Raw genomic sequence first — 72,089 nt, forward strand, 5'->3', positions numbered from 1 at the left:
ATTTGATGCGACTTTCATACAAGTGAAAGGAAAAACTAGCTATAAAACTAGGTTCGATCCACCATTTTCTGCATAAGAAAATGCCTTTAACAAGTCAGGAATATAACAGTTGTTATCCATTAGTTTTATGTGTTTGTACTTTTCCCATTTGTTAGGGACTTTCACTTTTAATTTTCCTTGCAGATCAGTGTTTTTGTGATTTTACTTTTTTGTTGGTACTCACATGAAAATACGGATTTTGTGTTATTAATATTTGCTGTTACAAACTTTTTAAAATTATTTAAAATAAGGTATGTATCTCCCTGATGCAAAGCTCTTCTTTGGCTTATTCTTTTTGTCCATTTTCGTTTACAGCTCTTCGTCCTTTTAATAAGCTTTGGATTTTCAAATATTTTGGCCTCAACCATTGATTGTCAAAATGCTCCTCATCTAGTGCAAAACAATTTGTACTGTTTATGTTATTGCTAGTTTTGCCATTTTCGTTAATATCCTTTTTTTTGTCATTTAGCAATCCAGATATGTATACATCACTTTGGTTTTTGTACATTCCATGAGGGTAAATCAAGGAAAGCAATATTGACGCACCCAATTAAAAATGTGTTATTCCTATTTGTTCTTGCATCCTGACTCTATGTTTAGACCAGATGACTTCTGTCAGAAGGACATGTCTACCTAAGATTCTAAAGACAAATAATAAATTAAGAAAAGGAAATAGAGAATATGCCAAAAAGGCAACAACCCGACCAGATAACAGCCATCAATAGGTCTTCAACACAGCAAGAAAATCCCACATCCGCAGGTGTGCCTCAACTGGCCCCTACATAAAAATGTGTACTATTTCAGTGAAAATGGACATCATACTAAACTCCAAAACACATAAATGAATTGAAATTAAAAAACATACAACACTAACAAAGACCAGAAGATCCTGATTTTGGATTAACAGCAATCAGGACACTAACCAAATCAAACCATTAAAAAAAGAAATATTTCCCCTCAAGAAAAGGAATTTGTAATAAGCTGGTAGATATTTGTAGGTGTAAGCTCAAATAGGCTTATGATTATTATAGATTTCTCATGTCAGTGTTTCGAGGGCAACTATATTTGGTATAAAATTTCAGTTATGTGTGTATGTCCATATCTGGTTCTCATGGTAAATCAATCATAGTTAAGCTTTACTGGTCATAATATCTTCATGTAAAAGCCTCATGATCAGACATAATCAACTAATCTGGCAATACATTTTCTTATTTTTTCAATTCTTAAGATAAACTGAGGAATATGTTGGTCTATGACATAAAAAGATCAGAAATCTATCCACTGCTATATTCAACCAATGCCAATTAACTTGAATACATGAAATTTGATTATATATACTGACAATGGTCAGCTCTCAAGCAAACTTATACAGATTAAATGCCAAGAATGTGTACTCAAACATCTGTTTCAGATTTCTGAATCACAGCATGGCTATATACCTATATCATGGTAAGTTGTTCCTGTATTGTAAGGGAGACAACCTGATTATGCTTCTTATATTTTTAAGGTAACTAACAGGATTGTCATGGACATTTGATGTAATGTTCCTTATTTTTTTTTATTTAAAATATCAGGGTAACATGTTTTTCGTTTTTCTATCTACAAATTCTGGGATTTTTTTTGTAAGTTAGTAGGGTTCTATATGAAGACTTTACTTGTGACATTTCAATATTATTAACTTCCAGTTTATATCATTTGGCTTAAAGAAAAAATCCAATGAATTTTTACTATTTATTGTTATCAGTTTAATAAGGTAAACAACCCAAAATGAACACTGAAAATATATTTCCTTGGATTAAATGTCATTTAACAATATTTTATAAAATTAGAGTTTAAAAAGATTTCCAGTTTACTATGGCACAAAATTGATGACAAAGAAACAATAAATTCAAACAGTTATTTTGTTAACATTCAAAATATAAATTCAAAAAGTTGTTTTTATCAAAACACTTTAAAAAATATATAATCTTCTTGCTACCATGGATAGAGTTTGTCAGATACATTTAAAAAGATGTTCTGACATATGGAGATTACTAATTGTATATATTTCATACTATTCTAACTATGTAAATGATAAATAGATATAGATAATACAATAGGTACATATACACAAAATGAGAGGTCAAATTTAGTGTTTAGCTTATTTTCACCATGAACACAATTCCAGTAAAGTGAATAATCAGAAAAGAAACATGGGACTTCAAATTCAAGAAAACTATCTGAGTTACAGCTCTTTGGTCATAATTAAATGCTGGTCAGTATATACAAGTATTAAACAAATGGATCTGTGTTTATCATATAAATAACTGGCGACACAGAGATATGTCATACCTGCGTGTAATTTTGATGAGATATCTTATTCTTATACAACTGCATAACAAATATCAATTTAAACTGACCTATCCACAAACTTTAACGTCTTAACATAACAAAAGTTTCAAAGTCAATTGACCATAAGTGAGTGGACAAGGGAAATTATATAAAACTGCATTCCAAATACCATTGATTTTCCCTTAGTTATTTATAAACTAACCTAATCAAAAATAAAAAAATAAGCATTATTGACAGCACACGACAATAATATGTAAAATCAAAACAGTACATAAGTAAATTACATTAATATCAAACACAATCTACTTTATAACAAAAATACTGAACAGTGACACAATCAGCACTATATTATTTTCAAATATGTTTTTTTTAAATTTAGAGTAAAAAAAAAATCACACAATCATAATATGTGTTGGAATATAACATTGATTTTCATTCAACATATAATTCAAATTTTTGTTTTAAAACATACAACATAAAACCACTAAAACATTTAAAAAGTAAAATTTAAATTGTTTTTTGCTTTTAAAAAACATTGTATATTGGCATATTGCCTAAATTTTAAAACAATGGACCAGTAAAATGCTAACACAAATCAACCAAAAATTATATTCATAACCATCAAATTCCCACTTAAACTTACAAAAATATATACAGTTTTTAATCTTATTAAAGAAGTCCAATCTGATTTGCCTATTTAAATGTGATAACAAGTATATGTGTTATTATTCTTCAAAACAAAATTATGTGTAGCTGCCTTCTTTGAATTATTCTAATTATAAGTATAAAAATTCTATATGAATGAAATGAATACATTTATCAAAAAAGATTCTGGTATTGAAAAAACACCACTTATACCATGATTTTATACACTTTATTACTTTTTATTTGCTGCAATGTGACATCACAGATGTCTGCGTAAAACTTTTATTACACAAGTGAAAATGTGTGATGTAACAATGTGAAGGTGGTTGTTGAACGAAATCAAAAGTTAAGGTGTTGCAAACTTTCTTGGTAAGTGTCACTGATTTCCATATAGTTCAAAGTCTATATGATCCTAGCTATGATCAAATGTAAACTATAATCTCCTTTAAACTGAAAACATTGTGGAAGGACAGTAGATTTCATACCTGAGATTATTAAACCAATCATTTAATTATAGTCTATTATTACAAATTGCAATTGCACTTGATGTTCATGTATCTAGTATCAAAATGAAAGAAAAATGAAATTGCTGCCAATTGCGAGTAAAACATTGTAATTTATACTATCAAATATTTAGCCACAGATATGCAAGCACACGATAACTTTTTCTTGAGTGACATATTTTGTATGATGTTATATTGTCCAGAAATCACAATTAACATATTCTTGTTGAAATTTCAAAAATTTAGAAAATCAGTTTTATTTTAAAATCATTGAGGACAATAAAGGTCAACAATATTAGTCTCCCTATTTTGTAAATATATTTCATCATTGTTTAATTGAATACATTATTTCAACTGTTTCACATCTTTTCATTCTTGGGTCAGTTTTAGTTTACCACACTATTGGTTTTCTTAGTTAAAAATACATGATATTTATTAAAATAATAATTATTATTATGCTTCATCATCTTCTTTTCAATTTTCATATAAAATTTAATAACCAGTTATGTATGTAAAAATATAAATATTAGATCTAAAAACAGATCTTCATCATGTTCATAATGCATTGTAATGTTAAAATATATTCTGCCTGAAGTTTATTTCCATACTATGCAAGTTTCATTCTACCAAATCATATATGAAAACAATTAAACATGTGAAAAGAAACATTGCTTTCTTAATTTCATGAATGTGATACTACTCTTTCTTAACCTGACTAGATCTCATGTAGTAATGGGAAGGTGTAGAAAACACTTCATTCTTTGAACGTTCATTCTGTAGTATCAGACCCAGTCCAATAGCTGGTATGATGACTGGAGTCATGAGCAGGAGGATCCAGTACATCTGTGATATCTCTATAGCATGGTCAACAAAGCAGGCAGCCAGGATACTGAGGACTCCAAGTCCTGCTGCCTAAAAAGAAAAAGTTGTACATTAGAAAAACATTACTGAACTTACAAAAGTACTACAACCTAAAATGAAGGAATGTTTTATAAACTTTTAAAAATATAATAGACTTTATAATATAGATAGTGTGTTATAATGAGATGTAAAAGAATTATGTGAAGTTAGCAGTAACAGTTCAGTAAAGTGTCATCTTAAAACGTGTATTCAAGTTAAGATGTCCCTTTTTGATGTATAACTTCTAATTTTCCAAGATACATTGTTCATATTGTTGTAAAATTATATGCTAAAACTTGAACAAAGGTCAGCATTATTGAATAAGGGAACCGAACTGCCTGCGTAAAAAGAGTGCATATGGTGAAATGTTTTCTTTACTGGCTATCATTCAATGTGTGATCAAATTCTTAAAACATTGTTAAAGTGTACAAAACAACTTTATATTATCAATAATTTATGTAAGTGAGATCAATTGAGTCTTCCAAGAAATACATGCACACCTTTATACATGCATTTTTTTAATTTTTTATATCTATATAACTTACTGCTAGATGCGAAATGAAGAGAGCCTTCCTGTCATCATCCCGGAGAAAACTTGGTGCATACCAGATAACAAATATGGCAGAGAAATCAGATGCACACATCACACGAACAAAGTGCTGGTGTATGAACTGTGGGGTAGTATTCTGAAATCATATAATAAAATATAAATATTATGTTTTTACATATAAACATTTACTGTTGAAAATAACGCTTTTGGTTTTTTTTTTTAAATGCAAATGTCATTTTATCTTGAGCTGAGTGCAAGCCCTCTTCATATAATAATTCTATATTCAATTTAACTTTTAATTTGATACCATTGTATGGTTAATATTTGACTTTAGATCTTAAATAATTACATTCTCACCCATAAATATTTAGATCTAATAAATTGATTAACATTCAATTGAGTCTATAAGGTCATTTTTTGTATGTGTGTATTTATAGAACAACTTTACAATGCACATATGTCATGTATGTATGGAATGAAAAGAATGGTATTTTGATTTCCTTTTCTTTTTTTATATTATTTTCTTCATGTAAAATAGTGATAATACAGTCGTCACATGATTTTTAGAAGGAAATATAATACAGATATATTCTTTTATAAAAACACAGTTGTATTTGTAATACATACAATTTAATTTGTAACATAATGTGAAAAATAATGTAAATGATGGGTTATCTTTCTTAGCTAAAAATTAAACTAGAAAGTAAACAATCTGTAGAAAATTTTAATTACTACAATGTATAAAAAAAAAAATCACATACCATGAAAAATGTAATGACTGAGTTTGGGAATGCCAGGCCTTGTAGACCTACTAGAAAGATAAACAGAAAATGCACTCTCAGCAGGATGCTGACAAATCCCTTCTGTTCTCTACGTCCAACAGCTGGAGGTGGGGTGTGCATCTGGTAAACATTATAGAGCCAAATACTGATAAAAAATGGCAGCAAAAACCACAAGTTCTGAAAATAAGATAGCATACATGTACACATATATACAATATAATATATAATTCATTGCCATTGGGTGTTTTTTTCCAATTATCACAAGTATTTTTTGCAGTTTGCAATTCAGATTCTGTCATATTCTGGAAAGTTTTTAAAACCATACAAATTCATACAGCTTTTGTAGCTTACTATGCAGTATGAGTTTGACCAATTGCTGAAGGTTACAGTGACCTATATTTAATTGTCATTAGGTCTAATGTGAAGAGATGTCTCATTATATTGGCAACCTTACCACATGTTAATCGTCTTACTTTTAAATCAAACATTATGATAGGTTAATAATTATCTTCACAATTGACAACAATTGATATCAAACAAATGATGTGACTTCTTTTTTATTTTGGGGTATACTATGTATACACAAAATCAAAAATATTCTGAAATGACAAGTTCACTCTCACTTTTATCCATTCCAATTCCCTTAAAAAACATCATGAACATACAGCTTCCAGAAATAAAAATATCACAAGAGATTTAAAATCTGTATCATTTCATCAAAATAAAGACATATAAATAACTCGGCTTTACAGAAAATATCAGACGAACCGTATAATAATGAATGTAATGAATGGGTTTGTAAGCCTTAATTTTTGGTTGTTTTATTCCACAATTTTCTTTTTTGATTAGGTAAAACACATGCATTTTTGTCATTTCACTTTACAATATTGTTATTTTCTGTTGAATTATCATTTCAACCATGTTAACTGATGCTGATTACACAGAGACACTATATAAGGATCATTCATTATGTGTGTAAAATATCTCTCATTAATATCTGTTTTGATATTTCATCATTGTGACACTTATTTATCCAGCCAGTTTGATAAATATCCACTTGTAGCAACATAATCACTTGATAATGCTCCAACAGTAATACTTAAATGTTCCCATTATATGAACTTCATTTCTTTGTCAAACATGTCATACTGTTGAATAATTCTTACTCTGTTACAAAAATAAAATGTTAATGTATGTTATTGCATTGGCGGATCCAGGGAGGTTCGGGGTTGAAACCCCCCTTTTTAGGGGCCGATCAATGTATTTGAATGGGAGCATATAGCTCGACCCCCCCTTTTTAAAATGGCTAAATCCGCCCCTGTATTGAATTGTTAAATTTACACACACATAATGCTTCATTCAGAAATAGTGTGACATGAATGTACATATACTTACACCATGACCAAAGAACTTGTTTTTGTAGACTTGTCCATAAATCATTATCATCAACATAGGAGCTGTGCCCTGTAGAAACATAAAACTATCACATTTATAATGATGGCAGAAACAATGTGTTTAGCATAGTTATACAATGTAATGACATTAATAAAGTGTGCAATGTACATTTTGTAGTTATACAATGTATTACATTGACAATATCTGACAGTATAGTAATATTAGTAATAAAATGTAATGACATTGATAATGTGTTAATATTTTAGTGATTTATTATACTTTTTAAGTGAAGTCATACAACACATACAATGTAATGACAATGTGTTAAACGTAGTTATCATGATCATAAAATTTAATGACAATGAAAATGTCTGTACACATTTTTTGTTGTTGTAGTTATTTAATGTTAGACATGTTAGACAATAACACTGTGTGTAGTGTATTTACAATTTTTGTATATAGTTTTATGACATAGACAGAGTGTGTATGATCTTTAATGCCATTTACAATGCCTTTAGTTAAAATGTCATTTAAGCATGTTAAGTGACATGTACAACAAACAAAAACATGATGTATAATGGTATTCTACGGATTATCTTTATTGTGTAATTGTTACATTTTAGTACATGTATCATAGTTTTAATTGCATCTAGAAATTTCCATGCTATTCATATATGTTTTTTTATGACATGTTTTATCATATCTTACGAGAGTTCTTGACCACAAAATGGCGCCCTTGACTGTCTCATCACGAGTATCCCTGGTTAGATACATAAACATTGTCATTGCTAATTGACTGGCACCTGTACATCTGACAAAGAAGATCATTAATCCATCTGTTTTTCCAGAAACCTATAAGTCAAAACATTTTTTTTCATGATTAAAGTGCATTTATTAAGTGACTGAAATTCTATGCATTTTTAACTTAGGTAATACATGTATATAATCATGATAATGAATATCATTTTTGAACATATAAATTAATGACCACATAAATTCTGTTTGTGTCATTGGCACATGTTTTCTTTTGTTGACAACCATATCACATGTGCTCTTTTGGTGAGGAAAATACTAGGGGAAACACCTACATGTATAACAGACAACATGGTCTGACTATTCATACTTGAAATACACAGCTGCCAGAAAAAGTGTTAAACTTGGTTTATATATAATTCAGTTGGTAAGAATTTACAATGGTATGAATTGACTGTGGTACAAGTTAGCGATGGTATGAGTTTGCATTTATACCAGTTAGTTTTTAGTGGTACTACTCTGCAATGGTACAATTAACTATAATTTGTTTCTATGTATCATATTTATTTATTCATTACTTTGTACATTGTCATTTAGTTTTAGTTTAAATTTTGTTTTGCATTTGTCATTTTGGGGCCTTGCTTAGCTGCTGCTGACTATGCATATATGCAGTGTTAGTTTTACTCATTGTTGATGACATTTCTTTTGATTGTATATCAGTTGAGCCTGAGGTGGATTAGTGTCTTTTCAGGTTTTTGATTGTTCGTGATATTGACTTTGTGAAAACATTGAATATTGAAGACCTGTTGGTGACCTCCTGGCATGAGGCTCCTGCTGTTGTCTTCTCTAATAACAGACTTCCCAGTGTCCTACACGCTCCCTCTGGCGGTGTTGGGTGGGGATTGTTCTGGTGGTGGGATAATATTGTAAAGGACAAATCTCCATTAATCCTTAGGGAGTGTACAGGGATCCACTGTACACTTGCAGCCAATCAAGGGGTGCATCTAAATTGGTGGAATCTTGAAGTACATACATACATATGGTTGGGTTGTTGTCTCTTTGACACATTCCCCATTCTCAAGTTTATTCAATATCATTTTTTGAAGTTGGATCTGAATAAACTTTTATAAGCTGTGTGTTCTATAAGATTGATGTTTATATGCATTGATTTATTTTCAAACCATCTTGAATAATTTGATATCTGACCTGATAGCCAACCACATAATCGGGGAAGATAAACATTCCTAATGCTATCCATGTTGTAAACACAAGGTCAGAGATTTTAGATTTTGACCCTGCAGCTAATCCAACTAGAAGAGCTAATCCTCTGACAACATCAAATATACAACTATCAGTCATCTTGATACTGAGATTCAAAGGTAAACAACGCTTTCGTTGTTTTGCTTTTGGAGCGCGACCGGAAGTTAGTTTGAAACAAGCGCTTGAGGAGCGACCTCTTGTGGAATATGGACACTTTTGTCGAAAAGTAAAAGCTTTTAAAAAAACTTGCCGTTAAACCGCTGATTAGTGAGGGGCCTGATCATGCATCATCCTTTAAATGATAATAATCTTATCCTAAAAGGTTCCCAAATCAACTAATTGGTATAAATATTGATTTTGTTATCAATAAATTAAAAGCAAACTACTACTAGTAAATACTATTGTTATGTACTGTACAGTCTGTAGGCCTACATGTATACAAATTCATCAGTGGATCTTCAATCTGTCGATTATAGGTCTTGTTTTTCTATGACTGCTTATGACATTTTACACTAAATCCATTGACTGCTGGATGTGTACTGATTAATAAATTAGTCTAAGATGCATGATTTTTGTTGAGCCAGCAACTTTTGTCGCATAAAGCTCGACATATGGATAGTGATCCGGTGACGGCTACGGCGGCGGCGGCGTTACCTTACATTTTTTTTTAAAGCTTAATACTTTAGAGAGTGGAAGACCTGGATGCTTCATATTTTGTATACAAAGATGCCTCATGTTACAAAGTTTCTGCCAGTCACATGTCCAATGTTCTTGACCTCATCTTCATTGAGATTTTTTGTAATGTTAAATTATCTCTTAATATAAGTAATATGATAACTATATTTGGTATGTGCGTACGTTGCAAGGTCCACATGCCCGTCAGACAGTTTTCACTTGACCTCGACCTCCTTTCATGGATCAGTGAACAAGGTTAAGTTTTGGTGGTCAAGTCCATATTTCAGATACTATAAGCAATAGGTCTAGTATATTCTTAAACTATAATAAGTAATATATTTGTTGTATGGAAGGACTGTAAGGTGTACATGTCCAACTGACAGTTGTGATCTGACCTTGACCTTCATGGTTATAGTTAAGTTTATTTGTTTTTGTCTGTTTTTTTCATGTTATATACTGTATATATGTAATAGGTCTACTATGTCTCAGGTGTATGGAATTATTGTAAGGTGAACATGCCTTGCTAGATGGTAGGTGTCATCTCAGTTACCTTGACCCAATTTTCATGGTTCAGTGGTCAAAGTTAATATAAAAAAGAAGATGTGGTATGATTGCCAATGAGACAACTCTCCACAAGAGATGACCCATGCAGAAATTAACAGCTATATGTCACCGTACGGCCTTCAACAATGAGCAAAGCTCATATTGCATAGTCCAATAGCACAATTCAAACGAGAAAACTAAAGTCCATATCTTCTTTTCAAACTAAAAAATTGTTCCGGAGTTTTTATAATTCATTATTCATGATCATGAACAATGTAAAAAGAAAAAACATAAAAATACTGAGGAAAATTCAAAAAGGAAAATCCAAAATCAAAAGGCAAAATCAAAAGTCCAAACACATCAAACGAATGGATAACAACTGTCAAAATAAAATGCTTTGTTTAAAGGCGAGCTATTTATCAAAGACAAACTATGAATCGTATAAATGAGCTTTAAGGTGGTATGGGTGCCTTCCTCCATCTTGGATTGTAAAAAACAGAGAACCAAAGGTCCAGATTTTCTATCGAGTTAGCAAAATTTGATGCAGAAATGCAGATATTTAATGTGAATTTACAATTCAAAGAACCAATTTATAAGAATATAACTTATCAATATTAATATTTTTGCAAATGTTGATTTTTTTTTGTTGTTTTTAAAAAAAATAATAAATTGATATTTTTAGGGGAGGTAACTCTAAAACAGTGCATTTTCTGAAGGATTCTACATGGAATTTTTCTATTTTAAATTTTAGCTGAAAAACGTACGGTGACCCTATCTTTTCTTTTGAAATTCTCAAAGTATTTTCTGAAAGCTATCTTTTCACTAAGTTTTTAACAGTTCTGTCATTTTCTTTAGTTTCTAATCACAAAATTGTGTTTTTTCCTGTATAATCCATACAAAATGTGTCATTTTGTCACGCCCTGTAGCTTAAGAAAGTGCGCGGTGACCTATCATCTTTATCATATTTTTCAACATGTATCAATAGAAACTACATTTTGGCAAAGTATGAACAAATTCTATCATTTTTATTTTAGACTCCCATACCAAGATAAAAAATAAATAATAAATAATTCAAATATTTGCGGATCGGGTAAAACATGCTACCAGTTTTGTTTATTTGACATCGATTTTTTCATATATCTGTAGTGGTCAATCAACTTTTTCCGAAAATAAGTTGAGAGGGGGTTGGGATCAGTGAAAAAAATATATGAATTAAGTTTGTTTATTTTACATTGAACTTTTGTTGTCGTCCCTTATTGTCCTGTGAACTATTATCCATGTCTTCACTGCAGAAAATGCATAGTATGCGATATTTTAATGATATGCACATATCTCTTTTACCTCGAGCTCAATACAATAATAATACAATAATTTATGTCCACATTTTCAGTTACATACGATCAAATCGATTCACTCATATTAAGCAAGTCTGAATAGTTGTCAATATTGTCCGACTTATGTGTAATGGCATTATTGTTTTGATCACAAACTATAACGGATACGTGTCCTCTATTTTATTAAAAATCCGGAATCATTCTCTTTTATTCGAGTTATACAGTCATATTAGCAGGGTTTTTAATTTCTCGCAAAATCTGGTCCGGGAAATTTAAATGAAAATATGATCGATTCATGAAATAAGGCATACAGGAACTGTAAAATTATAACTTTTTAGAACATTTGACCATTAACCTTGCAGTATTACATGGTCAATAAAAACAAAACGGGACATTTGATATGATTGTACTAAGATTTTTTAATTTGTAATCATTTATGCTACTTATATATTATTTGCCGCAAACTGAAGTTTGAATGCAAAGTAATTTGAAATAAAACAAAAATGTGTCCCCAGTACACGGATGCCTCACTCGCACTGTCATTTTCTATGATTAGTGGACCGTGAAATTAGGGGTCAGAACTCTAATTTTGCATTACAATTAGAAAGATCGTATCATAGGGAACATGTTTACTAAGTTTCAGGTTGATTGGACTTCAACTGCAACTAATTGGACCAAAAACTGTAACTGTAGCGGGACAGACGAACGAATTAACGAACGGACCAACGGACGAACGGACGGTACGACGAACGGATGGACGGACGAACGGACGGACGAACGGACGCACAGACCAGAAAACATAATGCTCCTCTACTATCGTAGATAAGGCATAATAAACATTTCAACAAATAAAAAGTATGAGCTTTGAAATGATCGTTGTTTCTGTTTAAAATTTCCCCAACTTTTATTGACTTAGGACGATGTATAAGCTAGACTGATGTTGTTGAAGACTGAACTGTTTCCCTGAAGATAACTTTTGTTTACTTTTTTCCTTGGGTCGCTGTCTCATGGACGGTTATCAACATATCTTATTATTTATAGCATTCGTATATATATGTACATGTATATAACATCAGAAATGTCCAATACTAAGTTGTGTTGCCTTCTTTTATTTGAATGCCCTAAGCTGCCATTTTAAGGATAATGAAATATAAAACTCCTGTGCTATCATTTGTCATATTTCTGTAAAAAATTCTGTAAATGTACGGACTATTAAATTCTATGAAAGCATTTTCTACGAATTTTATATAATAAAGCTAAACTTCAAATTTTGGAATAAAAATATGTACACTCAACTTGTATAAGTATAATATATATGTGGTTAAAATGTCAAATCTTGCGCATTGGATGACTGAGAACGACCGCAACTGTTACACAGGTTTTTTTTCCATTCTCAATTTTATTCCAAAGAAACACTTCTATAGTTGTTTACCTGAATAGGATTTGATATCAGTTACAATTCTTTAACTCAACTAATACACGGTCGAAAGGTTTGAGTATCTAATGTCAAATCACTTATGGTACGACTGAATATAAAATCCACTTCGAAATATATTATTCTACGGAGTTCATTTTTAAAGCAACTACGACGTCTACATTTCTTATCTAATACTTCCTGAAAGTAATAAAAGACAATAATAAATGGATTAATATAACAAAAATGTATATTTTTCAGTAATGTTAGAATAATAGTATAATATCCATACCACAGGTTAAAACGACGGTGCCATATGTAAGCAGTGGCGGATCCAAGGTGTGTGTGTGTGTGTTGGGGGGGGGGGGGGAGTAGAACCCCCCTTTTTGGACGATCAATGTATTTGAATGGGGGAAATAGTTGAAACCCCCTTTTTGTCCTGGGTTTGGACCCCCTTTAAAATGGCTGGATCCACCCATATGTGAGGTAGGATCTGCTATTCAGTTGTAGTCATTAGTGACTGCTCCTAGTTTAAGGTGTTTTTTGTTTGTTAATCTTTTAGTTTTTTAAGGTGGTGTTTGTTGACACGTCTTGTTCGTCTATTTTCGTTTTTTGTTTCTTGCAATGGTATTTAAATTCGTTTTTCACCTTGTGAGTTTGCCTATCCCTTTGATATCTTCTGCTTTTCTTTTGGACTTTGTCTGATATCTAACTACCCAAAATAGCACTCTAACAAATAACATCCTCGCTATATTGAAGACCCATTTGTGGCCTTCGGTTTTTGTCGGCTCTATTGTCGGGTCACTTTGACACATTCCCCATTTCCATTCTCATCCCCCCCCCTGTTCTTACAATACACTTTTTATACCTTGGTTTTCTACTTCTAGATCCATCTGATTGATCACCACTTTCATCATCAGAACTGGAAACATAAAATAAAGCCATGTAATCATACTAACATGTATAATGAACAGATATAAGTCATATGACAGTACAAGCACAAATGCTAAAACTTTTTCACAGCATTCTGGTCATTTGATTTTCAGTTTGTGTTCAGTAAACTAAAATAATTCTTTAGTTTCCTTTTAAATGTCAAACAATGCATTTGTTTAAGCCAAACCGATCTAATAACATAAAAGTATGATGTAATATGATCGGCCGTTAGACGTCCACTAACCAGCGATCATTTGGCATAAATTCAAGGAAAAAAAAAGTACTATACATTTACAGAAAATAGTTTCTATGGCTTATTTATTAAATCCTACGTCGTCTTTACCGATAACGCACGTCATAACGGAAATTCCAAAATAGTCATAAGTGTCTAACTCGATCGAAAGTTTTGTAATTGTTTCTTTTCAGACAAAACTTTTGTTAATTCAGGACTGCTTGTATTGTTCACTTGAATCCTTTAATTAACGGTCATCACTTACCCTTTTCGGTGGTGTTTTGATTTCTCTTTCCTGCTGAAATTTAAAAAAAACACGTGTATAATACTCACTATCGATTAACGCATATTTATTCTTTTTAAATAGGGTCTCTTACTCTCTCGAAACGCAAATGAATATTACATATATCTTGGGTATTGAATAACTCAAATTGCTGAACGATATAAATCAATGATAAAACACAAAATTCCGTCTTAATATTGTTTTCAGAATTATCGTTCTATTTGTGTGATGAGTATCAAATTATTAATTATGTACTTGTGTTAAATCCACTTTCAGCACTATAAGCAACTTCGTGGCGTCTGTTTTTTTAGTAGAAGAAGCCGGAGTTCTAGGGGAGAACCAGAGACCTTCTGCAGGAAAACTGACAACCCTTCGGCTTGTTTATTAAGATTGGGTTTGAGCGAACCACTAACATACGGCATTCAAACTCGTATACTCATAATTGACCACTCGGCCACCGTGGCCCATGAACAATCGAAAATAGAAGAAGTATATTTTGACATTGTACAGGATTATATGTTTCTAATTATTACCTTGGCTTCCCTGATCTACTCATTGATCTATCTGACAAACCACCGCTTTCTTCATCGGAACTAAAAATATAAAATTGAGAAGTAGAATATATATACAATTTAAAACTTATGTTTCTCTTGACCTTGAAAAGGAGAAAATCAATATAATCATGCTAAAATGCATGTATAATGAATACGTAAAAGTCATCATGTACTTTAAGCAATCATAAGATAAATATGGAAGCGTATTAGGGACATAGAAAAAATAAAATTGGCAGTGAACTTTTTTTTCTAAGTCGAAATTTTGACATTTCAAATCTCGAAATTTTGACTACAACTTGAAATTTTGACTTTTCAAATCCCGAAATTTTGACTTGAACTTGAAATTTTGACTTTATAAAAAGTCAAAATTTCAACTTTAAACTCAAAATTTCGACTTTTTTAAACTCGAAATTTCGACTTATTTCAAACTCGAAATTTCAAGGTATTTTAAACTCAAAATTTCGACTTGTTTTAAACTCGAAATTTTGACTTATTTTTAACTCGAAATTTCAACGTATTTTAAACTCAAAATTTCGACTTATTTTAAACTCGAAATTTCGACTTATTTTAAAGTCGAGATTTCGACTTTTTTAAAACTCAAAATTTCGATTTTCCTCAGTATTTAAACGTTTGCGTCTATCACATTCACAGTCATTTATATCAACAAGCGGAGAGCCATATACATCATAAATTTGATAAGCATATTTTAATAAACTAATCCATTTTAAAGAGGTTATTTTAGATAGAAAATCTTTTTTTTGCCGAAGAATAAATAAAATATGTTTCTCGTTCAAATACATATTTCAAGTCTGGACTTCATATACATGATATATGTGTATCAAGACAACCTCGTTATTCCGACACACCTTTATTACGACATACTTTTATTCAACAGTCTAATATATAAAGACTAGGGTTAATAGTTGTGTCATAAGAATGCCAACTGCTACGGTTTAATCAATGTTCCAGAAAAAAGAACCAACAATTAAAAATTTCCAAACTAGAAAACTGAGCAGCTCATTGGTTGTTCTGAATATGCATGGCATTTTTTGCTACTTGATTTACCATTGTTTAAACAAGGCAAAGTCAGTGACTTGCTATTGGGAATCTAAACAGGCCTTTAGAACTGTGATGCTAAATATCATCAGATTGTCGATCCTATGACAGTGACGTGGAAACTAAAACATGCCTGGAATATGGAGAAAAAAATTGTTCTTTCAAAATGCAGGTTCTTTCCGAAAGAAACTCTTCAATATTAAATACTAACTCGTCTTAATTAAAGAACAAAACCAATTTCTGAATATAAATTGCAAAAATGTGTGGATGACGCTTTAATAATTTGCGTCAATGTCTACTCCTTCTAAAATTATAATGACTGTGTTTGAATACTAACATCAAAGTTTTCAAAGTAATTAGAAAAAGTCAAAATTTCGAGATTTCAAAAGTCAAAATGTTAACTTTGAAATAAAAATTTCGAGATTTTAAAGATGGAATTTCGAGTTTAGAAAAAGTCGAAATTTTGAGTTTAAAGTTGAAATTTTGACTTTTTATGAAGTCGAAATTTCGAGTTTTAAAGAAGTCAAAATTTCGACTTTAAAAAAGGTCGAAATTTCAAGATTTTAGAAAGTCAAAATTTCAGTTGAAGTCAAAATTTCGGGATTTGAAAAGTCAAAATTTCAAGTTGTAGTCAAAATTTCGAGATTTGAAATGTCAAAATTTCGACTTTGAAAATAAAGTTCACTGCCAATTTTATTTTTTTCTATGTCCCTAATACGCTTCCGTAGATAAATGTTCTGTTTCCAAAGATGCTTCGACGTAAGAGTATACATAAAACATGCTAAAATCTTTTCTCAGTATTATGATCATTGCATTTTATGTTCAGTTAAGCGAAGAGAAACCTATGATTTCCTTAATGTGGGTCTCATTGGGGTCTTAGCGTGACGCGGGATTGCCGAATTTTTATAAGCGTGACACGTGAAAGTCAAATTATTGTGTCGTGAAAACGGGAAATGAGGTCTAGCAGGAACCGGGAAATACCAAAAAAATGAGAATTGCTTACGTACACAGTGTAAGCGGGATATGAGAATCTGACAAAACAGTAAGCGGCGGGATGCGGGATCGGAACCCCCCAATGAGACCCCCTTATGTTTTACAATGCATTCGTTTAAGTCAAATCAATCCAATAACATACAAATATGACGTGATATGATTGGCCGTTAGACATATAGAGGACTATATTGCATGGGTGTAAATATACATTATAACTTCAACAAAGATAAATAATATACCATAGAAAACACGCTAAATACGAATACAGTAACTAACAGAAAACTGTTTGTATCGTTATCTGTAGAATCCTATGCCATAGTTGCCGATCATACACGTCAAAGAGGAAATCAAAAACCCGACAAGGAAAAGAGGTTTTGCTATTTAAAAAAAATCAGTTATTGCTGTTTTTCAGAATAAAATCATTGTTCCTTCAGAAGTGCATGTATTGTCTGCTTGGAAACTTATATAAACGTTACTAACTTACCATTTTCGAGGATGTTTTGATTTTTCTTTCCTGTTGAAATAATGAAAACTATGTTAATACTCAATCATATTGTCATGATTTTCGTGTATTGATGAATAAATGCGTATAAAAAGTGTCTTGGGCAACCGTTAAACTGATCTTTTATTGAACTTTAGATGAAAGGTTTATACGCGTTCAAAAAATAATTTGTAAAGTTAAATGGTCTCTCACTCTATCGAAAAAGGCCTATATATGAATATCACATACTACTAAGTTAATTACTGGAAGATAAAGCCAACGACAAGTCGCAAAAATTCCGTCTTTATATATTTTTTTCGTTCTTTTTCTGTGATGAATATCAAATTATTAATTTACTATTGGTGTTAAATGCACTTTCAGTAATATTGGCTACTTCGTGGCGGTCAGTTTTTTTTAGAGGAAAAGGCCAGAGTTTTTAAGTGAAAAAAGCCAGAATGCCCGGGGAGAACCACAGAAATTCTGCAGGAAAACTGACGACCCCTATCAATTAAGTTTGGGTTCGAGCGAACCTCTTACGTACGGGATTCAAACTCATAAGCATTGACTAGGGGAGAACTCCACATATACGGCAGTTAAACTGACGATCCCTATCAATTAAGTTTGGGTTCGAGCGAACCTCCTACGTACCGGATTCAAACTCATAAGCATTGACTAGGGGAGAACTCCACATATACGGCAGTTAAACCGACGATCCCTATCAATTAAGTTTGGGTTCGAGCGAACCTCCTACGTACCGGATTCAAACTCATAAGCATTGACTAGGGGAGAACTCCACATATACGGCAGTTAAACTGACGATCCCTATCAATTAAGTTTGGGTTCGAGCGAACCTCCTACGTACCGGATTCAAACTCATAAGCATTGACTAGGGGAGAACTCCACATATACGGCAGTTAAACTGACGATCCTTATCAATTAAGTTTGGGTTCGAGCGAACCTCCTACGTACCGGATTCAAACTCATAAGCATTGACTAGGGGAGAACCCCACATATACGGCAGTTAAACCGACGATCCCTATCAATTAAGTTTGGGTTCGGAGGACCTCTCACGTACGGGATTCAAACTCATAACCTCAGTGCTGACAGGATGGTGAAACTGTTGTTGATTTACTGAGACCATTCGACCACCGAGTCACAGCATTAACAGAAGTAGTTTTTTATTTTTTTTTATTATTATTGTACTGGATTACTAGTATGTTTATGTTTCTCATAATTACCTTGGTTTCCTTGATCTACTCATTGATCTATCTGCTAAACCACCGCTTTCATCATCGGAACTAAATGAAAAATTGAGGATGTAGAAAATCCGGGTAATTATGTTAATATGCACTTGGCATCAAAATAATTCATATATAAAGCAATACATTAAAAAACTTAAATCTGATGTTATATTTTTTGGTCATTTCTTTGTATTGATTGCTTCTTATTCTTTGCTAAGTTAAACTAAGAGAATTTAAAATTTTCCTTAATGTTATAAACAAGATTCGTATAAGTCAAATAATCCAATGACATTAAACTATGATGTGATGATTTAATTGGCTATGATGTTCCTTTCCAGACAAATTCATTGGTCATTCAGCAGTACATATATCGTAATTAACGTTAATAACTTACTATTTGCGATGATATTTCGATTTCTCTTTCTTGCTAAAATGAAAATATTTTTTATCATAACACGTGACTATAATATATTGTGTAACTCAAACGTATGGAGGTGAAATTACACGAATACTTTAAAACCATATCTACACGAAGGGACTATGGCAAAATATTCAATTTTACAGTAGGAAACCTGTTACTTAACTTGCATCTGTAATTAAGCATCTGGTGGGATTTTTAAATGTGTTGTAGAAGAATAAGATATTCAAAGTAAACAAAATATATCTTATATTTTCGTACATAAATGACTATAATTTTTATCATTGAAAATTTCATAACTTTACCACTAGTTTTTTTCTAGGGATAATTCGCAAAATTCAGTCTCACTTTGTTTTTTCTAAAATAAAGTTATAGATATAGGAAGATGTGGTGTGAGTGCCAATTAAACAAATCTCTTTCCAAATAACAATTTATAAAAGTATGTTTTAATGGTGAATAATTTTAAAAGATCAAGTATTCATCGTCATTGTACGTCATTGTAAACCGCAGTTTTCAAACTTACCTCGGCTTCTTTGATCTACTCTTTGATCGATCTGATAAACCACCTTTTTCATCATCAGAACTGGGAAATAAATAAATTTGTGGTTTTTTTACGCAGAAAAGCCGTGTAAGTACATGTTGTATGTCTACCTCCTATATATATTTGTAGGAATACAATTGGTTAAAAACCAACACATGGAGACCCTGAATTTTTAATGTTCAGTTAGTATTTTAATACACGATAAACTTGTATATATTTAAGCATATTTTAACGTTCTTTTTATAATAAAAACAAATTAACGTTGAAGAAAAATTGGAATCGTTTTGGCTAGACAACAGCTGAAGAAATTAAAGATGAAAAGAATTGAATTGAAAAGAAATGCATTTTTCATTTCACTTTTATTTCTTTAATATGCCACTAGATAAGACAGAAGGTAAGATATATTCGTTACATAGTGTGCTAGTGACCTATTACGATACATACGGTATCTTTAAATTTCGTATGTGGTTCGACTTTCGATTTCCACCTATATAGATCTTAATTTACTGACCCCATATATATATGTCGTATTATCTTTAATTCAAGTACTGTACTTTTTGCATAAATCCTTTAATTTTAAATCATTCACAACTTACCCTTTGCGATGGTGTTTCGATTTCTCTTTCCTGTTAAAATAATAAAAAAAAAAGCGTGTATATACTCACTTTTTATTTACGCATATTTATCAAAATGAAATGTTCCATATATTTTGAAAATATCTATACCTGTAGTAATTTTGGCAACTTGTTCAATTTTACGATTCCGAATCAGTTACAAACTTTAAATAATTATTCGACCTTAGTTATACTAAAACTTCCGGTGAATTTTTTAAACGCGGTGTAAGAGAATTAATTACTACAGTTTAAATGATTTCTTACTTTATCGAAATGTATACAAATATAACATATCATAGCATATCACTTTCCGGAGGATGTAAATCATGGTTTGTTGTAAAGTTAAGTCTCACAAAGTTATTTGTTTATTTTTGACATTTTTACTCTTTTTACGACTGTCATACAAGTGAGAGGTTTAGCTAGCTTTAAAACCAGGTTCAATCTACCATTTTCTACATTAGAAAATGTACCAAGTCAGGAAATATGACAGTTGTTATCCATTCGTTTGATGTGTTTGGACTTTTGATTTTGCCTTTTGATTTTGGACTATCCTTTTTGAATTTTCCTCGGAGTTCAGTATTTTTGTGTTTTTACTTTTTACTCATAATAGGTGACGAATTTTAAAATAGATATCTATACGTATATACAACAGTTTACACATTTACCTTGGCTTTCTTGATCTTCCTCTTGATCCATCTGATGAACCATCGCTTTCATCATCAGAACTACAAAAAAATCATTACTTTCTTTTGAAAATCACGCATTTCTATCGTGTTTGAATACGAATACGAATATACGAATACTTTATTTCTCATAAAACTACAATTACATAGTTATAGAGAACATACATAAATATAACTATAAGGTACAATTTTTACAAGCATGTGTGAACAATACAATGAAATTAACTTGGAGGACTGACTTTCACATTTATAACTTTGATAAATTTACATAGTTTTTCTAATATTACAATATTACATGAATTAAACACTTGATCAAACTTATAGATATTAGGGTTAGACCAGCAGTATGTAGGTAAAAATTTCTTTCTTTCAAACATAAAAGATCCACAATTCATAATATAATGGTATTCGTCACCAATGTCGTTTGAGTCACAGAGACGGCAGATTCTGTCTTCTCTCTGTAAACCCTGCCACCTTCCAGACTCAATCGGCAAGTGGTGACTACCACATCTATATTTGCATAATGTATAAATGAATTTGTAAGGTAAAACAGAAAAATATTTTTCCAATTGAAAATTATTTTTAAAAATACGATAACATAAAGTTTTAGGTGATTCGGCAACAAATGCAAAGCATTCTTGTTGAAACTGATCTTTAAGTTTTTGCTCAATACATTTTAACACCCATTTATCAGCAAACTGTGCATTCCATATATTGGACATACCACAATTATCAAAAATATTTTTAATACATGATATCCACTTAGTGTTTATTCCGTAATCATTATAATATAAAAATACAAGCTTATATAATACAGCACAAATTTTACTTTCTTTTCCATTAAGAAGTCTACTCCAGAAATTTATCATTCGCAGTTTTACAGTCACAGTAATAGGGTATCTGCCAAGTTCTGCATACACTATGAAATTTGGAGTAGACTGTTTTAAATGTAAAATCATTTTACAAAATTGTAAATGTACACGTTCAAGAATATCTATATTTTCAAAACCCCATATTTCTGATCCATATAACAATACTGGTACAACCATTTTGTCAAATAAATCAAGTTGACATTCTATTGACAAATTGTTTTGTCTACCTTTTTTTAAAACGCTATACATAGCTTTTGTTGCTTGTTCTTTTAAATATTTTTTATTTGATAAAAAGGATCCACTTCTAGAAAATAAAATACCTAAATATTTGTATTCTTTTACAATTTCAATGTCGTTACAATTAACTGAGAACTTGAGATTTGCTGGCATTCTGCCACTCGAAAAGATCAAAACTTTAGTTTTATTTGTATTTATTTTCATTTTCCATTCGTCACAATATTCGTAAAATGTATTTAACATGTATTGTAGATCAGTGCTATTTTCTGCTAATAAAACAGTGTCATCTGCATATAAAAGTAAAAACAATTTCAAAAATACTGCCAGCTCATTTTCGATTTCTTGTGATATAGATTTTAAGCCTGTTATGTTTTTCTTTTCAAAAAAAGTTTGAAGATCATTTAAAAATATAGAAAACAAAGCAGGTGAAAGATTTTCCCCTTGCCGAACCCCCATCTCACAAGGAAAGAAATCAGATTTTTTACCCTGGTGTATAATACGCGATTTGGCATAATCATACATACTCTGAATAACTCGAAAAAATTTCCCATTTACTTCATTCTGCAATAATTTGAACAGAAGTAAATTTCGCTGTAGAGAGTCAAACGCTTTTTCAAAGTCGATAAAAGCACAATGTAACTTTTTCTTTCCCAATTTTAACAATTCAAATAAAATATGTATAGTAAAAATATGTTCAGTCGTAGAATAATTCCTTCTGAAACCTGCTTGGTTTTCATTCAATATACACAATTCATCAAGATAATTACATAATCTTGTGTTCAATATTGAGGTAAAAAGTTTACCCAGAGTAGACAATAACGTTATAGGCCTATAGTTTTGTGGATCACTTTCAGAGCCTTTGTTTTTAAACAATGGAATTACATTTCCTATTAACCATGCCTCAGGCAACAATCCTGTGTCAAAAACAAGATTAAATAAACACACATAAACATCAATAAAAAATTCAATAGACGAGCATATATATTCATTTACAATAAGATCATCACCAGGGGTCTTATTATTTTTCAGGCTTTTTATTGCCTTCAATATTTCATCTTTTGTAATACAAGCATTAAGAAATACATTTGATGAATTTTCGTTTACATCATTTTCTAAAATATACCGATCATTTGTTTCTTTATTTTTATTCAGATCCTTAAAAAAAGAAAACAAATCTTCAATATTAATATCATTTTTTTTCTTTCGTTTACCCCGATTAATAATTTTCCAAAATTCTTTCGGGTTTTTTGTTCGCATCTTTTTCATCTTTGAACGTAAATCAACGTTAAATGATCTAATATTTTTATCCATAGTTTTTTTATATAAAGTCTCACTACGTCTCAAACGTTCCTTGAATATACGTGAACCATATCGTTTATATAACCTTTTTGATTTTCTAAACGCCCTCCTTTCCCGGCGGCATTCTGTGTTAAACCAATCACGGTGATTTTGTTTCCCTCCCGTGTAATCAAATCCATAAGTTTTCTGTACGAACTCCCCAAATGTATTTCTAGCAGAATTGAGTAAAACATCTCTTATTTCATTTACAATTTCATCAATAGTATTTTTATCAACATTTTGAACATTTTCAGTTTTTGTCATAATAAAAGATAACAATTGAGATATACTTTCTTTGTCAAGATTGTCTTTATATTCATTAACTTGATCATGATTCCATTTTCCAATATATGTATTATTTTCACCAGATTCTACATTTATATTAACATTTGATTGCTTAGTATTACTACAATTGAGTACTAATTCGAGTGGACAATGGATATCAGAATACAAACTGCTAAATGGTAGAACATCAAAATTTTCTACTAAATACAATACATCTGCAGTACTTATTGCATAGTCTACGACACTGGTATTCTTGCTCGTAGGTTTACCTACTTCATCGTTTCCTATCCGACCATTCATTATATACATGTTGTTATTCTTACAAAATTGTATAAGTTTTCTACCATATGTGTTTACATTTGAATCAGTACTGTGTCGTTTTCTTTGAATACCCAATTTATCTAAGATATCAACATTACTAAATTCATTAATATCAATTAAATTCTGTGCTAAAAAATCATCAGTGTCTACTAAATCATTAAAGTCTTGTAAACTCGCTGTTCTACTATTAAAATCTCCAAGAAGACAAATATACTTGTTTGTTCTTTGTAAATCAAAAAATTCTAATTCTATATCTGAAAGTGCATTTTCTGATGTATAAATAGAGTTTTCAGGTGGTATGTAAATTACTCCGAAAATAACACTACTTTTTAAGTCAAATATTTTTTCGTCAATACTAAACCATTGTACAAAAGGACAATCAGTTTCAATTGGTGTAATACAATTTTCTAAATATCTCTTGTAGCCAAAGGCGATACCACCAGATTTTCGATTTGAATACTTTTTACGGTTTTTAAAATGAAATACAAAATTATCTAATTCTACTGTATCAAGATCATCAAGTTTAGTTTCATCAAAACATACAACATCATAATTGTTAAGTAAAGTAATAAATTCAGGGTACATTAATTTGGATTTAATACCACATACATTTAATGTTAATATTTTAATAGATTTATTGACCTCTATATTACATTGATTTTCATTTGAATAAGAAAACATAGATTACGTGGTTCAACCAATATGGAGTCTCGTCGACATACCGATTTTGTTCTGCAATGTACATGCCATTGTTATGGTATAAGATTACTCTTCGCTCTGATAAAAAAAAACGCAGTTGTTTCGTCCATAATACGTTTCCATTCTATAATTTACAATATAAAACTTACAATAAGTATATAATCGTTTCTGTAAATATTATTTATTCGTAACAGCTTAAAATGAGATGTGGAAATTGAATATAATACCTTGAGTCGCTGCTTGATTTATCAGAACTGCTGCCAGAACTACTACTACTGCTGCTGCTGCTACTGCTGCTACTACTGGAACTCCTAGATTTCCTTCAAAGAAAAGAGGATCAGGTTACAAAAACTGTTTTACCAAGGAGACAATTCATATGTGATTTCCTGTCAAGTAAAATAGGACAAGGTTACAAACACTTTTTATCAAGAAGAAATTTTAACTGTATGATGACGAATTATTAGTCTGTGTTTTTCATTTCAAAGATAAAGTTATATGTTGTTTTTTTATTTATTCTAAAGAATTCAAATGCACGCGCCTTCAAAATAATGGCAAACAGTTTCAACTTTCAAAATATCTACATTTTTTATGAAAACTTACCATTTGCGACGTGGCTTGGATTTTTCTTTTCTGCAAAAAAACAATATTTGAATAATTAAGACTGAAGGGTTTTTGTATCTTTATCATTATATTATTTGAAAACAAATTAGAACAAAACGTTCGACTAGATTTCAACAGTCTGATCTTTTTGGTGTTCAAGACAAAGAAAACCTAAAATTTTCGAATGCTGTATGTTTGATTTTGATTTTCATAGAAAAAAGTAAAATTACAAAAATACTGAACTTAGAGGAAAATCAATTCGGAAAGTCCATAATCACATGGCAAAATCAAATAACAAAACGCATCAAAACCGAATGGACGAGAACTGTCATATTCCTTACTTGGTACAGGCACGTACTCCTTCTTATAACGATTGATTTGCGCAGTTGATTCAATTACATACATTTGTATATATCAAAAAACGTAAAAATAAGAATTCACCTCTATAAGGTAAACAATTGCAATTTCCAAATGCGCTCAGACGTACGTAATGCGCCCATATGTATTGAATTTTCTGGTTTTAATCTCCACGGATTTCCACGGCTCCACATACTTATTTAAAGAGCATAAAGAGTCAAATTATTTTAGATAATTTATCACCGGTTAATTTATCAGCAAAATTTAACATGAACTTCAATTAAACGAACATACTTTTGTTTAGATTTAAACTTGAGTGCAATATAAAGAACAGTTCCGTCTGTTTTCTCCAGAGATGTTCTGCTAAGCTGGAGTGAGTCGTTGAACAATCTTTCTTCTGGTTTATTATAAATATAGTGCATGAGCAATCTTTGTGCTAAGGCAATAGCGTAGATCTCGGAATCTTTCATGGCATCAATAGCGTCGTCACGAATCAGGTCTTCTTCTACACAGCCAATCACTACCATTTGGTCATATCCTTTCTCCTCCCAGAATCTCTTCCGGTCTTTCAGTTCCTTCTTTTGCCATGTTTTTCTGTCCGTGAAAGTAAAGGTACTATCCTCATTTGACTTTACGGGAATGTGACCAATAATAAACTGCAGTACTTCTCCTTTGTTGTCGAAATATTTAAGGACTTCATCTGTAACTTCTTGTAGTCTTGTAAATGTTTCGTCAAAGGTAATGTAATGTAACTCATGTTTTTTCTTCTTTTCACAATCACAAGAATTGTATAATTGTGCAAGTCTGAATTTAGTTGAAGACATTTTGTTCTATACTTCACCAGGACCTTTAAAGAGAGAGAGAAAAAAATACAATTTTCAGCAGTTTAATTTTTTTTTGTATTGCCACAATTCATGTTATTTATTGTGAAATATTTGTTAATTAATTACAGGTGACATAGTTTATTACTATTACGTTAGGCAAAATTTAATGAAACAAAACAATATATCTGAACTGTATTTCATTGACTTAAAGCATAACTATACATGAAATACTTGCCACTGGACGTTACTTAAAAACAACCTTTAAATCTCATTCTTGGTCCGGATTCTTGGAATATAAAATTTGTTTACGAAATACGAAGTAAATGCATAATATGAACTGTTGCTTTCCAAAAGGGCTTATGTTGAAATATATGTATACAATGTACGTGTATGTATGTATTGTTGGATGTTCATTTGTTTTGTGACTTTTAAAGCTCTTTCAGATCTTATGTTTGTACTTGCCTTGCATATTCCGAATTTGAATCAAGCTTTATGTCTCATGTGTTGTGTCTTTTATTTTGTTATAATCTAAATTAAATTACATACTAGAAAAGAAAAGATGCGGGGTATATCCGGTATATCAATCCATCGAATGCATGGCACAAAATTCGTACATGTACATCAAAACACACAAAAAGCAACTGAACAACGTGAACATCATGGTACTGTTTATTATAGAGTTTATTGATGAATTCTGAATATTGACCTCTACATTTCTCTTAATTGTTTGTGTCGTTGGGTTGTTGTTTAATTTACGCATACCCAGGAACAAAATATATGTTTCCCAGGTATACCCCACATCTTTGTGTTCTAATTTATGCCAACAAAATACCAAAGTATATACTCCTAGATTTATGACAGGCTTTTAGAAATATGCATAAGATGTGAATTAAACTGTATGGTAACTAATTTCAGACAACTTCAGCACACGTTGAAATAAGAAATGAAAGTTAAGAACATGTTGAATTTATTAAAGGGAGATAATTAAAAGCACAGAATATTGTTGATTTGCCAATTTGTTTAAGTCATGTTAATTTTAAAAATAGGAGAATCAAACAACAGAATACACAAAATACATCATACATGCAAAATATGAAAAAAAGTCTCTTACCTGACAAATATCATTCAAGATTCGTACGAAAAATCAATATACTAGAATATTTACAAACATCGTACGTTGTCAATATAAACATATACAGTTATTTTTAGATATCCATCGATTAACTTACCTTCGATTTGCTTACCTGTGTCTGACTGTATAGTTTTTCGAGGCGGTTAAAATTTAAATCATGTCGTAAATAAAGTCATATAAATTTTCATTTGACCAGGTTACCAAAGTAAAGGCATAGAATTCTTTTATATTTCACATCTTAGGCAGCAACCATTTGATTTTCGGGGGGGGGGGGGGGGGGGGGGGGGGGGGGGGCTATGTTTTTTTTTGGAAAAAAAAGTTTGTTTCCAGTTTTAAGTGAAAAAATAATTTGTTTTGGACCCTGAGAAAAAAAATTGTTTGTTTCACCCTCAGCCGCCACTATATGTAATGCTAAAAGTGAAAGAAAAAAATTGTTTACGGTTTGTCGCTAAAAAAATAGATTGTTCTTCGCCGAAGGCGAATAAAAAAGTTTGCACAGAAAAAAAATTCATAGCCCCCCCCCCCCCCCCCAGAAAATCGAATGGTTGCTGCCTTATGTTATAGATGACATAATTAATATTGTTCTAAAAAGTGAAATCAAAATATTATACTGTATGGTATGTAATGTAAAAATATAAAGGTGCATATACTTATTAGCAATATTAAAAAATGCTGATATAAAAAGATTTAAATTTTTTAATGTTAGAATAGCTATATCTTTCTCCTCAGTTTTCAAAAATGATTACCAAGGCGGATATCTAATCGAAATAAGAATTGTAAAATTAACAAAGATGTCATATTTGGACTGTTCTCAGAGTTGATTAAAAGTTAAATCCATCTAAATATTTTTTTATTACATTTAAGAATTGAATGCTTCTTTTTGTAACTTTATTGGGGTGTAAAAGCGTTGACCGAAGTACATTTTGTATGAAGCGCGGAAGCGCTTCATTCTAAAAATGTGCGCACGGTCAACGCTTTTACAACCCTATAAAGTTACAAAAAGAAGCATTCAATACTTATAATTACATTTTTTAGCTATGATCATGAAAGCACGAATTTTATGTATTCTTTTATTTAATTCACATGTGCACTTTATTGTTGGACCACGTGTTATCACGAATGAAAAGTTGTATTGAGCAATGCAACTGCTTACGGAATAATGCGTGATGTGCAATTAGCCAATCAGAATAAAGTATTTTAATGAAACATACATCTAATGCAATTATTAAACTATAACACATAGTAGTCTCAGCTTGTATAGTTGTTTCGCTGGTTCGCAAACTGCATCTTCAATTTTAATGTTTTTGCCAATGAGCCTTATAGTTCTTAATGTGACCTGAGGCTGAGACTACTATGTGTTATAGTTTAATGTAATAAAAAATATAAATTACAAACGACAACCGTCGAATAACAGGCATCTCTTATCTGTGGCTACTCTGCTCTTTCTTAGTGGTTTACATCCGTGTCATTTGAACTCGTGATATTTGTCACTCACAACTTCGAACAGAGAAATGTCAACTTTGAACTGAGAAATAATATCTTAGAAATTATTCGTACTGAGAAATACCAGTATATTACTGAGGATGTCAATATTAACCGAGAGAAACGTCAACTGGAAATGAGAGATGTCACTAGCATTCACTTTCTTATTAATGTCATAAAGATTATATCAGATGTAGGGTATATTTATATGAGTGGACACCATGATCAAAATTTCAAATGATACGTGAATTGAGCATCGCATCTTTAACTGCGGTTAAAAGTGAACTCTAGTAATGTAATGATATAAAAAGAAAACGTTGAAAAAATAATTCTTCTTTTAATACAGAAAAATTATACAAAAAATTCTACAAACTCTATTTAAAAGTAAATATGAACATCACTGCTGATGTTTTTCTTAAATCATCTTCAGAAAAATAATACAAAAAATCAACAAACTCAATAGTAAATGTGAACACTCAATTTTTTTATTTATTATTTCATCTTCCATACTTTGATATAATTAATTTGTAGAGCAGCATTTTCTCCATTGTTTATTTGTGGACTCCATGTCGGATGCCACAAATGTCTTGCCTGCCTAAAATCTCTAACAGCGAAATCCGACGCATCACGCCAAGGTTTGGGATATGGCATATTCATCCACGGGTCTGGAAAAAAAGAAGTTCCACCAACAGCAACATCCAAAACGAGGTAAAACTACAAAAAAAAATTGACGGATTAAAAAAAGATTAACTACATGTGACTACATCAACAATATAAAGATGGGTATTTTGAACTTAATACTATATCATTATTTGTTTTTCGAGTTATAGAATTATTTCTTTTAAATACAATTTGAAACTAGTTCAATACTGATAAACTAATGTTTGTAATTTACTGTGTCATTAGCTCTCATGTGGAAAGTTGTCTCATTGGCAATCTTACCACGTCTTCTTTTTTATACAAATGTTTACCTTTTGATAATGTCTCAATTGCAGCCTAAATAACTTTTTCACTACTATTATGCATGTATTTATGACAAATGTTTTTGCTTTTTCTTCTCTCGATATAACAATGGAACAAGTACCAACATACATAACCTTTATACCATCATTGTACATGATCGTATGTCATTACATAAATACCTCCTGATCGAAAGGCGCCATGGGTGATCCTCCGACATAAGCATGACCAGGGTTTGTCAGCCCCGTTGAGTTAATTCCTCCCACTCCCCAAAATCCAACTTGATTTTGTTCTCTTTTCAAAATTTCGACACCATCGACAGAAAAACTTTAAAAAGATACATATGAAAATTATCAGAATGTATTTGAATCAATGATTTAGCACCATAATGATGTGTAGTCTCTTTGCAACACATATAGAAATTAGTCCAAATAATTATGACGTCTTGAAAGGCTATTATGATTTTTTTTTCTTTGACGCCTTACTTTGACGTCATAATTATTTGGACTAATATAGAAATGTACAATTTTAGAAATTTGTTAGAGGATGTACACACACACACACACATCTAGAATAGCGCGTTATTACAAACCTGAAATTTTCAGTTTATAAATAATGTTTTTGAACTGACACAACTGGTCACAACTTTAACATTTATTTTTTGTTTTGTTTTTTTCTTTGGTTTCTAGCGTATCTTACATTTAGTGTATATTTTAGCATCTAAACACTAAAGGCTGTACATTGACCTATAATGGTTTACTTTTATAAATGATACGTATGCAACTAAACAAACAATGTTAGATTATATCTTGTGTAATGAAATTATATATAGAAAACTAAGGTACTATGAAATCCTTGATGAAGGGGCAATAAGTAGCACATCCGATCATTTGCCAGTAGTGATTGAGTTTGAGACGGACTCCATCTCACATCGTGTTATTAACTCCAGCGACAAATTACCAGCTTGGCCTAAGGTAACTGACGCACAGATCAATCAATACCAAAAACTATTGTCTGACCCCGTGGAAATATTAATTGATAAAATGAACTCTTATTCTTTTGCTGATATTGACATTATATATGACGACTTCGTTAGCACATTGCATAATGCTGCGAACTTCGCAATTCCGAAATGCGGATTTAATCCACTCACCAAACCGTATTGGAACGCAGATGTGAAACCAGCACACGACAATGAAAGGTCAATGCGTAAACTTTGGGTTCTAGATGGTCAACCTCGAGGAATGCATTTTGACTCTTATCGAATATACAAAAGAGCAAAGTCCGAATTTAGACGTGTACAGCAAGCGGCTAATGAACAGTATATGCAAAAGTGTTATGATGATCTAAATGAAACAGCAGAGTGCGATATACGGTTGTTTTAAAAACAAATAAAACGTTTTAGAGGTCGTTCCTCCAAGATATACCCCGAGATTGTGTATGAAAATAAAGTGTACAGTTCTCCGGAGTCTGTAGCAAACTGTTTTGCTGAGTATTTTCATGAGCTGTACCAACCAAAAGAAAGTGATAATTTTGACAATGAGTTTAAGTGTTCGATTGAGAGCGTATACAAAGACATTATTAAAACCTGTGGTGTTGAAGGTGGATACCTGGTGGATTGATCACTGAATAAGAAGTTTCTAAATTGATAGGTCAGCTAAAATATAGAAAAGCTGCACATGACAGAGTACAAAACGAACATTTGCGTCACGGAGGTAGCCCTGTTGTGAAGTGTATAACGGTCTTATGCAATCTCATCGTCAGATTAGGACGTATACCAAGGAACTGGAAACTAGGACTCCTTGTTCCTATCTTCAAAAGTGGAAAACTTCACCCGATAATTATAGACCAGTTAGTTTAATGTCCTGTGTTTTGAAACTATTTGAAAGTATTATTAAAGCTCGGTTAATTGAATTCGTGTTGTATGACAAGAACATGCCGAATCTCCAACAACAAGGATTTCAAAAGTACCTTAGTTGCTTAACTGCATCGTTTAGTTTACATGAAACAATTTATCATAAACCTAGAATTATTCAGTAAAATTTTTGTTGCCTTTTTAGACAGTAAGAAAGCTTTCGACACTGTCTGGAGAATTGGTCTTATGTATAAATTGTATCAAATAGGTGTAACAGGCAAATTATGGTCAGTTATTAATGATTAACTTTGAGTTCAGTAATTGTAAACCAGTGTCAGTCTGAGTTCTTTCCTGTATTACAAGGGGTTAGACAAGGAGGGGTTTTATCTGGTTTATTATATTTAGTATTTATAAACGATATGTTGGTTGATCTTGAAAAATGTAATAAGAAAACTGGTGTTAATCACATAGCTAGCTGCTCTCCTGCTCTCGCTGACGATATTTCATGTATTGGCAAAACTCGATTGTGTCTCCAGCGTCTGTTAGATATATGTGCTGACTATGCCCATAGATGGAGGTTCTGCTTCAACGCGAAAAAGTCCTGCGTTATGCAATTTTCCTTAAACCCACGAGAAGTTCGAGTAACATACGACGGGCATATTGCAAACAGTGTTCTACCGGTAGCCGAAGAATACTCTCACTTAGGCATTGCGCTAAATTCCAAATTCAGATCGACAGAAAGAACATCAAATGCATGTAGAAAAGGCAAGAACTCTTATTTTGCGCTCAACGGTGTTTGCGACAAGTCAACACATCCATGCGTTCTACTTAAACTGTTTAAATCTATAGTGTTACCTACTGTTCTATATGGTTGTGAAATGTGGACTAGTTTAAAGTCAAACGACATTGCTGCGTTGAATCGATTTCAGCACTTTATAGTCAAGCGTATTTTGGACTTGAAAACGTCTACGAGATCAGATATGTGCCAAAGTATACTTGGACTTCATACTATTACCTCGTCTATAGAGACTAAGAAGTTATATATCTTGCAAAAACTGTGTAGTCTTGATGACAACTTCCTAACGAAGAAAATATTTCTTGTGCGTCTGTTTACCTATTTAATTGACAATGAACGCAATCATCATGGGTTCATTCCTGATATTATGAACATTTTGTATAAATACAGCCTTCATTCCTATATGCTTGACTTTTTGCGAGAGGGAGTTTTTCCAACGAAGCAATCTTGGAAAGCTATAGTGAAAAATACAGTTGACAAAGTACAAACTGACGAATGGACTCGGCGTTTACATAACGATAATAACTTTTCTTGTTTTAGAAGTGTTCACCTATCGGTTAGGGTTCCAGATTTCTGGAAAAGTTCTAAATCATCCAGAGAAATCGTAAACTCCTATTATATTACAAAACTGCTAACCGACATTCCAAATACCACTGGAGGTACATGTGAATTATGTAACACTCAGTTTTTAGATGTATATGTACATGCATGTTGTAGCTGTAGCGGAACTCATTTAATCAGAGATATGTGGTGGGAGTTTATAATGAAAAAATTTCCATTGCATTTATTTGTGGAACTTTATTCATACGACGATGAAAAGTTATATTGCATTCTCTTGGGGAAGCACGTAACAACAAGCAATATAGACACCGACAGTTTTCATAATCTTTGTCATGTTCACGTTGCACACTGTGTCGCTGTTTATAGTGGATTACTGAGAACAACGATTCGTTTATGTGCCAGTGCATGAACCGTCGTTAGTGAGAGCAATTTTTGTCAAAATTTTCTTCAGTTATATAAATAAGCACAGAACTTTATTTTGTTATGTACATATTGAAATTTTATATTGTGTTATTATCATGTTTTGAAAACTTTTGTAATTTGATCTGTTTAAATATATGATTGTTCATTGAATCTCTTAATGGAGGAAATAAAGATATGAATGAATGAATGAATGAATGAATGTACATTGACCTATAATGGTTTACTTTTATAAATTGTTATTTGGATGGAGAGTTGTCTTATATCTACTTTGGTCTTGTATTTGCATAATGACGCTAGGTTTTACAGGCTTATGTACGTGTTTACACTAAAAGGTTGACATCGTTATTAAGTATTATTTACGGTACGAAATTCTATGATTAACTTTCTCGGCAATACGTACCTTATGTGTTTGTCATCCCATTCCATACCGAATTTATGGAATTTGTCTGCAAAAGTGCTGGAGGTTAGTATCCTGTAAAATATACATCCAGATATATTTAGAAAATTGAACAAATAAGGACACTATTGACGCATCCTTCCATAAAAAAACTAGAGAATTGCTCAACATATCCGAGAAACTAAACATCAGAACAGTAGCCGGTTATTGTCAATAGGCTATTTGCCAATTCCCTTATTTGACCCTGTTATGAGAGGTCCCTTTTTAAGTTTAATTTTTATTTACAATGAAGAGCTAGTGCAAAAGCAAATTAATCTGTGCGTAATGTGAGGATCGTTTAACTATATTTCTTTGTTGTTAAGCTAAATACTTTTGACATCAGAAGTTATGTTTCATGAAAAATAAGTTAGACTGCCGATACATCACTTTCAATTCATCATGCTTTGCATTGACAAAAGCCAATTTTGGATGGAAAGGAACCAGTCTACGATTGAGAAAGGGAAGTAGTTTGGTTAAAAAGTGTGTAAAAACAGAATCAAATCGGTAACTAGAAATGGACTATTGTTATGAACCAAATCGGTAACTAGAAATGGACTATTGTTATGAATCAAATGATAAATATTGGATCCTTTCGGATTTTAATCTTCATTGGAGCTATTATTCCTTCCATCTTCTTATATATATATGGCTATGTGATTGGTAGTTTCTGGTTTTCAAATCTTTTAAGGCTTTTTCGTTTTACATGGGTTGTTGAAGGTGACCTATAGTTGTTAATTTCTGTGTAATAAGGTCTCTTGTGGAATGTTGTCGCTTTGTCATTATACCTCAAATTCTTATTTTTATATTATGAATTGTCGACATTTTGCAATTCCACTTAGTTTAAACATATATTTATAGTGGATTGGGAAACAAGTTTTGCAACTTATATTAATCCCTTTCCACTTTGCGGGTGCGAGTGCAGCCTTGTAGCGGCATTAGCATGCTCTTTTTCGACATCTACAAGGGTGTCTTTAACGTGCAAGAGAAATGGCTCTCTCCTAACACGGGCCACTTAGACACGTCATCATCGGGTAGGTGTTAACTTTTTCTTCAAATGGTGTACTGCTTGTGGCCTTCGGCTGTTTTCTTCCCTTTGGTCGGGTTGTTGTCTCTTTGACATATTCCAAATTTCCATTCTCAATTTTATTTACATATAGGTTTATACATATACAGCATATCGATAATCTTTCAACTTTCTCTTTTAAAAAAAAAGTATTTGAATATATTTGCATCACAAACATTCTTAATAGAAATATTCAATACTTACTTCTCAACAGATACGTTGGCGGTTTGACCAAGTTGTGTACCAGGTCCAAAATGAATAGAACTTTGAATACTATCAACAGCTTTTGTTACTCCATTCGAATCTTTATAATTCATGTTTCCTTTGAATATAACCAATATCAAAGATTAAATCTTGGTCTTAAAGATGTCGAGTTAAAAATGATCACTGTATAATTCAGAAAAACAAAAAACAAAAACAGGTAAATAAATGTTTTCTGGTTTTTGATTGGGTCTTTGACTCTTTGACACATTCCCCGTGTTCTGTAAGAAGATTAGTCAACATTTCATTAAGTTTCTTTTTCATATGATAACTTCATCCTTTGTAACTCTACTAGTAGAGTTTCTCTCTTGATAAATAAAAATCAATTTGTAGTTGCATTCGGTGATGCCATTGAAGAAAGTAAGTTACTTATTCCAAACAATTTTTCAATACTAAGATGGTTTAGATATAATTTGAATAGTGAATGTAGTTAAACATTTTAAAAATCAGTTGCAGTGTCAATTATTCTGTTAACATTATCACAAACAGTGGATATCTCTACTGCAAGACTATAAGTTCCTAAGGGTATCACCTGCTCAGTTTTTCGGTACTAGCCGCAAGACCATGCAGATAGTTTGTCATTAAAACACAATTTTTTTGATTTTTTTAAGAAATATATATAAGTCAGATATCATCAATATTTTCAGCACTTAAAATTTGTTAATTAACACTTTAACAAATAAATATGTATATAAACTCATCATAGATACCAGGACTAAATTTTGTATATACGTCAGACGCGCGTTTCGTCTACAAAATACTCATCAGTGACGCTCGAATCTTCAAAAAATTTTAAAAGGCCAAATAAAGTACAAAGTTGAAGAGCATTGAGGACTAAAATTCCTAAACGTTTTGCCAAATACTGTTACGGTAATCTATGCCCGAGGTAGAAATGCCTTATTATTTAAAAAAAATCAAAATGTTGTAAACAGTTTATTTATAAATATAAATATTTCAATGATAAATCATTGTCCTTGTTTTATTTTTGGGTTTATCTTTGGTCCTGTTTGGATTTATCGTTTCTTCAACGTTTGAATAAGTTTGGGATTTTCAAATAGCAGTTCTAAAAAGAAATTGTCGTAAAAATTAAAGATAAAAAATTCAGGAAACTTCAAAACAGGAAGTCTGTTATCAAATGGAAAAATCAAATACTTGAACACACAAAATGAAAAGAATACAGCTGTGTCATTCATAACTTCATATTCCTATGTAGATAATGGTCAGAAAGATTCGTAACCATTAATGCTATTTTCAAAGTGATAAACATTCAACAAGGTACATCAACTGACCTCTTGCCTCTACTATATCCATTTCACCGGACGCAGGCCATCTGCCGTAGGCGTTCCATTTCGGCAACATCTTGATCGCTGTAATGCATAATGATACTTATAATCACCATCAATTTACTAGGATTTGGTAAAACATAAGCAACACGACAGGTGCCATATGTGGACCAGAATCTGCTTGCCCTTCCGGAGCACTGGAGATCACACCTAGCTTTTAGTGGAATTCGTCTGGCTTTTTCTTTAGGTTTCTATGTTGTGTCATATGTACTTTTGTTTGTCTGTTCGTCTTTTTCATTTTTAGCCAAGTCGTTGCCAGTTTATTTTCGATTATGAGTTTGACTGTCTCTCTGGTATCTTTCGTCCCTCTTTTAATACAGTTAAGTTATTGTGTATAGCATGAGAATACATGAACATTTTGTTGCTATTTATCAATTGTTAAATATTGTTTTTCTTCAATTTTCTTATCCTTTGGATTAGATTTAGATAGGATTTGTTTACTTGTTTTCACGTGTAAATGACAATGAACCATAGGATTGATTTCCATAAAATTAAGATCAGAATTAAAAAAAGTTTTTTTTTGCAAGACGTCACCTTAGGAAAATGTATAATCTACAGTCTGAATAATATTTACCAGGCCATATCCAGTCTCCTTTTGGCATTTTGGCCTCGACTTCAACTTTCCCATACTTAAAGCTAAATCCTCTTTTACTACGTAATCGAGCCGACTGAATGGGATTTATTGGATGGGCAACACTTCCGGTTCTCTTACATCCGGAATATGCATTACTGGTACATTCTTCATCATTAAATCCACCTAAAATAAAAACAATGCCAATAAATGGAATCAAAATAGAAAAGGCTGTCAATCAATTAAAAAGGCATATGCAATGAATAACAATAATAATAAAAGTTTTATTTATATCCATAGTTCGTCATTGTAGTACTGTGTTTGTAGATGCAAAACAAATGTTTTAAAATGTTGTTCTTGAATTCAAAAGTTTTTTCTTTTGTTTAAACTTTCAAAGGTATAATATAAAAAAGTATATTGTGCAATATAAATTTATGTACGTCACGTCAACAAATATCACAACGTTACCCCAAAGATCCAGTGTTCCAGATGTCAGAAAACTCTCCCCGTAATGGTCAGAGGTCAAAGTCTGAAAATAAATTCAATGAATTACCGACAACTAGCTGATAAAGTGATGTTAAAACATGATTTTGATTTAATTTTTGAATAGGAAATAAGAAATATGACATTTAAGTAATTAACGTAGTGGTAGAAACGATATTGACATAGCTATAAAATGAATAAGATAGCCATACTCATTAAGAAACAAAGCTATCTCCTGTACAAGCACATTCTTGTAACATCTGCTCACATTTAATTCTTTCCTATGACGTAGGTAAAACGTTAATGTAGAACTTTTCGACTAAACATATTGGTTTTTTTTTCGGATTGTAATTATTTCTTTATTTAGGTGTTTATTTTTTTAATGGTTCGTTTGTCCTTTTATCTCTCTATTTTGTGTGCGTTCATTTTCATTGCTTTGCTTTGATGTTCTACAAATTACAATTTACGTTCACGTGTCGTTCATATTTTTTAATCTTTCTTGTAAAAAGTGTAACAATTTGGGGATATAAAATTGGTTACTTACTGGTTTGATATACAAGATACCGTTTCTGACATAGCTGTTAGTCCTGTTGTTTGTGTAGTATTGAAATTCTGAATCCTACAATACATCAAATTTGACAGATTATGTAATAATATGGAAGTTCCTTTTAATCAAAAGTGACTGTGAAAAAAATGATTAATAATTAAGACAATTACCCTACGACACATAACGAGTGGAACAAACTAGAAGTCCGCAAATGGTCACTATATTTATTAGGCTGTTGGTTTTTGGTTGAATTATTTCACATCTTGTTACACTTTTTAATCGCTTATCATACGATATTGGAATTGCTCTTTTGTTAACATAACACCGAACTTACAGTTGCTTACATCCACGCCCTGCTGCCTCATAGGCAATCAAACAACATTTTATTGTTTTTTGTATTATTTATACGCAGTAATGTTAAGGCAGTTCTCCATAAGTTTTCAGCGATTCTATCGTAATCTAATTGTGACGTCATTTCTATTGATTTTCGTCACATTTACTCTTAGATTCAACTTCATTTCAATTAAAGATTGAAAATGTATCAAAACAAGCAAGTGCAAGTCAATCTAACATAAAGTACTGTTAGGTGTAAACCGATAAGAAAATCAAATTTAAAATAAAATACTGACGAGCTGAGTACTCACCCTGTTACCACCAGACGAGGTAATTACTCAACCTGTTACCACCAGACGAGGCAATTACTCACCCTGTTACCACCAGAAGAGGTAATTACTCACCCTGTTACCACCAGACGAGGTAATTACTCCCCCTGTTACCACAAGACGAGGTAATTACTCCCCCTGTTACCACCAGACGAGGTAATTACTCCCCCTGTTACCACCAGACGAGGTAATTACTCACCCTGTTACCACCAGACGAGGTAAATACTCATCCTGTTACCACCAGACGAGGCAATTACTTACCCTGTTACCACCAGCTGTTATTTCATGTTCCCAAACGCAGTGGTTCAAAATATCAAACTCATCATCAAATATCAGACATGGATATTGTTGACAATTGTACTCTACATTAAAAAATATGTTTCAAATGTCAGTACGGAATAGAATAACTACCAAACAGAAAATCATCATCATCAAAATATTGATTTTGAATTGTACTTGAAGGTAAGAGATATGGTGTATTGAAGAAAAAAAACATAGAGGTTTGTTATCACCCTAAAACAAGAATGTTGTTTCTACTAAAGAGACAATCTACAAAAGGAAGAGGCCGATTGTATTGAGCCGCATCTCCTCTAAAACCATCAAGAGGGGAAATATTTGTGAAATGACATAGACATGTAGTGTTTTGTACCTCCTAAACTTTTTTTTTTACAGGAAACGATAATATTTTAGAAAATAACCTAAATCGGAAACCTTTATCGATCCGTGGTTTATACGCTTTCGCGCATACTCAGTCGACGTACTGCCCTCGAAATTTAAAATCACTTTGTATCAACACTTGCCCAATTGTACCGCAATTTGGCGGGCATCTTCTAGTAAATATAAATGAGAAGAAAGTATCTATGGAACAGTTGATTCTTCAATATATAATACATTGAGTTCAATTAATTTAAAAAATCATTCATGCTACCAATTTTACCACATATTTGTCTTCAATTTGTTTAAAATATGACTTTAGTTATTAATATAAATATATATATATATATTGTATGACATACCTTTATTACAGCAAGACCCCTTGTGTAAAGATCCACCATTTAATCCGTTAGTCGTACCAGTTCCATTTTGAACGTTTGAGGTCCCTGCATTCGAAGTTGAGCCTGATGTAGTATTTGAACTTCCTGTCATATTTCCATGTGAAAAATTTCCAGACATATAATTTGAAGAATTTCCAGACATATGATTTGAGGAATTTCTAGACATATGATTTGAAGAATTTCCAGACATATGGTTTGAAGAATTTCCAGACATATGGTTTGAAGAATTTCCAGACATATGATTTGAAGAATTTCCAGACATATGGTTTGAAGAATTTCCAGACATATGGTTTGAAGAATTTCCAGACATATGATTTGAAGAATTTCCAGACATATGGTTTGAAGAATTTCCAGACATATGATTTGAAGAATTTCCAGACATATAATTTGAAGAATGAGTAGAATTTCCAAAAGCACTATGCCCGGTTGAGTTATTATTTGAACTATTTGAATTAGGTACCATTGTTGTATTGCTAGATGATACATACGGCGTAGAGTATGATGTGTTTGTCCCTCCGATTAAAACGGTGCTGTTAGGACTTCCTGATATCGTTGTAATGTTAGAACCAGGAATAAATGGCTTTAAGGAGGACGTGGTAAAAGTGTTAGTGGGAGGTGCATTAGATGAAGTTTGTGGTACAGTTGTTGTTGTAATTGCAGTGGTTGTTGATGATAGGGTTGTTGATGGTACGGTAACCGTTGTTGGTACACTTGAAGTTGTTGACATTCCAACCATTGCTGTAAAAACACATTTTTAACACACCATTAGGCATCCTACAATGCGGTATGAGTTTTGGGGAAAGAACATAGCTTTATCAAATTGAAAATATAATCTATTCAGGCATTACACAATATATGGTATACTATAAAGCACGTAAAAGAACTTTGAACATGTATATTGTGAATACATACTGATATTTATTGATGATGGTCGTCTTAGTTTAAATAAGAAGTTATTATTCCGTTAAAGGAATTTGGAAGAAATACAATCATTTATGACTTTATTGCAACTGCTAGTTTAACCTGAACATTATTGATTCTCAGATTCTAGATATTTTAAATGGCAGCAGCTTGCTTATCAAAATACTGTCAATTTGAAATGTAGCACAATGATATGCAGGCACATTTTATTTAGAGTAATTAATTGATATATAATATATATTTATCTTATATTTGTAAAATACTTACGCCCTAGAGTAATCGATTGTCCTGTTAATGTTTCTCCTTGTGATTGTTTTTCTCCCCATACCCAGTAATTAATAACATCTCCTTGTTTGGCGGTAACAGGAAAAGTATATTCCCAATGATCGCCTAAATATTTAAGAAGAAGAAGCAAAAGCTGATTTCTCTTTCGATATTTTTAATACACCTTCTACCCGTGGAATGGAAAGGTTTTTTACTATAAATTTGGTAAGTAGCCACTAGTTTCAGTTTTACACTTATTCCATACATTTTTGAAGGATAACTGTTTTTGTCTTTGTTTTTCATAATTGTTAGTTGAAACGCAATACATATGTTTTACTTTTTATGAAAAGCAATGCTGCTATGATTGCGCTATTTGAAAAAAAGAGACTGAAATGATAGTAACACTGAAACAAATTTCACATCATAAAATTGAATATTTGAATACAAAAAGTTTCAAATCTGATCACCCCATTTTTTGATTGAGTTAAGTCTGCCAATTGATACTTTATCGTATGGTTTTCTATGTTGTGATGTTATGCTATTGTTTCAGAAAAAGGGAGAAGGTTTGGATCCATTAAAACGTTTAATCCCGCAGCAAATGTTTGCACCTGTCCTAAGTCAGGAATCTGATGTACAGTAGTTGTCGTTTGTCTATGTAATATATACGTGTTTCTCGTTTCTCGTTTTGTTTATATAGATTAGACCGTTGGTTTTCCCGTTTGAATGGTTTTACACTAGTAATTTTGGGGCCCTTTATAGCTTGTTGTTCGGTGTGAGCCAAGGCTCCGTGTTGAAGGCCGTACTTTAACCTATAATGGTTTACTTTTTAAATTGTTATTTGGATAGAGAGTTGTCTCATTGGCACTCACACCACATCTTCCTATATCTACTTAAATAAATAAACAAGTAATTATGCATTGAATAATTAAAAAAATGTTTTACTTTTCATTTTTACTACATCTGTACTTCCTGATAATTAGAACACATTTCATTTGTAGAATATTTGATAAAAACAAATTTACCTCCAAACGTAATAGGACATACAGTTTATATGTCTTTTATCAATTTGTCATTCAAATGAAATAAGAAATACCTAATCTAACCGATGTAATTCATTTTTTTTTCATTTAAGAGAAAAGAGAGTTGTTTCGTTGTACTTCTTTTAGATATAAATGAAAGTGTTATGTTATATGTATCATACAGAAACTGATAAAAAAATAGATTTTATATATACCTGGTTGGAAACCAAAGAAGTCATGAGAATTATCTGCGGCTTTAATGCCATCTAGCGGTTTGTTGATATTGAAATGTATTGCACTTCTGTCATATCCCTGAACTGGAAGTTAAAAAAATATGACAATATAACGATATGTGGATAATCAATTAATTGAATAATATGTATAAACACTTTTAAAAACTTATAGCAATGCACAATATGTTTTTTGTGGTAAACTTTATCAAAGACACCAGGCGATTTTTTGCTATTTGGTCGAGTTGTTGTCACTGATACATTCCACATTTCCAATCTCAATTCAATGATAATTATATTATCTTCAACAATTCTTACAAATCAATTTTCCATAGTTCATGTTGTAAAGAGTCTAAAACAGCGTATAAGGAGATTGTCTCATTGGCACTCACACCACATCTTCTCTTTTCTATTTCATATGCTATATTTTATTCGAAACTTTTTTACTTTTTGACAAAACGAACGATCGAAAGTAAAAACTAAAATCGCAAAAATACTGAACCAGAGGAAAATTCAAAACGGAAAGTCCATATTCAAATGGCAAAATCAAACGTTCAAACACATCAAATGAATGGATAACAACTTTCATATTCCTGACTTGGTACAGGCATTTTCTCGTGTAGAATTTATTTTTGATTGAACCTGCTATTATAGCTGGCTTAACCTCTCGCTTGTATGACAGTTGCATCAAAATCCATTATATTGACAACAATGCGTAAACAATACAAACAAACATAATAGGGAAAAATGACAAACATTGGGTTACATCAGTCCACATTGTGATATGATTTTAATCACTATTAAAACAAACAAATATGTTTGTGACAAAAACGCAATAGTTTGCCGAAAAAAAAACGATTCTGTATTAATTTTTGTTTTTGATTGTCGTTTTTTTTCTTTGAGAGAAAAGCCCAACTATTTGACTTGGTATTTTCTTTGGTTAAATATTGAATATTTTATATTTATTAAGGAGGAGGGGATAGCAGAACATTATATTTTCAGAGGTATAACATGACGCTTCGATAAAGATAACATATATATGTCAATAAAGGATGACTTAAACTAGCCCTACGTACGATTTGTCAAGCCTAGGTACATGTCTTGAAGCGTACGTAAATTTCGTCATATTGTTGACAAAAATGATAATTTGTTTGCTTTATGTGCATACACATTCTGGTATATCCCTAGCGTTTCTTGGATCTGATTTGATTAAAAGGTTATTTGAAATTCATATTCGAGGTTTACAAAAGCACATTTTAATAACCTCAATCCTAATAAACTGAACACAACATTTTTATATGTAAGTATACACATTATTAATTATACCTGGTATTGAAACTTTAATTCCGTTAGGGACTAGTTGGAACGTGGTGGATCCTATTCCTCTAGTAAGATGCACAATACTCAAAAAGAAAACTAACGACCCTACAGTTACCAACATCTAAAAAAAGAAAAAAAGGTATATATTATTCAATATTATATACTATAGTATTTTTAAAACAGGTAAAATGAATCCACCAATAAGTCAATATTTAAAAAAATATTTCAGCTCCAGGAGCAGCTGAAAACCCTTTGCTTATTGGTTGAGTTCGTATAGCTTAGCAATTAGTTTTCTGCATAATATTTTGTAAACGTTTTGTCTTTTCTTCTTCATTCGTTTTACTCCTGCCTCGACGGAGTGTCGGTGGTTGCGTCACTAATGATTATATTTTTTTTCAGGTGAATTTAAAAGATAATCACTAGTGGTAAATTACTGAACTCCGAGGAAAATTCAATACGGAAAGTCCTTTATCAATTGACAAAATCAAAAGATAAAACTCATCAAACGAATGAACAACGAGTCATACTCCTGACTTTGTACAGACATTTCCGTATGTAGAAAATTGGGGATTGAACCTGGTTTTATTGCGCTAAACCTGTCAGGACAGTCGCTTGAAATTCCATTATGTTGACAACGATGCGTGAACAAAACCGATATAATAGGTGAAATTGTCAAAATAGGGATACATCAGTCATCACCGTGTCACAATCTCAATCAGAACAAGAACAAACAAATATTAAACAAATTTAAAGAAGCACAAAAAGCATATATCAAATTTTACAACCACGTTCATTGCTTCCCTATTTTTGTATTTTATTTATGTATGTCGATGAGAGTTTGTATCTCATCGACTTATTACACGTTTTATTATTTTCATAAACAGATATTTCGGGATTTCCGATTACAATACAACATGTATATCCAAACATTAATGTATGACAGTGTGAGAATCTTTCGAACAATTAGTTTTTGACTGAAAATGAGACCATTTTGAAACTTTCATGTTACATGTAATCTTTTGATGGTGGTCGAGTTAAATAAATAGTCATGTGCATACTACTGTATCACTTGCCGATCAACTACTCTGATGTTTTCAGTGCGAATCAGGTGCACTCGATTCAATGTTCGTTGACTAGGATTGTCAGTTTTTTACCGTATGTCGGTGGTTCTCTCCGGGCAGTCCGGCTTCCTCCACCAATATAAACCGACTAACACAAAATAGCAGAAAAGCATTGATAGCAGCATAAAACATCAACCAATCAATTAATTAGTTGATTCATTTAAAAAAACATTAAAAGACTAAATAATTATTAAAACGTCTATCAAGTTATTGAATAACTGATTTCAAACATATTGGAAGATAATATATTTCAGCTATTAAAACATTCATGTTTTAGAAAGAAATAGAACACCCAAATACAAAGCAGATATCTTCACTGATGTAATTAAAAGACTGAATAATTATTAAAACGTTTATGAAGTTATAGAATAATTGATTTCAAGCATATTGAAAGATATTTAATATCAGCTATTAAATTTTTTTATTTATCAGCTATTAAAACATTCATGTTTTAAAGAGAAAGAAAACAAACCGAACGCAAAGCAGAAATCCCCACTGATGTCAAATGTAAAATCACAAAAATATTGAACAAATGTCAAAATCTAATACCAAACGAATGGACAACAACTGCCACATGTCCCGAATCTACACAAACATCCTCAAATGTAGAAAACGGTGGATCGAACTTAGTTTTATAAAGGATAGAAAGGATTGGCACACGTAAAACGTTGGTTGTACTGTCGTAGATAAAGTTGGCCTATAGACCTGAAACGGTGCAAGGTTGGACGACTGCAATGCTTGAAATACAAAATAATTGCATGATGCTTCTCATAAAAGCGGCGAAAAGTATAGTATATTGATTTGCCTGTCGAATATAAGATTTAAACGTTTAAACACCAAAATCTATACATTATGAATGAATGTGTAAGTAAACTCATCATAGATACCAGGATTAAATTTTGTAATACGTCAGACACGCGTTTCGTCTACAAAAATCTTATCAAGGACGCTCGAAAACAAAAGAGTTAAAAAGGCCAAAAATAAAGTACGAAGTTGAAGAGCATTAATCATTTCAACCATTGCCCTGGTTTTGAGCTGTTGTATCACAGTACCAGGGAAGGGAAGGGTAAACGGCATCTAACTGGTTTCACCTTGTCACAATCTGTATTTGGTTGTCCCAGTCTGGAGCCTGTAATTTCGTGGTTGTCATTTGTTGCTGCATATCATTTTTTTTTATTCATTAATGTGTGAATACACCAGGCTTTTGTTTTACCTGTTAAATCGATTTACATTTTTCATAGCGAGGCCCTTTATATTTTTGGGTAACTCGTTGTCGAAAGCCATACGATGACTTCAATTGTTTAGTTGTTAATTTCTGTGTCATTTGGTCTTCGGATGAAATTTGTTTTATTGCCACATCTTCTTGTTTTTATAAGAGCATATCACTATAAGATAAGCACTTAATAATGGGACTACTTTGACTACTTAAAACATATAAATAAAAAGGAAATTTTAAATAACATTTTTGCTCGTCGTAAACATATCAAAACATAGTATATACTAGTAATTTATGTTTGTTGAAAATTCGCATTGACATTACATACTATTAAAAAGTTTTTTACTGTACCTTAATTGTAAAAAGTTACATCCAAAGTAAACTCCTATCGTAGATATTATTGTACTTATTTGATAAATTTTTATCACTTGATTCTCAAATGCTTGGTTTTCCTAGTTATGTTGAAATGTTAGGTTAATATTACGCTTAAGATAAAACGGTCACTCAATTCGTATCCTCAAATGACATTTGGATAGAAACTGGATGTAACATCAATAGTGTGTGGAAAAGCGAAAGTAAGCACTACATGACCATTCCCTGTACACTCATTAAAATTGTATACTATGCGAAAGGTGATAAACCTGGGTTATGTTAACGAACATTCAGTCCTTTTTTAATAAAAAAAAAATAGTTTATATACCGTAGCCTTGTTACCCGTACAAAGTTCACAAATAAAACACGATGGTCATGTTAACCATGCAGTGTTCTTTTATTTGTCTTTGTTAATTAATTTGTAATTAGGGACTTTCCGTTTTGAATTTTCCTCGGAGCTTTATATCATTTTGATTCTACTTTTTCATGTTTTTACTGTTTAGTATATTCATTGGTAATATCTATTTGAAGTGGCTTTGGACTTATGTATCCTATCATTTTGTTATTTTGTTATGGTGCTATGGTGCTATGGTACTATGGTTAATATTAATATTTTTGTCTATTTTTCTTTCTTTTCTATTGTGCTTTGTCCATATGCCATTTTGCTTTTCTTTCTTGACATGTTTGTTTAATTTTATAGTGATGAAGATTTTAACATAATATCGACTGCTGTAACACTATTTGTGACATTATAACAAATTATGTTTTATTTGTTTTGTTCACACATCGTTGTCAATATAATGGAATTTTATGCAACCATTACCGGCACGGGATGATACCTGAACAAATTAAAGTCCGGAATATGACAATGTTTATCCAATCGTCTGATGTGTTTGAGTTTTTGATTATGCCATTTGACAAGGTTATTTCCAAAACAAATTGAAAACAACTGTCATGTTTCTGACTTGGTACTGGCATATTCTAATGTAGAAAATGGTGGATAATTATGTTATGTATTCGATTTTGTTAACATTTGATACTTGTCTTGTTAGAAGAGGCATTAAAACAAGAAGTAAAGGGTAAGTATGAAAAAATATATCAGAAACATAGATATCTTATAATTGTTTCTTTTATTTTAAATTGAAAATTTATATTAAATGATGAGACTGCATTGATGTTTTTGAGCTTCTTATTTTGCCTTTTTTATTAGGAATCTACCTTTATGAATTTTTCTGTTAATTCAGTATTTTTGGGTATTTTACTTTTTAGGAAGCATTCATTGACGCACCATTTGAAAATTGACATAAGTGATTACATTAAAAATCGAAATACGAATGATGAAGAACTTTGTAAGGTAATGGACGAGGAGAACCCTTTATGTTCAATAATATTAAAAATGAAATATATGACAATCAAAGGAGAAACCCTCCGAATATTTTCCCAATCGTAAATTATTCGTAAAATTACAAAATATCATTATCAAGATGAGGATGTTTTTTTTTAAATAAGTGGCCACCCAAGTGGTGATACAATGCTGTTAATTAAGTTATTTCTTTTGTTTTTTACGGATCTTTTATTAAATTTTAATCTAAAAAGCTAAAAAGGTAAGCAAAAGATACAAAATGAACATGCAAACTCATTAGTCGAAAATAAACATATAATGCCACGGCAAAAAAGGGACAAATAGACAAACATCATTACACAAAACATAGCATAGATAATAAAAACTGAGACACAAGAACTCAATTTAAGCCAGGGTTGATATCACGTACTCCAAAAGGATACACAGAGACTGTCACTTGTGGTATCCATCGTCTTGCTCATACAACTATAAATCTGATGATAAGTCCAATTAGTCTGCATAAACACACACGAGTATAAAACACATTTTATTTATAGATAAGTAACCAAGTTCATGGTTTCATTTTCAACATAAATACTACATCTTCTTGTATCTATCATAAGTCGACAATAAACTGAAATGACAATGCTACGGTTAATAAAGACCGATAGACAAACAACTTTAAACAAAACACATAGAGATGAATGAGAAACAAGAACTGCATTTAAGGTGGTACCTAACACTACAGGGAGATAACTCTGTAATACCAGCTTAACGTTTTAATTACGTTGCGTTGTGAAGGCAATATAAAGCTTCTCAATGATCAAAATAAGTGTTGGTCAAACTGCTATATAACCAGCCTTATTTTTCTGACAAAACGCTTGGTTCAAATTTTTTGATTTTTTTATATTTTTGTAAAAGGGTCAAAGTAAATACTTTGTCAAAATTTTATGAAAATTAAAGGAGCCAAATTAATTTTAGTGAAAGTGTTGGGTACCACCTTAAACGGGGATGATATAAGATACTCCGAAAGGATATGGAATTCCTGCTTCTCATATGGCATCCATTGTGTTGCTTATGTAAATATAAACCGAGGATAAGTATAAGTAGTCTTCATAAACACACACGAATACAAAATCACATTTTAATTATAAATAAATATAGTCAAGTTCATGGTTTCATTTTCCAGACTTTGACATAATTGACTTTAAGTGCAGCATCTTCCCCATCATTTTTGTCAGGATTCCATGTCGGGTACCATTGGTTCTTGGCACGGTAGAAATCTCTGGTGGTGAAATCAGATTTATCACTCCATGGTTTGCCACTAGGGGTGTTTCTCCATGTGTCTGGGAAATAACCCACACCACCAACAGCAACGTTCATAATCAAATAGAACTGAAAGGTAAAGTAAACCAATTATTTTCAAATCATACTGTAGCAAATTCGTCAATTGTATAGATTTTTTTTTTATGCAAATAAAATACATGCACAGTCATTTTAACTTGATCGCACATTGCAGTAATTTAAAAGATTATAATGAAATAACATATCATTTATTAGAGAAGAGTTAATCCTGGTATCTATGATGAGTTTATTTATTCATGAAATAATGGTGAATAGCTCATACTTATAATTTATAGAGCTAATATTTAATAAACTATCAAATAAAACATTTTTTTTCTTCGCAGTGATTGTTTCTCAGTTATATATGTACCAATCTCAGTTTACAGTTCACATTTCCAAAAGAAATGAGGTTTGAAACGAGAAAATCTTTAACGGTATCCTGAACACATACACCTATCTTTCGTAACACTGTATTAAATTAAATTATCAAGTAGTAGTTAACAGATAACAACACCGATCTTTTACTCATGATAGTAGTATATACAAAAATCTAAGCATTCTTATTTCTACTGTACTAAATTTACCTCTTGGTCAAAGGGTGCCATTTTTGAAGATCCACGCCATGGGTTATCCATTCCTGGTGCGTTCTTATCAAAGTCGCCTAACTCCCAGAAACCGCCTTGTGGAGGAACAGTTTTAAGAATTTCTTCTCCATCAATTGTAAATCTAAATTCAGTAATAATGTGTATAAACACCTGATCATACGATCTAAGTAATTGAATAGCAAAGGACTTTTGTATGTAAACATAAACATTAATTGAAATTATTGAATATATTTTTTAAATGTGTAAGAATGTTCAAATGAATAACTTAAAATGAAAATGATTTTTCATCATCTTTGTATGTTAACTAGATATCTTTCTTCTAGTTAATAAGGAAAGGGTTCTCCGAGTAATTAAAAGATGAAACGGGAAAAAAAACCTTGCTAAATCTAGAACTGTCTAAACGAATTATAATTAATTTTTTGTAGGCGATTCCTTCACGTTGTGCTTGTATCGAACTGCCTATCTAGATTACAAAGTAGTCTATTATGGTTGAAAATATCAAAGACTTGTCATTTAAAAAAATCAACGACCTTATTGTGATTAAAATGTAAAACAGTTTGTTATCATATTTAGTAAATAAAAATGTATGTACTTTACCTTATCATTGTTTCATCCCATTCTACTGCAAACTTGTGGAAGCTATCTGAAAAGGTTCCAGTTGTCAAGTGTCTAAATGAGATACAGGCAGTGATTTAAGGTAAACGGTATGATAAACATTTTAGTAAAGCAACTCTTACACAAAACAACATGATATACTCCCAGTATCTGATATTCGCTCAGTATTAATATGTTTATGTACGGAAATACAATGTTTTTAAAAAAGGCTAAATACAATTACTACAATGTTAGTACTTGAAAGCCAAACTATCCTGTGATTGTCATACTTAAATACCACACTGGTTACTAAGATGGAAGTTTTGCTAAGTCTTTATTTTTCACGTTATGTTCTGTATACCTTTATATGTCTTTTCGTCGTGTTTTGGTTTTTGCCATGATGTTGTGATTTTTTGTCGATTAATCAGTTGAATGTGTACCCTATCTTCTGCTTTTTTTTCCCGTGTGCTACACATGTAGCGCCACTTTTTGTTTTCTAAACATGGTACTAGTTATTTCTGTTCTTAATGTGTGCTTTACGTCTTTCAGTGTGAAATACTTTTCTGTGTATATTAGTTGCTGGCTAACTTTCTTGTACTTACTTTTCCTATAACCTATTTTACTCCGTTTGGTTCTTACATAATGTTTATTCTTTCATGTGTTTAATCCTGTATTCAATACTTTTATCATATGGTACTTACTTTTCTCCATGTGCTTTTTCATATGGGTCGAATGGATATCCTGGACCGAAATGAAGTGTACTACCAACGGAATCGTGACCCTGGCTCACGCCTTTATCATCATGGTAATTGATATTACCTAGAACAAAGATTAAAACTCTAGTATTCAGAAATTATTTGTCATGTCTGTATGTAATTCTTTAAAGAAATACTATATGACAATATTTAGTTAATATTATAAGTTTAATAGTGTGCTAGTAATACGATATAAACGGGTTCAGTCCTATCCATAAGGGGCTGGAGCCAGCGAAATATTAGTTCTATTAAACAGTGTAACAAATATATCGTACCGGCTATTTTGTTAGTTTTTAGGAAATCTCGGTGTCGACCTTAATGATTCTTGATATCACATAATAAACACTTTATTTTCCGAACTTTCATATATTTTCAGTAAGAAAGTCCGCGTCTCTATGTCACGTCTGTGTAGAAAAGCACAATTTAAATATTGTTAATTGTGTCCAGCATGTATGTTTATTATAGAACAAGAACGTCTGTTGTTCTTATAAATTTAAAGAGACATAACTACCAGTAACTGTGAAAAGTACACCCACTGACCTTATGTTAATAATATGCTGCGCCGTAGGGTAAACCATTTTGTAAAACCTGATAAGATATTAAGATAACTAAAAGAAAAGCTTCATTCGATGCTTTCTTAACGCTTTCATTTTGCATAAAGGTGCAAACGCCGCAATTTATTTATCGCTTGTTTAGAATACAAGAGACGAAAATCAACATTAATTGAATATTTCTGAAGTTTTTTTTCACTGTCTTTCACACAATTTGTTCTACTTATAAATCCATACCAACTTACTTATTTTCCAGTGTAAAATAAGTAATAACTATACAAGATTGTCTGTCGACAAGATAAGGCACATATCACCCAAACGTTACAAATTATTGTTTGTCCACTCGCAAACACACAAACTAAATGGGATTTCTTGTTTAACATCATTTCGTATGACATATCGACATTGTACCTCTTGATTCCATAATGTCAATTTCTCCAGATGCAGGCCACTGACCATAAGCATTCCATACTGGTAACATCCAAATAGCTGCAAATTAAAATGTGATCATATAGGAGAGTATACATCATATTACAGCTATCGTAAAATAATGATATTACCACAGTTTTACCTACGATAAAGTTATACCAATGTAAGAACAATTGTAACCCTCTTTAAATGTTCCTCTCCGTCACTTCTCTCGGTCCACGTTTTTTTTTAACAACAAACACATTTATTTTTAATAAAGAATGATTGAAATCAACATTTTCTATTTTGCTACAACGCTCAATTGTATTTTGTACACTATTTGTAAGTTTGTTAATGACATTTTTTTTTTTAAAGTAATGATTTGAAATTCCTCTTGAGGTCTCATGAGTTTCTACATCGTTGTGGGATTGACTCACTAGTATAAAAACGAATATTTATTCATTCTTATATGGTATTTATATTCATTTGAACTCTCTATGCCATTCTATCAGTAAGAATGACAGTTATATGGATACGATTACAAAAATGGCATATGCATTTCATTTTCTGGAGATATCTAGCTTTTTATTATTGAAATAATCTGAGGTTTTATTATTATTTAAAAAAAAATAGACCCCAGTTTTTGGTGGGGTTCGTGTTGTTTATTCTTTAGTTTTCTATGTTGTGTCATGTGTACTATTGTTTTTCTGTTTGTCTTTTTCATTTTTAGCCATGGCGTTGTCAGTTTGTTTTGGATTTACGAGTTTGACTGTCCCTTTGGTGTCTTTCGTCCCTCTTTTAGATCAATGTTTTTTTTTATTTCAATACAAAAACTTACCAGGCCATATCCAATCTCCTGTAGGTATTTTAGCCTCGACTTCAACTTTTCCATATTTCATGGTAAAACCCCTGGTACTACGTAATCTGGCAGATTGAATCGGGTTTATTGGATGGTCGGCTGTTCCGTCTCTCTTACATCCCCACCACATATTGCTAGTACACATATCGCCGCTAGAACCACCTAAAGAATGAATAATATATTTGAGATAATGTAAGGAACATCTATTGCTACGTGTAATGACTGATATAAATAAGTAATTAAAATGTGGCAAATGCCATTATTAGTAGCTTTTGTTTGGTATTCTATCTTAAAAGACACTGCTGGCATAGCTATTAATCTATGCTAATTCCTATTTTATAATTCTAAAATTACAGAATAATATAAATAAATTGAGCAGTCTCAAATGACATATTTGATATTTTTTGAAAAGTGCAAAACACGTAAATTTATCAACAACAAATGCATATTTAATGCTCAAAATTTATATTACTAGATTATAAAAAATATATTCACCGATGTCGTTTTAACTATTTAAGGAACTGAATATTAGACACATGTTTAAATTATAAAAATGAGTCATCTCTGCTATGGACAAATAACGCAAATTTCTCTTCTTTCTCCGCTAATCAGTTTTCATAGATTGAGGAAAACTTGCATTTTCGTGAATTTATGATTTCGTGGTTTTGCGTAAAGTTTGCATACAATAAAGTTTTTGTAATTTGTTCAACATCCAATTTGTGGTTATTTATACCCATGAAATCCATGGAAATTTGTACTGAACGATAAAACATCGAATATACAATAAGTAAACTTTGTCTTACCCCATAGTTCCAAGCTACCACTGGTGAGAAATTTTTCCCCATAATGATCTGATGTTAGTGTCTGTTGAAGATACATTGTAATTAACATAACCTATTTGATATATCTTTATCATACTAAAAGCTCTGTTTCAAGTTTTGTTGGAAAAGAAGCAGCTTAGTAAAAGCTAATTCTTTACTTGTTATCTAATTTACGCTTACTTAAGTCTAGTATTAGTTTTAAATAATTTCATTCATTTTTCCTGAGAAGTTTCGTTATTCAAATAGTTTTCCTTCATTACATTAAAGGTGTCAGTTTCTCAATGTATACTAGTCAGAGAAGATGTTCCATTTATAAAAATAATCAAATTATGACTTTTTTAATTACCGGTTTGATAAACAGTGTCCCATCTTTAGTATAACTGTTGGATCTGTTATTTGTGTAGTATTGAAATTCCCAGTTCTACAACACAAAGATAAGTTTATAGATGATACCTATTAAAAAAGAATAAAAAGTCGCGTGATCGATGTCGCTGGTTTTGTTTTTCCCTCTTTAAGATAATCCAATCGTTGAACAGAACACAATTACAGAAATATGCACAGCATATGATATGTTCACACTGGGATAACATTTTTCGTTTTGTCTTATCCGTGACTTATATATTATATTAATAAACCGTTACTACAAGAAAATGTATATCATTTTGAATAAAGGAAAAAACTTATAAGGCTAAAGTTTCAATCGTCATTACCAATCATCCAACTCTAATTAGATTTTTAAAAAACAAGTCACTTAGTGAAGAAAATAGTATTCTTTATATTTCATGTTGTGAATTACCAAGCTCAAGCATAAACATATCCCCTAATTTTGAGTTGATACAAAATCATAAACAAAAACTCACGCCTCCTCCGCTTGCTGTGATCTCATGCTCCCATGTAGAGAAATCCAAAGTGTTGAAATCATCCTCAAATATCAAACATGGATACGATGTGCAATTAACTGTATTAGCTGAAATGTATAAGTAGGTAAAACATAGGTCTTATCTTTCTGTTCAACAGAATTATTTTGTTTAGAATCACAAAAAATGCCTAATGTCTACTTGTACGACCAGCAAAATCACAAATGTCCACGGCTTTCCTAGTTGTGTTGTATAGTCTTGTCAACCTATAAACATATTTCCTATACTATAGAATCCCTTATACTATTTGATAATTGTGTCAATTAATCCTTGTGCCTTTTATCGGGTTGTTTTTGAGATTTTTATGAAATCATAAAATTGTTTATAAAAGAAAAATGTCAAATATTTGTAGATTATAATCATGTTGAATCAATGAAACTCATATAGAATAAACTTAAAGAATAATTACGAACTTTCATTGTTGTGCCCTGATTTATAAAAATTCAAGCTATATATAGCTATTTCAGGATAAGCCTTACACAGATATATGTGTCAAATGCCACAACAATTTAAGATAACCTAACAATATTATGTAAATTTACAGAAGGATATAGTTTTATGTTGTCAAGAACATATGTATTATCATTTCTGTATGTTACTATGATTTGTAATATTGTTTTTGTTATTTCATTATTGTGTATATAATATGATCTGTATTACATTATCCGTTAGAGGAGTATGAACTGAACAATAACGGTTTACTTGTTGTGCCTGATGATTAATGTATGCTTACATTTACTAGGACCATGATATCTTGATCCGCCAACCATGAAACCAGATCCACTTCCTCCGCTTGAACCTCCAGAACTGCCGGTCTGACTTCCTTTGTGTATACTTCCGGCTGTTCCAACAGACGATGTCACTCCTGATGATAATCCAGCTGTTTGACCGTTGCTGTTTGAAGTTACAGCACCACTTCCGCTTTGGGTTGGAGAAGCTGTTCCAACTGGTTTGTTTGTAACAATCGGCTGAGGAGAAGTTGGTTTTGGTATAGGCTGTTGAGTAGTTGTGTGATCAGCTAAAATCGAGATAGTATTAAATAAGAAAGGCATAAGATAAACAGGGTACAATCGACATTCTTAAGTCGAAAAAGAGCTTACAAAGATATGGCAAAAGCTAACAACGACAAAAAAAAAGAGCAGGTCCACACAACAGTACATAAAAACTCAGGAAGGTATAAGTAGGTTAATGTTCATATTAACCACTATATGTCCTTCTTCACCTTAATTTAAATGCATATAATTCCAATATCATAACCGTCACCTGGGTTTGAGAAAAATATTTGATAAAGAAACACTGTTCGTGATAAAAAGAATCAAAGTTAACAATAAAAAGACAATTATGCTATACAAATGCATCATATCAAATAACTACTTTACTTACATACTACAACGCCGCTTAAATCTGTTTGTGTCTCTCCCTGTCCACCCTTTTCTCCCCATAACCAATAATGTATCTTATCTCCTTCTTTGGCCTGCGTAGTACTTTGCCATTCAAAGAAACCACCTATAATGATTTACAAATTGTTTTCTTTCAATCACTACCAGACATACGTGTATTTGGCACAACTTTTTGGACTTTTGGTTCCTAAATGCTTTTCAACTTTGTACGTGTTTGGCTATAAATATATTGATATGAGCATCACTGATGAGTCTTATGTAGACTAAACGTGCGTCTGGCGTACTAAATTATAATCCTGGTACCTTTGATAACTATTTATGAAATATATCTTTCAGGGGACTTTTAACTGAGTTTCATGAAACTATCTGTTAACATTTATTGTATTCATGATATCGTTTGTTTTAATGTATGCAAGGGTTAGTATTGATTTAAGAAGGAATGAAAATGAAGTTTCATGAAAAGTTTATAATAAGATAAAATATAAGGCACGGATCGAAATATGGGTAAGTAACACTTATAATTACCAAACAACTCAACTGAACACTGTCCTCTCATTTAAATTGATTTGATTGTTTTGTTATTAAAGGTTGAGATAATTAATCTAATACTCCCCCTGTTATTACTTACCATTCGGCGTGACTAAATCATGTCCAAATCTTGACCCAGTAACACCTGGTAATTCCTGATTAACGTTGTAATGTATGGCAACTTTTGAAAAACCATCCTCTGAAAAAAGTAAGTATTAATACGAAAACAAATTAAGAATTGTATCGTCTTGCAAAGATAGTTTAAAAACTTTGAATGAGAATTATGTTGTGTTCCAGTAATCATTATCAACATTAGATTTTAGAAACAAATATATAATTGCGTATATGTATTTATAGTTTATAATGTTCCAATTGATAGTTTTCATCAATCATGTTTCGTTAATTTTTTAATCAATAATCTTTCATACCAATAGTACAATTCGAGGACACGTTCATGATGAGCAATCTGAGTTTCCTTTTAAAGATATAATACTAGGATAACACCATTTTTTGGAATAAACATGATTATGTTTCATTCGAAGTTCATTTTGTAGCCGATTCTTTTATAAATGTGTAGATAAAACACATTCCTAGCACCAAAATAATGATTGTTAAAAATTCGTTTACGTCAAATTTCCTTCTAAATAAGCAAATTATACAGGAACAAGTAAAACACAGGTAGTATAAATAAGATATACATGTTGTTCACATGGTCTCCTCTGTCAACCTCCACGCGAACCCAGCCTCCGCGATCATGAAGAGAAAACAATCTATCTTTATAAATCAGACGACTTAACTGTTGGGTTTTTTTTTTATTTCAAACCACGAAAAATACGTCTCTCGTGAGGGTTGACTCACACAAGTCGTATAGATGAAACAATGCATGATGGTAACGGTAAAACTTGTTAAGTGCCAATTTTCCTCGTTCTCAAACATTTCCATGAACATAAAGCGAATACAATTAAAGAGTGCACTCGCGTCACCTGTTTTTATGATATAAATGCAACGCATTGGTATGAAGGTACTTTTCTTCTTAACAAATGGAAGACAAAGACAGTTCTACCGAATAAAAAATAAATTAATCAAAATTCCGAACTTCAACAAGATTTAATGCATTTCCTTATGTAGAAAATGGTGTATTGAATTTAGTTCCAAACTTGATTTTTTAAAACAAATACTCAACCGACAAAAATATGAATATCTATTTAAATTGAAAACTTTGAAGGAAAGGGTTCAATTTACACACAAGTAACTAGGAAAAAATAGTAGTACTCAATATTTACTTTGTTTAACGCTTGCAACCAACTGTAAAGAAATGTATTTCCAACAATTTAATCACTTAAAGAATATAATGTAAAAAAATGGTATATTCACGATCTACCTCAGACGCGCCCGATCTCTCTCTAGTATTTGCTATTTCCTTCGTTTTGTAATATCAAGATCATAAACCTCGGGGTTGTTAAAGAATACTTTTGACTGAAATCCTGATTATAAAGTGCAGTGCAAATTCAAATACAACTATTGATGTTCCACTTATTCATATATTAAAATATGGTACCTCTAATTATATAGTAAAATATAAGTGATACAATTTATTTATACTGACCAGGAATTTTCACTTTCATTTGTCCGGATGATGATAATGTAAACTCTGCAGGACCCAGTGCATGGCTGACTCCCAGCATGCAAAGGAGCAATAACTTCCACATGTTTGCCTATGGACATACCAAAATTATTAATCACAGAACATGTCATACGACAATTGTTATTGTGTTGTTGTTGGAAAAAAGTAAAAATAAAAAGTATTCCGAACTCCGTTGAAAATAAAAATCAGAAAATTCCTAATCAAATGAAAAATCAACAGCATGAATCAAACACATCAAACAAATGAATAACAAATGTCCTATCACACACTTGGTAAAAGCTTATTCATACAAAATGATGGAAGCTTCCCTGTTTTGTCGACATTTCTTTACTTTCATTCCATTCCCTGTCACAATGCTCTCTTATTATATCAATGGTTCTCTGTTTCTTCCACTTTCTATGTTTGTTGTTACCCAACTCATAGATGCCTTCAGCAAAATGTGCAAAACAAATATCAAATATATGGCATGGACATGTCGTCGCTATTGGTTTGCTCATCTGTTTGCTTAAATTCATAGCAACCGATGGGTCCTGTGTACTCCGTTTTGTGTTTATATCTGTTTTTAACTATGTAATTAACATGCCACATAGAGTTAAACATGGCACATGGAGTTACACCATTCACGGGTGTAACTATTTTTTTAAAGATCAGAGACGAAATTCACAATTATATTGGCGTTTGTTTTTGTTGCACTTCAGTGTTGCTGTTGTTCCTTTGTTTTCCTCTTATACTTTATTTAGTTTTTAAGCCGGACTAGTTATCTGATAAATGAGTTTTTGAACACCAATTTACTTCTGTTGCCTATTATACAAACCATACGAAAATGAAATAAATTGCCATATCTATCACAAAGGATGGAAACTAGCAGATGATTTCGAAACATTGTGCCAACACGACTTCGCAAGACTCATCATCGTCGCATGAATCAATTTAGCTGGATAGCTAAATCAAATGAAAGTTGAAGAGCAATTTAATAAAAACATTCCGAAAGTTGTGCAAATGCGACTGAGGTAATAAATTCTCGTGGATAGAAAAACCTAAGTGTTTGTAATATTTCTTACTCTGAAGGATTAATGCTTTAATACTGAATAAGTACATTGCTTATTAAAGCGACATGTCAAACTAAATAAGCAGGCTAAGCTTTATCAAAACTGAATGTTAAATTAATGTGCGGTCAAATCATATGTAAAGGCTAGTACTTACTCTATTTAAAAATCCGTTTGTAATGTACATACGTACGTATGTTATCTTTATATGTACTACCAGTCTTATCTTATATGGGAACTATTGACACGTCACTATAATAAACATCTTTAGGTATCAAGAACGTCTAGATCGAAATGCCCTTCAGCCGTACACAATCACATGCATGTATTGATTACTACATTTAACAATCCTTCCTTATACGTGCAAAGTAAATTTAATATTTCATATCAAACATCACATAACGATTCCGGATGTTGGATACACGTTTATGTTATTGTTTTCGGTAAAACAGATAGTGTAAGTCGTATCAACCTTAATTCAGTACACAGTCTCGACGTTCAACATCAGAAATATGAGCATAAAGCTTGAAGCCTACCTCATTTTGCATAACATGGAAAACATTATAAGTAAAACAAATAAACATTTCAAGTATTAAGTACTGAATTCTTTTGTTGCATTGTATTGGTTTTTTTTAACATGTTTTGCACAAATATTTCTTGTATTTAGAATGTTAGCATTTAGGTTTTATTATGCAAAATCAGATTTGAATAATGAAATGTGAAGATCATGTCAAAAGTTTAAGGTTAAAATATAACTTATTAACCTGTCATTTTGCCTAATAATGCACAAAAATTAAAGTCACAAAAATACAGAACTCAGAGGGAAATTCAAAACGGAAGGTGTCCCATTGAATGGCAAATTCATAAGCTCAAACACATCAAACAGATAACACTTAAGAATGAAACAATGCATTTTCGTAGATATGAAACTGTGCATGCCAAAATCATGTCCTGAGAGAGGATAAGTGTTAATCCAAGCTATAGAAAATCATTGGAAAGACTAATATAAATCATTTTAACGGTCAACAAATATTTAAAGGTTTATTTGTAATGTTTACCTTTTGTGTAGATATGTCATCTGTTTTCTTTAGATTTGGTTAGAAACTCGAACACCTGACTATTCGGTATGGGTTTTGCTCATTGTTGAGGGCCGTACGGTGACCTATAGTTGTTAATGGCTGTGTCATTTTTGTCTTTTGTGGATAGTTGTCTCATTGGCAATCATACCACATCTTCTTTTTTATATGTCCGTGTTTGCTATGTAGATTGATGTGTCGATCATTCATAATATATAAAGTTTATTATTTGTTTCGTTTGATGTGTTTGTTCTTTTTGTTTTGCCTTTTGAATACGGAGTTTCCGTTTTGAATTTTCCTTGCAGTTCGTTTTTCTTTTTGTTATTTTACTTTTTTCTATCAATTGTGGATTAAAAATAGTTGTAAAAATGCAAAAAATATACAAATCGTTGTCAGAGAACATTTACTCCTATAAGTTCATGAGGTAGTCGACAAGCAATTTCGGTCATACGATATTTAAGATGTTGTCATGCTTTTCTTACTATCAATAGGATGTTGTAACTAAGTAGAATCCATCAGCCATAATTGTCAGTCAAAATACGACATGTATAGGTAAACATTCCTAATTTTGTGCGATCTCATATATCGTATGTAACTGTCATAAGGTTATTAATAATGCTTTCTAAGTTTGTTTTACGATTATGTGGTTGTATCCCATACAATATTATAATGTAAGCGAGGAGTATTTGGGGTTCATCCACTTACATAAAGCAAGGTTACGTAATCAACCAAAACGAAGGATATACATATATAAGCTTGGCAATAAAGTTGAGTATGGAAATCGGGAATGTGTCAAAGAGACATCAACCTGAAAAAAAAAGCAAAAAACAACAGACAGCCATCAATGGATCTTTATTACCGCGTGAAAATTCCGAACCCGGAGGCGGGTCTCATCTTGCCCTAGCCACAAATGGATACTACTACAGTGAAACCGGACGTCATATATAAATTATTATGAACCTCTCTGGACTAATGATTGCATTTGAAGCTTAAAACCGTTTTGAATTGCATGCACCCTTAGCGCTTTTCTGGAACCTTCAGAATATTTACCCAGTCAGGAATATGACAGTTCTTGAACATTCGTTTTTGATGTGTTTTGTTATTTGATTTTGCCATATGATTATGATTTTCCTCTAAGTTCAGTATTTTTGTGATTTAACTTTTTTGATAGCCATGGATGTATAATTACTGACAACTTAGAGAAGCTATTTACAAAACAAAGTACATAAAGAAGATATAAGTTAAACTTTGAACCTTAGTTTCTGTAAGATTTCAAACTGTATAAACGTGCAATTTTAGATAGTTTTTTTATCTATCATGATTTCAATACCAAATAACTGACTATTAAGCTGACGATAGTCAGTCAAAGCTGTACCTATAGTACTGGCACTGTGTCCTTGTTTAAAACCGTCGGATAACATGAGAATGTTTATTTGAAAAGAGATTACAATTGTCCTTGGTTTCCCAATGACGAAGGAACTGGTTGGTACCGGACACTTCCTGCTAAGATAGCTGAGCTATTGGATATAATTGAACTTTTATGATTAAGTTATATCATGTCGTCTTGGAAACCAGGTGACTATACATTTACAAATGCGATGTACGTCACTGGTTATAAATAACATAACAGTTTAAATGATAAATATGCATAACTTACACCGAAAATACTAAAGATAAACAAAAGGCAACAGAAGTATACCGGTGTTCAAAAGTCATAAATCGATTAAGTGCGACAAAAAACAACCCGCCAATATACATAGAAACAAAATGTTTGATAACAACTTTCATATCCCTGGCTAGATGACATTTTGATACCAGACTAATAACCTAGTACACAAGTAAAGCCTTTAGTCTACACGTGACCAACACAATAATAATGCTAACTAATAATCTAGTCTACATGTACCGTAAAGAAAATCCAAGATAAACTATGTCATATGTCGGCATCGCAAATCATCACATATACCGGATTGATGATATATAAAACAAATCTACAACAAATCTATAACCAGTGGCGCTCAAATCAAAGAATTTGAAAGAAAAAAAGTCAATTCTGCGGTTTGTAAACCATCTGCGCAGACACTGCTGACGTTTAACGAAGTTTGAGTTAGCGCTGCAAGCTAGCTCTTGAATTCCGAATAAGTATGTCAAATTCGAGGTATAAGTCTAAATCTGAAGCGGACGAAGCCGTGTCTTTTGTTTTTTTAATTTCTAGTAATAAGGATATATCTATAAAACTCAATCAGAAAGGTTCAGATTATTAATAGAAAGAACATCATCAATATATCTTAATGTGTAATTAAATAACCTGGCTTCTTTGATCTTCTTGTCTTTGACATGTGTCTGAAGTAATTCTGATTCATATGAAATAAGAAGAGGTCACAAGGAGAGGCACCATAGCATTGCCGACAATTTCTTGAAAAAAGTCTACCTCCAAATCAACAAATATATTGTCAATAAGAAACTCCAGCATACTGATAATTTATTCCTTTGTGAAGCATGCTTTAACTTTTTATTCACCATTACAAACAAATGCCGTTTTGTATCTCAAAGTAATAAATGTATATCCATAAACAACTGTAATACAAGTAAGTTGAGCTATTTATAAAATCAGATTTAATTCACCATTTTCAAAAGAAAATGCCTGTGCCAGGTCAGGAAAAGGGCAGGATTTTTTTTCTCTGTTATTGGTTGGTGACGTTTGATTTTGTTAGTTATTATAGACTGCACCTGTTTAGTTTATCTTGGAGCTCGGTTTGTATGTTAACGGCTAAATTTAATAAAATATAGTATAAATAATTATTATTTTAATGTATATCCATGTATCATAACATTTAATGTCCGTATAGTTCCCTTAATATCTGAATAATAATTATATATATATTGTTTGTCAATGCTTTTTTTTATTCGTTTGTCATCAACTTTAGGCTTTTCATCTCCCAATTCTCTGTGACAAACCTAGTTTCTTTGTTGTTCCAAAATAAGTCCAATATGTACTTGTACAAAGCTACTTTGGCATAGGTACTATTTCTGTACTAAAAATCTGTAGTACTGGATTTTTACTTTTAACATTCAGTACTATTTTGTTACTTTAAGATTATAGTAATATTTAGGTACCTGTATTTTATAGTACTTAATTTGTACTTGAAATTTAGGTACTTCAAACTACCGTTACATTTTCAGCATTTTGAAAGTTTTTATATTTCAAACCTCTTTAAATTATGATTTTCAAACATGGAATATTGTATTATTTCTGTACCAAAATATTTAGTACAAATCAAGTATTGTAAAATACAAGTACCTAAATATTACAATGATTTTAAAGTAAAGAAATAGTATCAAATATTAAAAGTAAATTTCCAGTACTACGTTTTTTTAGTACAAAAATAGTACCTATGCAAAAGTAGCTGTGTAGTTTTATCTATAATTCATAAAAAAGAGTAGTAAACAATGACATTTGATTTTTTTTTCAACTCTTCAGAACTAAAGACATTGAGGGCTGAGAATGAATATTGTGTTATGTTCTTATAGTGTTTTAAAGTTTTGTAAAGATATGAAGAGGCTAATTGAGGCGACGAAAATTGAAATATTGATTTTACCATTTTTGTCAGTTTAAATGATACTCGTCAAATAAAGCGGCATAACTCAAATAAGTATTGGGTTAAAAAATGTATGTGTCTTACAAGTTGTTCTCTTTGTTGCAGCTACCGAAATCAAAACATTCAAAACTAAATTGAAAATTTCGATTCCTGTATGGTATTCAAAATCTATGTAAAGGACCAGAATGACAAAATTTGATTGTAATACAATCAAATTTTACCTATAATTTGTAGTTAATTGGTTATGGTGTAAAATGCTTCTAAATCACACTATCGACTTTTTGTTGTTGGACGGTTGGAGTACATATATTGTACCTTTCAATGAAGCAAGAAATCAAAATTAGTTTTGTTAGTGCAAAATACTACTAACTAGAAATTATTTTTATTTTACTTCCACTAAAACAAAATTATTAATTACTATACACCTTATCGCTATTTGTCCACCATAACTGGACATCATAAAGGTTCCTGTAAAAGTTTGACGTGATAATATAAAATTTTAAATACCACGATTGAGAAGGTTTTTTTTGTATGACGTCAATACTTCAAGAGGTGGAAATTCTAAAATAGCTATAAGGTCTTTTCGATAGGTTGTGCTCTCCTTCATAATGTACACTTAATATTCAATGCTACAAAGGCACAAGCGAAATAAAACTCACGTTTTTATCAGGCATTATTGACCGTAGATGGATTTGGCTATTAGATGTAAGTTTCATTTGTCCAATAGCACTTCAACTATTGTAGGGATATAACGAAAGCTCTTAATTATAGTTTTGAGGTTTTCAAAAAAAATATCTTTATCTTGATTATCGAATATTGTCATGTGGAATGATAAATATATAATTTTCTCTCATTTTTACACGATTTATCCTTTTCCTGATTTGTTGATTTTTTTTTATCGACGAGTGGTTCGTTTAATCTCAGTTTATTGGTAAAAATTGGAATATAGTAACGTCGAATTTTCTTGATTTCCTCTGCATTTCTTATTGCGACGGCATGAAAAAGGTGACCATGTCCGATGACGTCACATAGAAAGAACACATATTTTTGCAGATCATTTAAAAAGAAAGAAAAATTTGCCTGCACATTGTTTAAAATCATTACACAATAAGATTTTACCAAAAAATCTCGTGTAAAACGATATTTATCCACTCTCGACAGTTATAATTTAGATATTTAAAACACTTGGCAAGCTTCGTGTTTTAAATTTGAAAATTTAACTGTCTCGAATAGATAAATTTCGTTAATTTGCGAGATTAATATAATGCCTTGAATCTGTGTATTGTAAAACATTTTACATATATATTTACTATGCGTCTAGATTGATGCGTACGAGTTTGTCCCTGGAATTAACACATGAAGAACTGAACAATATAACTAATTCATTTTCCCTACGAAAAGCAAAACCATCTGACATTAATGTGTTTATAATCCTGGTACCTTTGATAATTAATTACGACTTTACTTTTTAAATACTTAATACCAACGACAAAGGCCACAACTTAATGGACAGTGTCCTCTCAGGTGCGCAATGGCACATACATTGACATCATTGCAATGTACTGCCGTATTATCCTTGCATGTGTTTCCTGGAATGGTAATTTAATATGTAATAATATATTCAACAGCACTTATAATGGTGCAAATATTTGTAGAAATAGAAAGGGAAGAAAGCATGGTACAAAATTAATAAAAACGTTAAAATCTATCTAACACAAATTAAAAAGAACTGGTAAGAATTCTTTTGACATATGTAGCTGTAGTAAAGAAATAATGCGATGAATCATAATAGTTGTGTTTATATATATATATATCATAAACATCGTTGCAAATTAACTAATATGTTTGAAACAATTTCAAGAAATAATGTGTAATGAATGCTTACCCCATAATCCACATGTACGAGGACACAGTAGTTTCAGTGTTGGTACAAAACAAACGGTTTGTTTGTCGCAGTTCACAAATTGACTGTCATTACAAGATTTGCCTAACCGACAAAATAATAAAAATAACAATGATCAATAAACTTAGAAGTACCCTTGTATAATTTATGATGATATAGAGGTTCAATTTATTCTTATTTATTATTTTCAACATTTTTTGTCCTTTCTGTTTAACAACTTGTACGGAGTTTTATCCTGTTTTATTGTTCAGCATGTTGCATTATTTTGTATATTTATTTGTCATATTAAGTAATTGAACTTCGAATGTAGCTGGCACATGTATAGCCAAAATAGTCTGAAAAAACGAAATCATAAAAATAACTAAATAAAACCGTAAGATCCCTTATAAAATGGCTAAATTAAATGCTTAAATACATCTGACACATACCAAGAAATAGTCTTACTTAATAATTAATTTAGTCTCTTTGTACCAGACAATTCAATTAAGGCAGAGAAGGACACTGTAGGCCAAAAATATCTAGCCAAGGAATTATTTTTCCATATATCGTTTATTGGAGTGTACCTAAAAAAAATATCAAAATTTGAGAATAGGTTTCAGATTATTTTAAGAAATATTCTTCGAAAAAGTAACCTCCCTTCGCAGTCCTGAAAGTGTCATTTTTTGTCTTTCTAAGCTATAAAGGTGACCGCCAAAAAAGGCATATATAAATTTTTTTTTAACTCTATGATAAATGAATATTTTAAAATATTTTAAACAATATTTAAGAAAAAATCAAAATGGCTGCCCCCTTTTGCGATATGCCTGTAACCGGCTTTTGTAAAATTTTGCTAAAAACTATTGTTTTATAATTTCTATTAATAGTATAAGCTAACATCGACGTTTTATTTGTGTGTTATTGTAACAGGTAAAAAATATTAACAAACCGACTTTTATTATCGAAATCCGGATCTGGTGTACTAAAAGATATTGACACCTTTTGTGTGTGGCATACCATCGTGGCCACAAGTAATTGTTTTTCTGTTTAGTATTAAATTTATATTAAGATCCATTTTGTATAAGGAAATAGAAACCGAAAAAGGAAATGAATATTGAAAAAGGAAAAAGAAACCGAATAAGGAAATGAAAGTTGAATAAGGAAATGGAAATCGAATAAGGAAATGAAAATCCAATATGGAAATAGAAACCGAATAAGGAAATAGAAACCGAATAAGATAAAAAAGAAACCGAAAAAGGAAATGAATATTGAAAAAGGAAAAAGAAACCGAATAAGGAAATGAAAATCGAATAAGGAAATGGAAATCGAATAAGGAAATGAAAATCCAATAAGGAAATAGAAACCGAATAAGGAAATAGAAACCGAAAAAGGAAATGAATATTGAAAAAGGAAAAAGAAACCGAATAAGGAAATGAAAATCGAATAAGGAAACGGAAATCGAATAAGGAAATGAAAATCCAATAAGGAAATAGAAACTGAATAAGGAAAGAGAAACCGAATAAGGAAAAAGAAACCGAATAAGGAAATGATAATCGAAAAAGGAAAAAGAAAACGACTAAGGAAACGAAGAAAAAAAATTGAAGAAAAACTTTTTGAGGAAAAAACATTTTGAGGAAAAAAAAATTTTGAGGAAAAACAATTTGAGGAAAAAAAAAAATCAGGAAAAAAATTTTGAGGATAAAAAATTTGAGGAAAAAAAATTTTTAGGGAAAAAAAATTTGAAGGAAAAAAAAAATTCAGTTTGGACTTAGAATTAGAATTAGAATATCGAAAAAGGAAAAGGAAAAAGGAAAAAGGAACCAACTTGTGTCTGGTAAATTAAGAATCTACATACACAGTTAGATTCGGCATATCAAAGAACCCCAATTATTTAATTTTAGATGAAATCAAACAAAGTTCAACTTTGGACCCTTTGGGCCCCTAATTTCTAAACTGTTCGAACCTCAACTCGCAAAATCAATCCGAACCTTTCTTTTGTGATCACAAACCTTGTGTTTAAATGTCATTGGTTTCTATTTATTTATATTTAAGTTATTGTGCAAAAACCAAGAATAATGCTTATTTGGCCTCTTTTTTTGGCCCCTAATTCCTAAACTGTTGGAACCAAAACTCCCAAAATCAATCCCAACCTTTCTTTTGTGGTCATAAACCTTATGTCAAAATTTCATAGATTTCTATTAATTTAAACTAAAGTTATAGTGCGAAAACCAAGAAATTGCTTATTTGGGTCCTTTTTGGCCCCTGATTCCTAAAATGTTGGGACCAAAACTCCCAAAACCAATCCCAACCTACCTTCCTTTTGTGGTCACAAACCTTGTGTTAAAATTTCATAGATTTCTATTTACTTTTACTAAAGTTAGACTGCGATAACTAAAAGTATTCGGACGACACAGACGACGACGACTTAGACGACGACGCCAACGTGATTCCAATATACGACCAAAAAAAATTCAAAATTTTGCGGTCGAATAAAAACATAGAGAAAAATAGAGAAAAACAAAATAGAAGCTTGACTTTACTGCTGATGTTACCTTTACATTGTTATCTTAAAATCTAATTGATTTTGTTTTAACTATGACAGCGATGAAATATTTAGCATTCGCGCTTGCGTATTCATACCAAATGTACTTTGGTTTAAACTATTACAAAGCAATACTTATTGTTGATGTTTTTAACATTATGTTAGGTATTTCTTTGTTATATCATAATAAAAAGTTTATTATGTTGTTGGTGAAGGGAACACAGTTCACTAAGAGAACCACTGAGGTTTAGAACATACTAGAAATATGATATAAAACATTCAAAAAAACAGAGTCTTACTTATAACTGTCGTCTCCGCTACTCGTAATGACTCTAAAACCATTGGTAGTATTTTCCCTTTTCTTTTCACATGATGTTTCTTTTGGAAATCGAACAGTGCTTGGTGTCAGTGTGATTCCAACGTGTATATTTTTAATTAATGCCAACTTTAAATACAAATGCAGATAAAAATTGATAGCATGTTAAAAATGCAAATGTTCAGATAAAGATATGACATGAATAATTGTCTGCATATGTGAGATATTCAATTTTCAAATTTGCAGGGTAACCAGATTGGCATCTTTACTATATATCATAATAGATAAAAGCTATATTACAAAACGACATTCATGAATTTATACTTATGGAGTTGATAAAACATTTTTCATGCTTGGAATTTATCATATTCAGAGTGATTCTTAGTCAGACTCTTTATAATTCTGCTAATATTAACCTTTAATCAAAACATAAAACATAGTTTTAAAGACAAACTGTAATATTTTCCTTTGAAATAACAAAATTAAATATGATTGTTTTTTTGTTTTGTTTTTTGTATTAACTCAGAGAGAATTTCTAGAGAGAAATACTAATGTGACGTGGAACATTGACAAAATTGGAAACCAACGAATATGCCAATACATCATCATCTCTATAAAGAAAAATATATATAATATATAATATGAATGCAAACGTGATTACCACAACAGATTGATCTGAACGCTTAATATTATTCAAAATAATTGAACCAGTATTTAAATTAATGTGTAATTGAAGCTAGTAGTAGGACAAGGAATACACAAAGGCTAAGTTTTGGGTAAAGGATAGTGTTACAAGTATAATGCTGAAAGGTTTGGGACCCTTGAACTAAAATAAGGTTCGTGCCATATAAACAGATTTGTGTATTTTTTTAATTTATATTATATACTCTTTGTGTCAGTATAATATGTTTACAAGCAATAACAAATATATACAAGTATATGATAATTTTAGCAAATTTTGCTCTCAGCATCCAAATGATTTTAAAATCATTCAATATTTCCTAACTGTAGCTATTTTAAGTCATACACAAAAATAATCGTTCACTTGACTTTTTGATGTGAGGTCCTTTCAGCATGATCTAGCACCTGTTATGATCATTAGTATATATTTTGTTTTAAATCCACGTGTATCTCCTTTGCGACACTAAACAAGATATTCTTTCTTAATTGTATACGAAACGGAGAATTCTTACTGAAGGTAATTTCCATGAACTGCTTATTTATGTATTTAAAATACGATTTCATGTAACGACAAAAGGGTACACATATTTCCGAATTATCAAAAAAAGGTTAGTGCCGTTTTTGAAAATAAAAAATGACTTAAAAATTGGTTTTAAACTTTTTACCAGATTTTAAAACCTTTAACTTTTTAATTTTGAAAGACGTTGCCTGCAGGATATTTCTTCGTTTTAAAACTCAGTTAAGACAGCTTTGGTTATATTAACAACAACACATTAAAAGTAAGTACCTCTACAAAACTAGAATACGTAAAGTTGCTTCCAGAAACAGCTGTCAAGTAAGTGAGGTCCGCGTCAAAATCAAAAGGGTATAAACAATTTGGAGGCAAACTTCCAGAACATAACGAGTTCTGTAATGAGAACACTGTGTAGTGCATAGCTCACAAGAATTAAATGGCTTATGAACTGCACATCTGTTGTGGGAGGGAAATTTGAAAGCAGCTCGATGTAAACTTTTGTTTAACGCTCTGTTTTCCTTTCACTACAAACAGTTCAGAGTTTAAAAAGACCATATTGTGCGATCAACCAGTAAGGTCGAGAACATAATCGACATAATCTCGACAGTACTTAACTGTGCCTCACTGTACTTAGTTTTACCTAATACGTCTGATTAAGTACTTGATAATCAATTAAAATATATGCTAGTTATTAGTGCTTGAAGATAAAGTATTGTCTTCTCAGAATCTCAGCAGATTGTAGTGTTGGGATTTTTCTTTCTCAGTAAGGACAGCGGAAAGAGGCGAAGGATAAATACACCAGGAAAAAGCTGGCTTAGACTATAGAAGTTCATGTATTTGCGAAAGCAAATTTACAGATCTAACATTGTTTGAATGATGTTTAGACTAGTTGTAAGGTCATGTATTCCTACAGTCATTGTATTGTATGTCTTTATCATAGAAACCTTTCGTTTATGTATACGGATATACTATATGTATAGTACTATTGACTTAACGAAATTTTGTTTGATTGTGCAAATTATGATTCACTGTGCAATTGGTGTCAACTATTCAAACTTACTTGTTATAACAAATCTGAAGATATTTATCCTTACAACTGCGGTCCCCATCTGTCTTGCAATTTGACTTCAAAACTTTTACAAGTATATTCTTTACTTTTTCTTGAGTGTGTATTCCACATACCTAAAATGTTTGACTCTTCATTAAGTAGGAACATTTTCACAAATCAAATGAAACTTTTGTTATAAAAAAGTCGTTATCAGAAATGAGTGTGAATTTTGTTATAAAAATTTTCGTGTTTTGAAAATTTTATAAAACTACAATTATTTTATTTTTTTGTTGTCCGTTTTGAAATTAATAAAACTAGACATGATCACAAACTTATAACCTATATAAACATTCATGACCTTCTGCTGTTATTTTATCTATGGTCGGGTTGTTGTCTCTTTGACACGTTCCCCATTTCCATTCTCAATTTTATGATCTCACAAACCTGTAAGGTGTTAATTTTGCCATTAAAACCCATATTTAAACAATATAAACATTTTACCTATTTGCATTATCCATACAGTGACAAAAATATAAGAACGATAATTGGAATTACGAGACTATGCAGGATAATCAACAGAACATAAACAAATGAAGATACGCTGTTTACTGCAAAGCAAACCATATTTCCCTCTCAAACATACAATTTGACGATCTTCAATAGCAATTGGAACTGTGTAGAAACATAAACAAAGAGAATACGTTTAAATTCTTTACAAAAAGTCCATAAGCATATTGCAAATTCAGAAGCTGAAACAAATCGAAAATTTGGATAACAACTGTAATATTCCAGATTTTGTAGAGGATTTTTTTATTATAAAATGTTTTAATTGGGCGTACT

The 72,089-nt window shown here is 31.4% G+C and overlaps 4 protein-coding genes across 4 annotated transcripts; all 4 read right to left on the reverse strand.

Annotated features, from left to right (window-relative positions):
• Window positions 1-1,833: 1,833 nt before the first annotated feature.
• On the reverse strand, window positions 1,834-9,354 carry LOC134728269 (uncharacterized). The gene is made up of 6 exons (XM_063592817.1): window positions 9,105-9,354; window positions 7,854-7,997; window positions 7,146-7,214; window positions 5,730-5,927; window positions 4,964-5,104; window positions 1,834-4,430 (listed from the first exon to the last, which is right to left on the reverse strand). Exons 1-6 carry the CDS (start codon window positions 9,255-9,257, stop codon window positions 4,215-4,217), a joined length of 921 nt encoding a protein of 306 aa, XP_063448887.1. The 5' UTR covers window positions 9,258-9,354; the 3' UTR covers window positions 1,834-4,214.
• A 3,800-nt stretch (window positions 9,355-13,154) lies between these two features.
• LOC134728271 (uncharacterized) lies at window positions 13,155-27,912 on the reverse strand. Its single transcript, XM_063592818.1, has 14 exons — window positions 27,798-27,912; window positions 26,157-26,709; window positions 25,506-25,535; window positions 25,133-25,225; window positions 21,136-21,195; window positions 20,453-20,482; window positions 19,839-19,898; window positions 19,292-19,324; window positions 18,895-18,954; window positions 17,660-17,689; window positions 15,106-15,165; window positions 14,555-14,587; window positions 13,993-14,046; window positions 13,155-13,325 (listed from the first exon to the last, which is right to left on the reverse strand). Exons 2-14 carry the CDS (start codon window positions 26,684-26,686, stop codon window positions 13,316-13,318), a joined length of 1,083 nt encoding a protein of 360 aa, XP_063448888.1. The 5' UTR covers window positions 26,687-26,709; window positions 27,798-27,912; the 3' UTR covers window positions 13,155-13,315.
• Window positions 27,913-29,769: 1,857 nt separating this feature from the next.
• LOC134728273 (beta-1,3-glucan-binding protein-like) lies at window positions 29,770-40,746 on the reverse strand. The gene is made up of 10 exons (XM_063592820.1): window positions 40,278-40,746; window positions 39,523-39,623; window positions 38,597-38,671; window positions 38,038-38,098; window positions 37,573-37,755; window positions 36,945-37,022; window positions 35,599-35,716; window positions 34,296-34,367; window positions 30,443-30,587; window positions 29,770-30,014 (listed from the first exon to the last, which is right to left on the reverse strand). Exons 1-10 carry the CDS (start codon window positions 40,696-40,698, stop codon window positions 29,793-29,795), a joined length of 1,476 nt encoding a protein of 491 aa, XP_063448890.1. The 5' UTR covers window positions 40,699-40,746; the 3' UTR covers window positions 29,770-29,792.
• Window positions 40,747-49,251: 8,505 nt separating this feature from the next.
• Window positions 49,252-59,894, reverse strand: LOC134728272 (beta-1,3-glucan-binding protein-like). Its single transcript, XM_063592819.1, has 14 exons — window positions 59,752-59,894; window positions 58,510-58,618; window positions 57,004-57,102; window positions 56,359-56,481; window positions 55,709-55,993; window positions 54,919-55,025; window positions 54,405-54,479; window positions 54,041-54,101; window positions 53,217-53,399; window positions 52,382-52,459; window positions 51,366-51,483; window positions 50,668-50,739; window positions 50,050-50,191; window positions 49,252-49,516 (listed from the first exon to the last, which is right to left on the reverse strand). Exons 1-14 carry the CDS (start codon window positions 59,779-59,781, stop codon window positions 49,292-49,294), a joined length of 1,707 nt encoding a protein of 568 aa, XP_063448889.1. The 5' UTR covers window positions 59,782-59,894; the 3' UTR covers window positions 49,252-49,291.
• Window positions 59,895-72,089: the final 12,195 nt, after the last annotated feature.

The sequence above is a fragment of the Mytilus trossulus genome, chromosome 8 (assembly GCF_036588685.1).
Source record: "Mytilus trossulus isolate FHL-02 chromosome 8, PNRI_Mtr1.1.1.hap1, whole genome shotgun sequence".
NCBI lineage: Eukaryota > Metazoa > Mollusca > Bivalvia > Mytilida > Mytilidae > Mytilus > Mytilus trossulus.

Bases quoted from the DNA above. Each gene is read 5' to 3' on its own strand.
- LOC134728269 (XM_063592817.1), bottom strand. From the start codon at position 9,257: ATGACTGATAGTTGTATATTTGATGTTGTCAGAGGATTAGCTCTTCTA. The intron at 5,928-7,145 runs GTAAGTATATGT...TCTTATTTTCAG, and splicing joins ACAAGTTCTTTGGTCATGGT to AACTTGTGGTTTTTGCTGCC. The intron at 4,431-4,963 runs GTAAGTTATATA...TTTTCTTTTTAG, and splicing joins TCTTCATTTCGCATCTAGCA to GCAGCAGGACTTGGAGTCCT.
- LOC134728271 (XM_063592818.1), bottom strand. From the start codon at position 26,686: ATGTCTTCAACTAAATTCAGACTTGCACAATTATACAATTCTTGTGAT. The intron at 25,536-26,156 runs GTATGTTCGTTT...GTTTTTTTGCAG, and splicing joins AAGTTTAAATCTAAACAAAA to AAAAGAAAAATCCAAGCCAC. The intron at 14,588-15,105 runs GTAATAATTAGA...TTTAAATTTCAG, and splicing joins AGTAGATCAGGGAAGCCAAG to CAGGAAAGAGAAATCAAAAC.
- LOC134728272 (XM_063592819.1), bottom strand. From the start codon at position 59,781: ATGTACATTACAAACGGATTTTTAAATAGA. The intron at 55,994-56,358 runs GTAAGTAAAGTA...TCTCGATTTTAG, and splicing joins TTTAAGCGGCGTTGTAGTAT to CTGATCACACAACTACTCAA. The intron at 54,102-54,404 runs GTAATTAAAAAA...TATCTTCAACAG, and splicing joins GGACACTGTTTATCAAACCG to ACACTAACATCAGATCATTA.
- LOC134728273 (XM_063592820.1), bottom strand. From the start codon at position 40,698: ATGTCTGGAAATTCTTCAAATCATATGTCTGGAAATTCTTCAAACCAT. The intron at 37,756-38,037 runs GTAACGTTGTGA...TTTTTATTTTAG, and splicing joins TGGAACACTGGATCTTTGGG to GTGGATTTAATGATGAAGAA. The intron at 34,368-35,598 runs GTAAGTATTGAA...TATATTTTACAG, and splicing joins GCCAACGTATCTGTTGAGAA to GATACTAACCTCCAGCACTT.